This window comes from Microcebus murinus, chromosome 13 (assembly GCF_040939455.1).
Source record: "Microcebus murinus isolate Inina chromosome 13, M.murinus_Inina_mat1.0, whole genome shotgun sequence".
In the NCBI taxonomy this organism is placed as follows: domain Eukaryota; kingdom Metazoa; phylum Chordata; class Mammalia; order Primates; family Cheirogaleidae; genus Microcebus; species Microcebus murinus.
In genome coordinates, this window is record NC_134116.1 from 56,757,644 (window position 1) to 56,828,084 (window position 70,441).

General features: G+C 42.4%; 1 protein-coding gene across 2 annotated transcripts; it reads left to right on the plus strand.

Moving 5' to 3' along the window:
- The first annotated feature begins 30,510 nt into the window (after nt 1-30,510).
- On the plus strand, nt 30,511-54,959 carry CNMD (chondromodulin). Of its 2 annotated transcripts, none has more exons than XM_012764975.3 (7): nt 30,511-30,713; nt 31,209-31,349; nt 36,356-36,496; nt 42,995-43,108; nt 47,212-47,365; nt 51,923-52,089; nt 54,350-54,959. In XM_012764975.3, the coding sequence occupies exons 1-7, from the start codon at nt 30,642-30,644 to the stop codon at nt 54,563-54,565; spliced, it is 1,005 nt and encodes a 334-aa protein (XP_012620429.2). In that variant the 5' UTR covers nt 30,511-30,641; the 3' UTR covers nt 54,566-54,959. The 2 variants fall into 2 exon arrangements, with proteins under 2 accessions (XP_012620429.2, XP_012620430.2); XM_012764976.3 differs by having other exon boundaries at nt 30,512-30,713; nt 54,353-54,959.
- Nucleotides 54,960-70,441: the final 15,482 nt, after the last annotated feature.

Genomic DNA, 70,441 nt, shown 5'->3' on the forward strand with positions numbered 1-70,441 from the left:
ATTCTTCCAGAGAACTTTTACTGTTTTATCTCTTCTGAAGTTTAACTGCTTGAGAAGAGAAGAGTAGACTTTATGATACGCATTGCACAAGTGAGGCAGCAGAAACCAAAGAGGCCCAGGTGATGGGTTCAAGGTCAGTGGCTCAACAGTTCTCTCAGGACAGGACCAGAGCACAATTTTAGTGAGTCTTGGTCTAGGGCTCTATCCAACTTCTCCAGAATAATCATCGGTCTCTGCTGGGCTCCTGTCCTGGGTTGACCCGAGGGCTGAGTGGATTAAGGAGATCAGTTTTCCTTTCATTAACGGTATCAGTGATTGCCTGGAGGAAGGGGACCTGTGTGGCTGGAGCCAGGGGTGAAAGGGAGACTTCCTTTTTACTGTGTACTCTTGTGTGGCTTTGACTTGTGTACCATATGCATGAATCAACTGTTTGGAAAATAACTGGCATTTAATTTTAAAGGCTTTCTTTTTGCACATCGATTTTATCCTACTCCCAAATTAATTGAAATAGGTTGCGATTACTGTGATCTTAAGCCCACAATATGGACTATGAGAGCATATCGTGGATGGGCCCACAGCTAAGCCCGAATGGAACAGACTGAGACAAAAGACACTGACACAGTTACCCTCACTACACCCACAAGGTGCATAGTTCAGTGGATATAAAATAGCCAGTTCTTAATTGTCTGTGTTGGTGAAAGAAAGTCATAGGGTAGTAGTCTGAAATGTAAGTAAACATAAAAAGTTATATTTAATTTATCTTCAGCTTTAGAATGTGTTTGCACACTTTGGAATATGGATCTGTTTTCTTCCATGAACTTATGATACTGCAAACTAAATAAACCCAAAGAACTGAAATATTGGGAAACTGTCCATAATTTCCCTCTGTGTCTCTGAGGACGCTTTTGGCAGCAGGAAATAAAACTCCTACTTGAAGGAGGAAATTTAAACTATCTCACAAAACTGAAAGACCACAGGTCAGGGTCTCAGGGTTTGTTGATGCAGCAGCTTGGCCATGTCACCGAGGTCCCAGGTCCTTCCACTGTCCTCAGTGCTGGCTTGGTCCCCAGGCAATATGGCAGCAGGGCTCCGGGCATCACCTCCAGATACCACAGGGTCAAGGAAAGGAACCATTTTTTTTCATAGAACAAGGAAGCCCCTCTCAGAATCTTCCCACTCTCCCTCTACCCCCAGACGTAAGGGCATGTCTTGTTTCATCATGTGGCATTCTAGAACCAACCACTAGCAAAGGAAGAGGATAACTGCAATGCGCTTAGACCAGTCAAACACTGGCTTCAATGTCCCCCCAAAAAGTCCTTTCCCGAAGTCACTCCCCGAGAGGCAACACAGAGGAATAGACTGAGATTTTTTACTAACACTGAGCATCAATTTACAGAGAGATGTCTCCCGCCCACTCTTTCCTTTCGGGTTTATTCCTGCTGAGGAATGGTGAGAAACTATATATTTTAGTTTCATGTTCCTGCTACCTGAGCGCTGTAAGTAATGGAAATAAGTATAAACAAAGATAATGCTCACATTATGAAAAGACAACTTAGACTGAGTAGGAGGTGAGTTCGGTGAGCGGTTAAAAGCAAGACTTGCCATGAGGGAACACAATAAAAAGCAGCCACCCCCGTGTTCGAGGTGAACCTGTCTATCAGGATGGGTATCGTGCTCGTTGTTGTCATTTCCAGAAATCTACCTGAGCCAACCAAGGGTGTCTGTCAAGGCTAATGATCAGAGGAAGTGTGTGGCGTACAGGTGTCATCGATTCAAAAGTTCCTTGTGCAGAGTGGTCTCGCCCTCGGCTCCGGTCTCCGCCCCAGAGGTACAGAAGTGGACACTCAGGGAGTGTTCTCATTAACGGCATACAGTCCCACAGGAGAAAGGATGGATTGATGTCACTAACTTGCTGAGATAATAACCACCTTGGCTGCACAAAGCCCCAGTTGGAGGTTAAAAAGAGAATTGCCTGCAAGCAATTTGCACGGAGCAGCTAAGAAATAAAACACAGTGTCAGATGGACCACTGAAAACCAGCATGGGAATCTGCTCCTTTTTTTTCCCCCCCTCCTCTGGAAACAGAAGGTACAGCCACTGGCTCCATTTATTTTTGGAGGAGGGAGAAGGGAAAAGAAGAGAAATAGAAAAAGATGTAGACATATGGATTGATCTGATTCAACCCTAGAGAAAAACATCCATCTCAGCATGCCAGGGTTAAGAAGGGCCGTACACTCGTGACCTGCTCCGCCAGAACTGCACAGTTTGGTCTTGCTTTTTATTAGTAGAAAGGGCAATCATGCCAGCATGGGAACTTTCCAGAATCAAAAATTGTAGAAAAAATGGCCAATTCTTCTTGTAGCACACACAGTCACACTGTTCTTGAGCAGTGCTTCTCAAGCATCAGCATGACGGGAGTCACCCGGGAGCTTGCACAATTGCAGACTCCGACCCAGGAGGTCTGGGGTGAGCCCAACAGTCTGCATTTCTAACAAGCTCCCGGGTGATGCTAATGCTGCCGTGGGGATTGCATTCTGAGTAGCCAGGTTCTAGGCTGCCTACGGTAGAACAGAAGGTTTATGGAGTTAAAAGTTGGTGTGATTTTAAGATGTGTAGATTTCAAGATAGGAACAAACCTTTAAAGGTTAGCTAACATAGATTAATATCCAGAGCATGTAAAAAACTCCTACAACTCAACAACAACAACAAAAAGTCCAATTTAAAAATGGGCAAAAGGCTGGACATGGTGGGTCTTGCCCATAATCCTAGCACTCTGGGAGTTTGAGATCAGCCTGAGCAAAAGCGAGACCCCGTCTCTACTAAAATTAGAAAAATTAGCCGGGCACAGTGGCACACGCCTATAATCCCAGCTACTTGGGAGGCTGAGGCAGGAAGATGTCTCAAGCCCAGGAGTTTGAGGCTGCTGTGAGCTATGATGACGCCACTGCACTCTAGCCAGAACAACAGAGCAAGACTCTGTCTCAAAATAAAAATAAAAATGGGCAAGGGACTTGAATAGACATTTCTCCAAAGAAGATATACAAATGTCCAGTAAGCACATGAAAAAATGTTCAAACTTCATTAATCATTAGGAAAATGCAAATTAAGACCACAATGAGATATCACTTCACCCCCATTTGGATGGCTACCATAAAAAAAAAAAAAAAAAAAAAAAACAGAAAATAACAAGTGTTGGTGAGGATGAGGAAAAATTTAAACCCTTGTGCATTGCTGATGGGAATGTAAAATGGTCAGCCCACTATGGAAACCAGTATGGTATTTTCTCAAAAAAATAAATGTAAAATTACCCATATGGTCCAGCAATTTCACTTCTGGGTATAAACACAAAAGAACTGAAAGCAGGGACTCGAACAGATATTTATACCCCAGTGTTCCTAGCAGCATTATTTCACAATAGCCAGAAGGTAGAAATAACCCAAATGTCCATTGATGCATGAATAGATAAATAAAATGTGTTATAAACATCCAACGGACCATTATTCAACCTTAAAAAAAGACTGAAATCCTGACACATGCTACAACATGGATGAAGCTTGAAGACATTACACTAAATTAAATAAGCCAGACACAAAAGGGCAAATATTGTGTGATTCCCCTAAAAGGAGAAGGAGTAAAAAAAAAAATAACAAATATTGTGTGATTACACTTTTATGAGGGATCTGGAGGAATCAAATTCACAGAGACAGAAAGTAGAAAGGTGGTTACCAGGGGCTGGGGAGAAAGGAGAATGAGAAGTTCTTGTTTAATGGGGATGAACTTTCAGTTTGGGAAGATGAACGCGTTCTGGGTAGACGGTAGTGATGGTTGCACGACAATGTGAATATACTTAATGCCACTTAAAAATGGTTAAAATGGTATATTTTGTGTCATATATATTTTAACACTAGAAAACAAAGTCTGCTAACTTCACTCCCTGGTTTTATGTATGAGTAGGGGAGACGAAGGATTGCTGTAATCGGCCAAGCAGAGGCACAGCCGGCTGGTGATGAAGACCAGACAGGACCGCTGGGATCTGACACCCAGTTCCATGTTCTTTGGCCCCAGATCTCTGACACTGGCCACTCTGACACTGGTCACACTGGTCACTGGAACAATGTACAGAGGCAAAACAGTGTATCGAAAAGAGAAGAGGACCTGGTATCAGGAAACTGAGATTCTAATTGTAATGCTGTCACTCCTGGCTGTGACCCTTAAGATGAGTCCTTGACTTTTTCCTGGGATTAGTCCTCTTATCAGCAAAACGTAGAGATTGACAACATCCTCATCAGTGAGATAAAGAGAATATCTCCCAAAACATTTTGCTTGGAATACTGGTCTCAAGAGATGTCTGTGGGGAAGAAAATATGGTTTCGTAGTCAAATATTTGGGAAATGCTGCAGACTTAATCCCTCTCTTGGATATCCACAAAGCACATTAGCATGTTAGAGGCTCTGGAAATTTCCGTAGTAAAGAAATCTGTTCATTTTTCTTTACCCAGCTATCTTACTTTGGGCTCCCGAAGCAGACGCTGAGACGAGGATTTGAGTACAAGTAGTTTATCTGGCAAGCGAAGGAAACATGGTAAGGAAATCAGGAAGAAAGATGAGCATGGGAAGGCAGCCTTAAAGGATTGATCAGCACTTACGTGCACATATGGAAGTAACATTCATTTGGGACTGGGGAGGTGGGAGGGGAGGGGAGGGGATGGGTAAATTCACACCTAATGGGTACAGTGCGCACGGTCTGGGATGGGCATGCTTGTAGATCCAACTCGGGCGGTGCAAATGCAATAGATGTAACCCAAAGGTTTGTACGCCATACAAATTTTGAAATTAAAAAATTTTTAATTAAAAAAATATATACCTCGGCCGGGCGTGGTGGCTCATGCCTGTAATCCTAGCACTCTGGGAGGCCGAGGCGGGAGGATTGCTCGAGGTCAGGAGTTCGAAACCAGCCTGAGCAAGACCCCATCTCTACTAAAAATAGAAAGAAATTAATTGACCAACTAAAATATATATATAGAAAAAACTAGCCGGGCATGGTGGCGCATGCCTGTAGTCCCAGCTACTTGGGAGGCTGAGGCAGGAGGATCACTTGAGCCAGGAGATTGAGGTTGCTGTGAGCTAGGCTGACGCCATGGCACTCACTCTAGCCTGGGCAACAAAGTGAGACTCTGTCTCAAAAAAAAAAATAAATAAAAAAAAAATAAAAAATATATATATATATATATATATATATATACCTTATGAAGCCAGCTGCCCTTGGGGCAACCAGAGCCCAGTCCCACTCGGGAAATTCAAGAAGACTGAATAGGACACACGCTTCAGTTGTCCTGGCCAAGGAGAGAGGGAGCTGGGATGTTTATAAGCCACCTCCCACCAATCATAGGCTGAGGACGTATGGAGAGTGTCGAGCCACTGGCACTCCTGGCCCACTATATAAGGACAGAACAGTCCTCTAGGGAGACTCTAGCAGCTGGAAGTCTGCTTCTTGTACTGAAGCAGTGAGGCCAAAGGGATATAGCAGGCCACCAGCAGCATCTGCCCATCAGCACTCCCCAAACTTACATGACCATAGAACACCTCCTCCCTTATATCTCAGCACCTAGAATTATCCTGCAGAACTGTGAGAAACTACGCACTCTAAGATCCCCTTTGGTTCTAATGTTCTAATGTACTCTGGTTTTAAGTTATTTGAAAATAACTTGGCCAGGAGCGGTGGCTCATGCCTGTAATCCTAGCACTCTGGGAGCCTGAGGTGGGCGGATTGCTCGAGGTCAGGAGTTCGAAACCAGCCTGAGCAAGAGCAAGACCCCATCTCTACTATAAATAGAAATTAATTGGCCCACTAATATATATAGAAAAAATTAGCGCATGCTAATTGCGCATGCCTGTAGTCCCAGCTACTCGGGAGGCTGAGGCAGCAGGATTGCTTGAGCCCAGGAGATTGAAGTTGCTGTGAGCTAGGCTGACGCCACAGCACTCACTCCAGCGTGGGCAACAAAGTGAGACTCTGTCTCAAAAAAAAAAAAAAAAAGAAAGAAAATAACTTACGATGCCTGTTGAGAGCTGAATTGCCATTCTATTTCTCACCTCGACCCTATCCCCGTGTGCTGGGTAAGGCTGGCCTCCCGCCAGGGCTGGTGGAGAGACCGACTGTCCAGGTGCGGCAGGTGGGACATCTCAGGGACCCGCCCCCTGTCCCCTCTGTGCCTTGGATCCGAGGGTCTGTGTCTCCCGCGTTTCTCTCAAAGGTGAATGCACCCTCTGTGAGAAGCTGGCAATCTCTTCTTTTAGGAACACACACTCCTTTAAAAAGGAGAGCTCTAGTCTACTGCCCAAGTTTGCATATTTGATTTTTTTTTTCCAGTAGCAAACTGACCACCTGAAGTATTTTCTCGTGTTCCAAAAGAGAACTCCTGTACTTGTGGAAAATTTGAGGCCAGAGATCAGCCTCTCAGGTCTAATATCATATCTGTTGGTATCGAAGCAAAGAAAGAAGGACAGAAACTTAACCAAGGAACTTGGATGATTCCTCCAGACAAATGGGCTGTCTTTAAAGAAGTCGCAGGCCAACAGTCTACCCTCCAACCTTGCCGCCAGCGTCTTCTCTCAGAGCCAGGCAGTTTGACGGCTTCCTTTGGGTGGAAAAAAAATTACATTGGCCTTGGTTCAAGCCTCCTCACTTTCTTCAGCTGACAAGTCTTAAAAAGAAATCAAGAACCAGAAAGAATTAGAGGTTTGCCTATTTTTCCTCACAGTCAGGGGCTGTAGTGCTTCTAGAATTCATCTTGACGTTCCATTTTCAATCTCTTTCTCCCTGCACGAACGTATCGATAACTGTCCCATTATACACACACCTGAACTACATTTACAAAATGTGAGTATAAATTATCCCACAAATTGTATTAACGCTGTGAATAAATTTAAGGATGTTCACGTGAGACCGCAAGCCAGCCTATTTCTAAATGTCAAGTGCCAACGGGCAATCAATTCAAGTCGGTTCAGCCAAGAGCCTGGCTCTGGGCTGAGTGCTGAGGAGACAGCGGACTGGACTCCATGGAACCGCTGCTTTTGTAGGCAGAAAAGGGTCAGGTATTGGCAATTTAATATGGTTCCACCTTGCACGAAAATGAATCACACAAACCCTGGGTTCAAGGAGTTTACAGCACAGGAAGGAGGACTAATACGTTAAACAACCAAGGTTGAAACAAGGGCTTAAAAAGGTTTAGCAATGTGCCGAGTTGCACTAAGTGGTAGGAGGGGTAACTGCGTCACATGCCATAAGGAAGTGAAGTTCTTGCCTTTTATTAAAAACAACAACAACAACAACAACAAAAGAGCTGAGTGTGATGACTCACACCTCACACCTATAGTCTCAGCTACTCAGGAGGCTGAGGCAGGAGGATCCCTTGAGCCCAGGAGTTTGAGGCCAGCACGGGCAACACAGTGAGACCTCATCTCTTTTTATTTTTATTTATTTATTTATTTTTTGAGACAGAGTCTTGCTTTGTTGCCCAGGCTAGAGTGAGTGCTGTGGTGTCAGCCTAGCTCACAGCAACCTCAAACTCCTGGGCTCAAGCAATCCTGCTGTCTCAGCCTCCCAGTAGCTGGGACTACAGGCATGTGCCACCATGCCCGGCTAATTTATATATATATATATATATATATATATATATATATATATATATATATATATATATTAGTTGGCCAATTAATTTCTATTTATAGTAGAGACGGGGGTCTCGCTCTTGCTCAGGCTGGTTTCGAACTCCTGACCTTGAGCAATCCGCCCACCTCAGGATCCCAGAGTGCTAGGATTACAGGCGTGAGCCACCGCGCCTGGCCACCCATCTCTTTTTAAAAATCAAATATTTAACACAAGTATTTAAAAGGAAAAGTCCCCCATAGTCCTGCCCTCCAAAGATAAATGACATTATCAATAGTTGAGTGTATTTTAGACCTTTTTCTATGCCTTTTTTAGGTTTTTTTTTTTCCAAAGTAAATTTATTCGCACAGCCCATATTGTTTTACAACCTGTTTTTTCACTTAAACGTTTATCTTTAACATCTTTCTGTGCTATATCAACTGCTGCATAGTATTCCATTGTGAGGAGTGGAATTAGGAATCCTAATTTATTTCACCCTCGTCTACGAATGGACATTTAAGTTGTTTCCACCTTTTGCCATTTCAAGCAAAGCAGCAGTGACCATCCTTGAGCTTAACATCTTTTCACATCCTTATGTCGTTTTTCTAGTTTGATATCTAAAAGTGGAATTGTTCAATCAAAAGACACATACACATGGAATCTAACAAACATTGTCAGATTAGAGGGAGTACATTTTAAACGTGGCTTTGAGGATCGGGAGGAAGGGTGGGGACGGGATTTCCTGAGCAGGAACGGAGAGCTGCGAGAGTAAACAGCAATGCGATTCCTGTGACCTGCGATTTAGGATAGTGGCTGATGGGGCCAAAAATGTAGTCTGGGACTGATTGTGTTTGGAAGGACGGGACCTCCACCGCTCCTCAAACTCACACCCGTCGCTGCTGTGAGCGGCTGAGCTGTGAGCACGCTAAGGACAGTGGCTGTGGCTGCAGCCCTGTGTGACACGTGGTGTCTCTATCTTGAGGGCAACTTGTGAGGACGGGCTTCCCCACGACCTCTCCCCAATCCTGAGCCGCTGTCTCCAAAGGCCTGGCGCGGGCCACCCACCTGCGATCGGGTGTCCAGGGCTTGACTCCAGCTCCAATACTCACAACGGGGTGACCTCAGAAGAGCAACACGCCACGCCTCCTCTGTGCCTGGGGGGATGAGTGGGGACATGGAGAGTACCACACTCTGCATAATTGTCCTGAAGATGGAGTGAGGTCAGACCTACTCAGCCTTCAGAAGAGGGCCTGGCGCATACAAAAGCCCCACGCCTGTCCCTTCATGTGGTCATCTCTATGCTATGGTAGACCATTGTCAGCCCCTCTCACTTTTCTTTTTCCCCCCCACCTTTTCTTTTTATTTGTTTATTTATTTTTTTGAGACAGGGTCTCGCTGTGTCGCCCAGACTGTAGTGCAGAGTGGTATGCTCATAGCTCACTCACTGCAGCCTCTAACTGCTGGGCCCAAGAGATCCTCCTGCCTCAGCCTCCCGAAGTGCTAGGACTATGAGCATGAGCCACTGGGCCCTCTCCCTTTCAATGACAGTGATTCAACACCTCACAGAGGACAGTCCGGGGACAAGCATGGGCTTCAGCACCCTGGGCTCTCATGTGAAATGGAGATGATACCGTCTACTTTACAGCGTGTTGCGAGGATTCGAGATGAGACACGTGAAGGGCCTGGCACCCGGCGAGGACTCCACAGCTGTTAGTTGTTAATATTAACGCTGCTGATGTCATAAATATGAATACCCCTCACCCATACACTTGCACACATGGGTCTCTTCCATGCCTTCGAAGGGCATGCATTCCCCGGGCCTCTCTGAGGTAGCAGGCAGAGCCAAAGTCTGTATCAAATGACCATTTATCAAGTGATAAAGCAGCAGGTAATTAAGGGGGACTAGGGTGTTTAGAAATCAAGGAGGCTGTGATGTGAACAGAAGTGGGTAATAGAGATTTAAGCAATGGTGATAGAATGGACAAGGACAAGGAGAGACTCACCGAGGCCCTTTTGTGTGTGTGTGTGTGTGTGTGTGTGTGTGTGTGTGTGTGTGTGTAACTTGCTTTATTATAGTGATCTAGAGCCAAATTCACAATATCTGTAAGGTATGCCTATATATATAATATATATGGTATACTCCTTTTTTTAAAATTTTTTTTATTTTAGTGTATTATGGGGGTACAAGTGTTAAGGTTACTTATATTGCCCATGCCCCCCTCCCCCCTCGAGTAAGAGCTTCAAGCATGTCCATCCCCCAAACGTTGCACATCTTACTCGTTGTGGTTGTATATACCCGTCCCCTCCTCCCCCCTCCCACCCTCCCAACACCCGATAAATGTTACTCCTATATGTCCACTTAGGTGTTGATCCATCAATACCAATTTGCTGGTGAGTACATGTGGTGCTGGTTTTTCCATTCTTGAGATACTTCACTTAGTAGAATGGGTTCGAGGCCCTTTCTTGTTGCTTGGGGGCTGTCTACCTTTAAATCTGAAGGTAGAGAAAGCTTTGAGAGAGAAGGGCCTGCTCTCAGATGCAGAGGAGAACCTAAGAGAAAAAGAGTGTGTGAAGAGCAGCGATCTTCAAACTGGGGAACCCAAGCCCTGGGGCCATGCAAACGCTTTCCAACCAACGCCCAAGTGGTCACAGATGGTGGGGGGTGGGGCTGGGGGCTTAAATTCCATGTCCTTCATGTCCATGCATGAATCTGCCTGAGGATGCGTCTGTCTGTCGCCAGAGGTCAGGGAGGTTCGCCTCCCCCAGCTCCCCCCTTCCCAAGTGCCCCCTCCCGTTGTTAGCTATTATGTTGTTGTTGTTACTGTGAACCATTTCCTCAAAGCATATATTTTCTATATCAGGGCATGATTTTGCTCAGAGGAGAGGCTTGCCTGACTCCCATAGGGAGACGAAGGAAAAGATACGCTCTGAAATGTCAAGAAACCAAGCGAGGTTTCCTGCTATCCCAAGTGTGATGAGAGATGGCCAGATCAGGGCTTTTATTACACTCTGTCTGATCAGTGTATCAAAAGGGATCCCACCACACGCCAAGCTGCATTCTGTAATCGATGGTAAGTTGTCAAAAATGATTTTTTAAATGAATTGCTTAGACGACACTGAGCCTTGAGAAAAATGGCTCTGTATTCAGAAAAATCTCATTTTTTTTTGAGAGGCAATTTTAGTAGCTAAATATTTGAATGTAGTTAAATATTTATAGATTCGTGATGTTAAATATTCAGGTTACCCCTGGTAGGCAGATGTTTCTTATCATCAGTCATAGACTCACAGATTCATGTGTCTCTCATTACCTACTCCTTCAGTTATCCTCCAGTTATTCTCGTAAGTCCTTTCAAGTGATCTAATTGCTCCTGCAACCAGGACACTTTTATCAGTTTCTGTTAATTAAAAAGCTCAGCTTCCAAGGTGCCATACTTAGATCCAGAACCAGTAGTCTAGAGCTATAGCCCTTCCTTAGTGTGGCCGCTCACCCACCTGACTCCTGCTTCCACCATCATGACCGCCACCCAGCTCCAGCCCCCAGCTCTCTGCTACTTGTTCCTTCTTCCTGTTGTTTGATACTCCTTGTCTTGTCTCTTCAGGCTGCTGTAACACCATAAAAAACTGGGTGGCTTATACACAACAGAAATGCCTTGCTCACTGTTCTGGAGGCTGGGAAGTCCAAGATCAAAACACTGGCAGATTCAACTCTATGTCTGGTGAGGACCTGTGTTCTGGTCCACAGATGGCACCTTCTCGCTATGTCCTCACTTGGTGGAAGGGCCAAGCTAGCTCTCTGGAGTCTCCTTTATAAGGGCACTAACCCCATTCATGAGGGTTTCCCTCATAACCTAATCACCCCTGGAAGGCCCCACCTCTTAGTACCATCACCTTGGGGGTGAGAATTTCAACATATGGATTTCAGTGGACACAACATTCAGACCATAGCACTCCTACCCTCCTGTCCATCTACAAAGGGAAGAGACGGGCTGCCCCTGTGGGTCTGCTTCTTCTGCAGGAGCCAGACAACACAATTAGGGACAATCTGGGGGATCTTCTTATGCATCTCACAGTTTGGGCCAAAAGCACTAAGACTGAGATGGCCATCCTCTTAATCATATTTGATCATGTATGACCCCGATAAGTCTGCCCCATACTCCTTCATCCTCCTCACTACCCATCCCCTCTCCCTCCACTAGCATCATAGTCCTGCATGTCTTCTGAAGCACCCCAGGAAAGCTGAGCTCTCCATGGTTTTCAGCTTGCAGCCTGAGCATTGGCGGAGCACAACGCAACTCCAGGAGAAAGGGGAGACAGGGCTGGGGAGTGGTGCAGGCAAGAGGGATGGGAGAGAGGGCCTTGCAGAGTTATGAACACAACCCTGCTCTGCTCCCCAACTTGGAAGGCCATAATGCTCGTTATCTCGAGGGAGAGAACGGAAGACGGAAGAACTCAACATATTAAATAATCATTTTTTAATTTAAGCCAGTAAAGCATTTGGGAATATCAACAGCGTGAACAACTCTTGCAACCAAATAACATTCAGGGCGCCCACCACAGTGGCTGCTTGTGTCTCAACACTTGTTTCCTTCCTTATCATCTCTCTATTGCTTCAAGCCACGATTTGATGAATCTCAGCACCAGGAAAAAAAAAAGTGAAACTTGTTAAAATCATGCTGTCAAACTGTTGTCATTGTACTTCATCGAGCTTCCAGCTATTTAAAAACAATGTTCCCTTCCCAACCCTTGAGCCCCAAGCTTGGAAACAACAACTGCCTCAGGTCCTTTTGCTTCTTTCCTGCACAAACAGAAGTTTCTCACATAATATTGGGGTCTACAAAGGTCCAGAGAGAGAAATCGCTTGTTGTTTCCCCTTCCTCTGACTACAACTGGGTTGTCATTACCGTATGTGTGAGGCATTTTGAGACTGAAAGATGACAGCGATCAGAGCTCTGCCACACCAGCCTCTAGGAGTCGCCCCTGCAACAGGCCCACCCCACAGGCCTTGATCGCTGTTGGGTCATGACCGTATGGATGACCTCAGCCCTGCAGGTGGGCTGGAGGGAAGAAATTCAGAAACTTGCAAAGTGATTCTACGAGATCCCGGACTGTGGAAAGTGTGGGGCCTCCCTGTCTTTTTCGGGTGACAGGAGACCATTGTGAAGGCGTGACAGTGCCCTCCCTAGAGACCACGTGGCCACTGGTGAGCCGAGGCCTTCGTCGCCGACTACACTAACCCTGCCCAAAGGTGGGACCAGCCTCAGGAAGGAGCTGGTGAGAGTGTATCTGGGAAATCATGCCAGGCACTGCCGGGAGAGAAACAAGATATCCGGGCACCTGGGGAGCAGTGGCAGCCAAACGTGTCGCCAAAAACAAGTTTGTGGCAGAACTTTAGTGAAACTAAGAAACGGTATCAGCACTCTATGATCACATCCATTTCCTCCCTCTTGTGTTTCTTTGTTGTTTGGTTTGGATTTGTTTTTCCAGTGCAGAGGGGGGTACAGTCCCTGTTCCTCCCCCCCGCCCCGGAAACTGGGCAGGCCATGGAGACTGCCTGGATGGGGAGAATGTGGTAGAAATAACATTGTATGATTTCTGAGGTTAGGAAAGAAAAAAGCCGTGGAGCTTCTGCCAGTTTCTGTTGGAACTCTGACTCTGGGAGCCTCAAGTCACCACTGAAGAAATTCAGATCCCCGAGGCTGCCATATGGAGAGACGGCGTGGAGAGTGTTGCCCGAGGAGCCCCAGCTGTTGCTGTCCTCCCGGCTCAGGCAGCCCCTTCATGGCGGGCAGCAAGCAGCCTTTGAGAGAAGCCAGGCCCCAGCCTCGTCTGAGGCCGTGAGTGAGGACCGCCTGGCTGAGCCCATTCAACACCCAGAAGCATGAGCAAAGCAAATGATTGTCACTGCTTTAACCATTGTCGGGGTGGTTTGTCGTGCTGCAACAGAAAACCAGAAGAGCAAGTGGAAGGCAGTCAATGTCCCTTCCTCCTGACAGCAGTCCTTGGCGAGAATCAGTTAGGCTGTTTGTGAAAGGATTACCGCTTTGTCTGGGGACTCCGCCCATTGAGACTAGAGCTTTAGGGACTTGGGCAAATTGAGAACAATTAAATGTATCATATTGCCTTTAAGTTGCAGGATCATAAGAAGCTACTTCTGGAACTGATGAAAAGGAATGGACATCACCAAAGATGTGGAATGGTGTATAGTAGTTGGACATGACTTTGAAACATTTCCAAATGCTAAGAAAGTACATATATATATATATATATATATAATTTTTCCATGGGATACTTGCATGGAAATAAATTAAATTGGATAAGGCATTTATGGAAATGCCTCGGAAGGAGTGTACCTGTGTGTACACTCACAACCAGGCCCTGAGCAGCCAAGAGTGTGAACTGTAATGCATTTATGTTTCTCTTTACCCAGAACTGCTCCCTTCATTTGAAAACAACCCTTTCTGTCTTCTCTGCTCAGGTTCAACCTCAGGGGAACCATTCCTCCCCCTGCCCGTTCATCAGAAGATCTAAAGCTACCATCATCTTACGATATCCTACCTCGCTTATCACGACTGCACAGGAGATAAAACCTGACCCATAGCACTCTGGGAGGCCACGGCGGGCGGATCGCTCAAAGTCAGGAGATCGAAACCAGCCTGAGCAACAGTGAGACCCTGTCTCTACTAAAAATAGAAAGAAATTAATTGGCCAACTGAAAATGTATATAGAAAAAATTAGCCGGGCATGGTGGCGCATGCCTGTAGTCCCAGCTACTGGGGAGGCTGAGGCAGAATGATTGCTTGAGCCCAGGAGTGTGAGGTTGCTGTGAGCTAGGCTGACGCCACAGCACTGTAGCCCGGGGAACAGAGTAAGACTCTGTTTCAAAAAAAAAAAAAGAAAAGAAAAAGAAAAATCCTGACCCAAAAAGCCCACTCAGAGGTCTTCCCCTGCATTGCTCATGCTTAAGTAGGAATGCAAATGGTGGGGTGAATGGTGGGGTGGGAGGGAGAGAGCCTTACTCTCTAGCCTTGAATCTGTAAGGCTGTAAGACCAAGTCTGACAGTGGAAATGGTTCTAGCCTTATGAAAAATGAATCCAACACCCCCAGAAAAGGGTTGGTGGGAGACCAGGAAAGCCCACACAGTGCTTCAGTTCCTGTCTTTCCTGCCATTGATTTACTTCAGCCCAAAATTCACAGCCAGAGCTGTTTCAATCGTCTGCAATCAAAAGACTCTTTTAACACAGTTCCAGGGACATAGAAAGCACCCAATAAATGCTTTCCAAACCTGTTTTCCACTGCTGTGCTTCCAATAAGAAGGAGAAAAGTCAACTATGCATGAGAAAAATGTTCAAAGCCACACTCCATTGGGCTCAGTGGGCCACAAAGTCTGCTCACTCCATCAGCCTCCCGGAGAGCCCTTCAAATGTAGAAATGCCCAGATCCCACCCCAGGCTCCTGAAGGGGACTCTTCAGGGGTGGGGGCTGGGTGCCTGTGTATTGTTAAAATCCCATGAGCAGACTTCTGATTAAATAAACACAGGTGTTTATCTCCCCTTCCTCTTAAAGCCAGTAAAATGACAGTGAAAAAAATTAAGGGGCTAAAAATATAAGCAGAAAGAAGAGCCAACAGCAGATGAGAAATGTCAATAACGTTTTGTGGCATGGAAACTGTATGGAAGAGTCAACAAAGACAGCTGTGTCTAAGTACCCAGCAGGAAAGGAAACCAGTGGTGAGCCTGTCTGTGCCCCAGGACCCCAGAAAGGCTCAGGGATTGGCAATGCGTATTAGGTGCTCCTGAAGGCAGAGGGGCAAGGTAGGGCTGAAAACAGGAGGGTTGGTCACGAGCCTATGTAAGAAGCACTTTGTGCCCAGATGAATGTCCCAACCACGTAGCCAAGTAACAGCCTTTTCCCCAATGGCAGAAGATGAGGTCTGGGGAGAATCAATATGAATCTGGAACTTAGGCACAGGAGAGGGCAAGATGAGATGTTTCTAAGAACAGGAGAACTGAGAAAACACCACATGCTGCATGGAGGTAACCTCCTGCCTGCTTCCCCTCTTACTCCCCAAGTGCTGGAACTAAATTTCAAGCCTCAAGACAAGAGTATAAAGCCTCTTGGAGAAAACTGACAAGTCCAAGAGAAAGATCCACAAATAAAGACATCTGGGTGTCTCCAACAAAAAGCCAAATCCCCATCCATTGACAGTTCTTAATCTTACCCTTGCAACCCCAGCTTCCACGTAGCTTTTCAGGGGCTCACACTTAAGTATGAGTGACCAAGGATCCCCGACATGTGAGGAAAAGAGGTCTCACCTCAGGAAGAGAGAGACCAGAAGCATTGCACAGGACAGAAACCTGGAAGAAATAAGGCACTAAAGGGAGTAGAAGAAAACTTCTTTCAAAACTGTAATTAATATCTTCACAGATAGAAGAAGATATTACAGCAATGAAGCTAAAATAAAATGCTATTCTTAAGAAACATTTGAGAACAAGAACTATCATGGCAGAATAAAAGAAGAAGATAAAGTTGTAAAAACATCAAAGAAATTGGAATTTTTAAAATAGAAAACAAAAGAGAAAAGATGAATGCCCACTCAAAAAGTATTTCAAAAAGTGAAAGCATAGGGGAAAAATTGACCAAGGGGAAAAAAAACGTATAAGAATAATTCTTAGCACTAAGGAACTTCATTTCCCTGTTATGATGGTAGGAGGGGGGAACCCAATCTCAAAACCCTAAAATCACTAGGAAACTCTTCATTTTACCTTTGCAATACTTAAATTCGTGGGGAATATATGGAGATAGGAAATACATGAGGATAATAAGATAACTACTACTTACTGAGGGCTTGCTTTATCCTAGATACTTGCTGATTTTATATACCTTAAGTCTCCTTTAATCTTCATGACAATTCTAGAAACTACATACTATTACTTTTTCCCACATGCAGATGAAAAAACTAAGACTCAAAGAAGTTAAGCATTTGGGGGGCTCTGATTCAACCCAAAACTGCCTGTCCTAACCACTATGTTATTCTGCCTCTTGTCTGTTAGTACAAACTGCATAAACATATGTACGTACGTACACACACACACACACACACACACACACACACACAGATCTTTATCTGTGTAGCCCCTTGTTTTTACCTCTAGGGCAGCTGCTAACAAGTTTTGTTACTTGTGATTTTTTTTTTTTTTTGTCATTAATCTTTCAAAAAGATTTAGTTCTTTGTGCTACTTCACATTCTCAATTTTTAAACCAAACTGGCCATTTTCTGCTTTTCATTTGGGAGCTTTGCACACAGAAATATGCAAAATAGATCAGTCCTTGGGTTTGTCATACCAGTTCATCTGGCCCTTTTAACCTTCTAGTTATTCTTAGTCAAAACCCCCTGGAAAAGAAAGACCTTTGTGTTCCTATTTGATTAGGTGAGAGCCTGCTAAGGAAGGGCTTGGCAGAGATGCAGAAGAGTTCACATCTCCTGTAAAATCAAAAGACCAGCTGGGAGACAATATTGATAGATCTTAGGATAAGGACTACCTTTCACCAAGGAATGTTTCATTTGAAATTGTGAAGATAATGTCAACAGTGTCTGTCTTTGGGCTTCTGTCCAAAGAAAGAGCATGCATTCAGCTGGGCTGAGCCAACCCTCTCCAAATAAAGGCAATCACAGAAACCTTCAAGGCATGTTGGCTCTTATGTGAACATCATGGTACATTCACACCGGAAAGCTCATAAAATGCCTCAGAGGCTACAAAGCTACTGCACAGCAAGAAGAGGCATTTCTTCAAGGATGCGCGTTGATGCAATTTCTTAAGTCCTACCTGTCTGTCTAGGGGTTCTTGATATGTCTATTTCCATAGCCTGTCTGAGGCTCCCTTTCTGTTCCACAGATACTGTGTGGAACAAGCTTCTAGAAGGGACCATCTTTTCTGGATTCGCAAAAGGTAAAAGAAGCCATGAGGTGCCTATGGTGGTTCTCAGATTATGGATTTGATTTTTTGCAATTAAATAAAAAGTTAGGAGCCTCTTGATTGCTCCCTAGTATGTGTCAGACAGATAATCACCAAAGCAGACAATAGAGAGATTCGAAAACAGAGAAGATATCAATAACCAAAAGGAGAGAATGTGGGTATAAGAGGATGGGCTAATTTTCAACAGGGAGTTGTCCTGTGAAGTAGTTGAAAACAACTCCTGTGGCAACATGACAACATCGTTTTGCCAAGCCACCAAATTATAATTATGCTTTTGACTACGTAAGGGAGTATTAAAATCTTGGAAATCACCTGCAGATCGAATTGAATGAACAGCAGCATTCAGCAAGGTATAGAAATCATTAAATTGTCCCAAAGTGGATAATACCCAAGGCATTCCACTCGAATAGTTTTTTGTTTTTTTTTTTGTTTTTTTTTTTTTTTTTGAGACAGAGTCTCGCTTTGTTGTCCAGGCTAGAGTGAGTGCCATGGCGTCAGCCTAGCTCACAGCAACCTCAAACTCCTGGGCTCCAGCGATCCTTCTGCCTCAGCCTCCCGAGTAGCTGGGACTACAGGCATGCGCCACCATGCCCGGCTAATTTTTTATATATATATCAGTTGACCAATTAATTTCTTTCTATTTATAGTAGAGACGGGGTCTTGCTCTTGCTCAGGCTGGTTTTGAACTCCTGACCTTGAGCAATCCACCCGCCTCGGCCTCCCAAGAGCTAGGATTACAGGCGTGAGCCACAGCGCCCGGCCTTCGAATAGTTTTAATTTGGAAAAGTTGCTAAAAATAATAAAGTATTTTGCAGTTTTCCCAGTTTTTTCACATCATTTCATTTGGGGCGTTCAGAAGCCTTTATGAAGTGGTTTGGGCTCCCCATGACTCTTCCCATTTTATAGAGAAGGAAACTAAGGCTTGGGAAAATGAAGAGATTTGTACAATTAGTAAGAATAATGGCTAAACTAGTATGATATTTTACAAGATAAAAAGCACTTTCAAATGCACCATACCCCGTGGCACTCTCTCAACAGTCCTGTGAGAACAATTACTAGTAGGCCCATTTCTTAGAAGCAAACTGAGGCTCTGAAATGTGACAAGGTTTTCTTTGCTGAGGCCCCATTGTTGCTAAGATTGGTCCATACAATGGCCACATTCCAGATTCCAAATCTCACTTTCTTTCTGCCAGAAGTCAAATCCAGGTCTACTGACTACAAATCCATTATACTTTCTGTCGAACCTCTGGCCCTTGAAGAGAATGAAGAAATAAATCTTATTCTTCCTTGACTGGCCCTTAGGCCAGATATTTTGAAGGCCTTAGCATCCTTGAACTCTATGTTAGTTCTTTAGCTCAGTGGATGTTGGAGCAATAGTCTACCCAACAGCCAATTTAAATGGATGTACAAATAAAATATGCCATAGAGACTGTAGAAGTCTTAACATACAGAAGTATTTCTATAGTTTGGATATTTGACCCTCCAAACCTCATGTTGAAATTTGATCCTCAATGTTGGAGGTGTTTGGGTCATGGAGGCAGATTCCCAATGAATGGCTTGGTGCTGTTCTCACTCTACTAGTTCCCATGAAAGCTGCTTATTTTATTATTTTTTGAGACAGAGTCTCACTCTTTGCCCAGGATAGAGTGCCATGTGTCAGCCTAGCTCACAGCAACCTCAAACTCCTGGGCTCAAGCAATCCTGCTGCCTCAGCCTCCCGAGTAGCTGGGACTACAGGCATGCGCCATCATGCCTGGCTTATTTCTTCCATATAGTTTTAGTTGGCCAATTAATTTCTTTCTATTTATAGTAGAGACGGGGTTTGGCTCTTGCTCAGGCTGGTTTCAAACTCCTGACCTTGAGCAATCCACCCGCCTCGGCCTCCCAAAGTGCTAGGATTACAGGCCTGAGCCACTGAGAGCTGGTTATTTAAAAAAGCCTGGCACCTCCCTCCCCTCTCTCTTGCTTTCTCTCTCACCATGTGAGCTCTGCACACGATAGCTCTGCTTCACCTTCCTGCATGAGTGGAAGCAACGTGAAGCCCCCACCAGAAACAGGTGCTGGTGCCATGCTTCTTGTACAGCCTGCAGAACTGTGAGCCAAATCAACCTCTTTTCTTTATAAAATAATGCAACTTCAGGTATTCCACTATAGCAACACTAAACACACTGAGACAAGTATATTTGTATACAGCACAATATTTGAAATTTTAGATCCACTCAAGAAAGGCTATGGTTTTAGAATATCTAAGCATGCCTTGGTGTGCCATCACTAAGCCTTCCACCAGGCCAATGCACAGAATTGAAAGCATGTGGGTAAGACAGTAGCAAACATTGTTATACGTAAGTGGCCATCTACCACGTACACAGTTGTCTCATATAACCTGAACACTCCCGTTGGAGCAATCCAAATCAGGGTTCAATGTGGGAGACAAGAATGTATCATCTACTAACAAAGCCCAAAGGTTATTAGTCCTCACTTGGCATTCTGTCATTTTTCTTATTTTTTAATTCAAAGTTAACTTTATTTTGGCATTGATTTTGGTGTCTAGTATAATTTCATTTTTCAAGCAAAAATTAAAGACTGTCATTTCCACATACTTGCACCCAATGAGAAACAGCTTTGGTGACAACTTTTTTTATTAAAGTTCCTCATGACCAAACAAGAGTGCTTCATTCATCTGAATTGAAAGACAAGGTTGTCAGAAAATCTGTAAGCTGTTTCCACACAAATCCCCAAGTGCTATGAATAGTGCTTCTGTCTAACTCTGTTCACAGACCTGGCTTTAGCACAAAACGTGGCTCAGTAGGTTTCATAAAACCAATCTTCAGATGCCATAAATGCCCAGTGGGTTTTCTGTTGATTCTGAAAAATGCCATATACTGCATTTAAACTTTTCATCCAACATGCTCATTAATTTAGTTTCCACATTCCTGAAATATTAGAGGGTTCTTGCATGCTCAGGGTATGCTTTTGAGAAATCAAAATGGCTTATTGCTTTTTCAGTTTTATACAAAATAATAGGTGCCACTTTTGCCTTTCAACATTTTTACTTCCCAAACAAAGTGAAGGCGGAAGTGAGGGAAAACACTTAATATTATGTTACAAAAGTCCAAAGTTTTTCTGTTTTAGTTTGTCTAATTCTTATGTAACTATGTAGATATCCTTTGAATTAATGCTGAATCTCAATGTCAATGGAAATCTTGTTCCCAAAAGAACTGCCAGGGATTTAAAACAGAAAATATTAAAATAGCTCACATGATACATGTAGCTGGCACCAATCTGAGAAACCAGCTTATTAGAGAAGCTTTCTCTTTGAAATGTAGCATGAAAGGCTGATCTTGTCGCTGCAGATGAGATCTTGACTTAGAAAGAGAAGGTAGAGCAGGTGCCTATGGTGGTTCTCAGATTATGGATTTGATTTTTTGCAATTAAATAAAAAGTTAGGAGCCTCTTGATTGCTCACATTTGTTTTTGCTACAGCTGCTCCCAGGAGCAACAGTATTTGCACCATCTGTAAATTCGCAGTAACGCTCGGCTTTTCCTTTATGTCGCAGCATATGTTATCAGCAGTTTTCTGTTTCTCGTGCACTTGATATGCTCCTTTAAATCCCTACTTAAAGCTCACTTTTCCTGTGCGTCCATGTGGTAGGGCCCACCAGCTTGCTTCAGTCTGTCGCTATGGCGAGTCGAGTCTGTGTTTAATTCAGCACGTACTCACGCTGGCCACTGTCACTTGGCATCTCTGCATGTTAGCTCAATTCCACGCTTTCGACAACCTTCAGGGGTAGGTTTTGATGCCACAATTTTGCAAATGACTTACCCAACTACATTGAGGGAGATAAAAAGTAACTTGTCCATGATCACAAAGCGTGTCAGTGGGAGAGTTGGGATTTGATCCCAGGGCTACCTGAACCCGGAGCCTGGCCTATCCATCCCAGTGTGGGGTCCCTTAGCTGACGTGTGGTATCTGCCCAGACTGGTACAAGGGCTTTGCACAACTGACAGCCTCGACAAGGTGTGTGTAAAATCACATAAATCATGAGTTAGATTCAGCAGGTCTTGGAGATGATCTAGTTCAAATTTCCACCTCAATAAGCAATTCCCTCTACAACACTCCCAAGTAAATGGTTTCTCAGCCTGTGCTTGAGTTGTTTTTAAATGAAAAAAAAAAAAAAAGTGGTAAATGGCTGTGAATATGATTGTATTTATGTATAAATATCCATCCTGCAGTTGAGTTTCTGCAGCAACGTTCTATTTGGGAACAATTGTGCAAACAGCCATGCTCAGGTTGGATCAGAGAATTCCCATCAGCAAAGCCAGGCACCCAGGAGAGACCCAGCGAAGAGGTATAATCAGGAATTGTACTTCTTGTTGCTGTTTATGTGCCTTCCTGGGACTGGCAATCTTGAAAGTGGTCCCCGAAAGGGCTGAACAGCGTCCTTTCAAAACTGCACAAACAACGTGATAAACATAACACAAATTCAAAAAGAAGAGGAAGCCCTCACAATCCCACCCGCCAAACTAATCATCTGTTTTCATTCTTCTTGCTTCCAGTCCTTGCCCACATGTAAACATGATTTTTAGAGTTGTAATCAAGTATACGCGCAATTTGCTATTCTGCTTTGCATGCTTAACATTATACCATAAGCATTTTACGATGCTACACAGTCTGCATAATTATAATTTTTAGCGACTGTACGGTGGTCCATCAAATTGACACAACGTAATTTACTTAACTATCAGTCTTAAGTTGTTTCTGGTTTCTCTTTATTATGAATTACTCCACAATGATCATCTTCATTTTTATTGATTTTTCCCTTCTTTTGGATGATTTCCTTGGAGTCAAAAATTGATATATTCTTTAAAAATACATTTAAACGGAATCTGTTTCAAATTTTGTGACACACAAAAGATCCAAGGCCTTAGTAGAATGAACATCATGTGTGGTTACTCTTTTGAATATTATTTAATGTTTAGGTGTCTATGCCTAACAAAATTTGTGTTGTAAATAGATAAAATCCTGTTCTCACTGAGCTTACTTGCTAAAAGAAAGCAAAAAGAGAATTTTTGCAAAGAGTAAAATAATTTTCAAGTCTTCCTCAAAGAAAGGTGTTTATTGCTTCTGTTATCTCTTTTTTAAGTCTGCCACATTCACTTTTTTACAGCTCTTCCAACATTGGTTTTTAGACAAGAGGTTGGTGTCACTAGATTTGTTACCAGTCCCCAACGTGGGCTCCAACTTGGGCCCCACTGTGGAAGGTGGCCCGGACAGGGCAGACTTGTGGCAGGGACCCAGTTAGGAGATGACAGCAATTGTCCACACACACAGATTGACACTCTGAGGTATGTGTGGAGATGTGGGAACAGGAAGCAGGGAGGGCCAAAAGGGTGTAAATTCAGGTGACATTTCTTAGAATGGTCAGAGGTTGAAGATCAACTAGGTGTGTGGATTGACAGATTGGACAAGGACATTTGTGGGGCACCTCTGAGGATTATCAGAATGATCCTGCCCTAGGCTTAGGTGCAGGAAAGATAGATACCTGCTAGCTCAAAATATCTGAGCTCACCTGCCAAAAAATGCTGCCACAGGAGAGTCATTTGTTTAAGTTGACATCCTGCCCTCCTCATCATCGTCCAATTACAATGCCACCTGCTCCTGAATGAATGTCACATTATATTATCCACAAGACAGTACTGAGGAGGGGGCACTTGGCAAGAGAGTCAGAGAACCTGAGTCCTAGGTTCTCTTGCTGTGTTGTCATGGTAAGTCACTTGATCTTGTCAAGACTTGATTTATTTATCTGTAAAATGGGCTTAGTAATGACTATCTGCTTGATGCTTAGTAATGACTATCTGTTTGACAAGTTGGTTTTGAGCATCATGTGAAATCATATATGTGGCCTCTTTTTATAAACTGATATACTACACAGATTTAAGAGGGTGAGAGAGCAGAAATAGGAGGCAGGAAGCTGATGGTATCACCAGCTGTTGCTAAATGGCAGAAAGCAGAGTCCTAAATGAATAGGATCCAGGATAGATAAATTTTGATGAGTGAGCCTGAAGAGTTGACTTAGTCTGCCTGGGATGCCATAACAAAATATCACAGACTGGGTTGCTTAAACAACAGACATTTATTTCTCACAGTTTTGGAGGCTGGAAAGTCCAATGTCAAGGTGTCGGCAGTTCAGTCCCTGGTGAGGGCTCCCTTCCTGGCTTGCAAACAGCCACCTCCTTCTTGTGTCCTCCCATGGTGCAGAGAATGAGCTCTATTGTCTCTTCCTCTTATAAAGACAGGTAGCCAGGCATGGTGGCTCATGCGTATAGTCCTCTCACTTTAGGAGACTGAGGCAGGAGGATCACTTGAGGCCAAGAGTTTGAGACCAGTCAGGGCAACATAGTGAGACCCTGTCTCTACAAAAGTAGTGGCACATGCCTATAGTCCTAGCTACATGGGAGGCTGAGGCTGAGGCTGTGTGAAGATCGCTTAAGTTTGAAGCTGCAGTGAGCTATGATCATGCCACTTCTCTCTAGCCTGGTTGACAGAGTGAGACCTACATAGCCCAGATTCTTGGGCTCAACTGATGTTCTCACCTCAGCCTCCCAAGTAGCTGGGACCACCACCATGCACAGCTAATTTTTAAATTTTTTAAATTTTTGTAGAGACAGGGTCTCACTATGTTTCCCAGCCTGGTCTTGAACTCCCAGCCTCAAGTGATCCTCCTGCCTGGACCTCCTAAAGTGCTGGGATTGCAGGTATGAGCCACTGCACTCCCTCTTCAGTCACCAAATATTTTACTGAGCAGCTACTGTGTGCTAAACACTGTTCAGGGTGCTGGGGAAATAAAGGTGACTTAGACAGACCAAGTCCCCGCCCTTATGAAGCAGGTATCTCCATGGATGCCCCGTGGGGTCTTGTATAATCTCCATAGCACAGTGTCTGTGCTTAATAAGTGCTCTAGAAGTGCTAGCTGCTATTATCCTCTGTTTCACTGTTTTTCCTGGAGCTGGTCCTATTAAGATGCTATGTGACTAGAACAAATGAATAGAAAGCAGGGGCATTAACCCAGAGGTCCATTCATACATCGCATCTGTTTGTATTTGCTTTGTGGAAAGAACTTCCAGGGTCACCCCCACACTGCTCATCTCACTGGGTAGCCAATATCCGTGCTTTTCAACCATTCTCTGGGCTCCCTTCTCCAATGAGTCCAGAAGGGCACTGCTTATTTAGGAAATGACATGTTCCGAGTTATTAATACATTCCAAATATTAAAATTTCAGTTGAAACACTGGGAAAATCATGGCAGGATCATAATTTACAGAGGCCAGGTGGCTAATGAATGCTCGGTGCCCAGGAATATCTTGATTCCTCTGCCCTTCTCTCTCAATTAACAAAAGCGCTGATGATCTCAGGGCTGTTTCTGGCCAGCTGGGATAAATCAGCCCTCTGGCAGCTGCCCAAATGATGTATTTTAAGGGCACAGGCCATGTGGCTCTCTATTGCAAAGCAATTGGGGTCACTGTGTTTGCATATGGATTAACTCGCTGCACAGGGACCCTCCCACTTACTGTGCCCACTGTGGGTTGGCGCTCAATAGCTATTCCGCAATGATAAAGAGGAGGCAGTCCTAATGACCCTTCAGAATGCTCCCCATCTTCATTTCTCTCCATTCCTGTTTTTATTACTTTCAGCAAAGAGAATTCGGTTGGCTCTCCCTATCTATTTTCACAGCCCCTGTTCTTGTTAGAAAGAGTTTTCCTACAATTGACAAAAAAGGTATCTGGGTGACTACAGTTTGAGGAAACCATAAAGGTCTGTCCAGATGGGACTTGAAAATTATCAGCTTGGTCCATTCTCCTTAGTGATTTCAAGGCAAGACACATTAAAGTTAGAGTCATTTTGAATAAACTATTAATTGGATACACTGTTCTCTGGGGAAACCCAGGTAAATCCCAGTGCAGAGGCTCAGGTGGTAATTGCTCTGTTGTGAACAGTGTCTGCAAGCTCCTGAATGTTCTGTATCCGTTCCCCTGAGCAATTATTTGCGACGCCAAGGAGGTAACTGACTTAGTCCCTATTTAGCCATTCAATAAACATTTACCAATGACCTGCCATGTTCAACACTCCATATTAAACACAAGAAGGATGCAAAGATGTACAAGACAGTCCCCAGCAGGTGAGGAGCTTGCTGTCTTACAAGAGGGATTAGGAATTCACAAAATAACCACAGTGCAAGGTCACACAGTTTAGGTGCCAACTGTTCTGTGATTATTGTGATCTCTGATCACAGGTCCTGGGCTTGTTCTAAGGCCTTATTTCTATGCCATTATCTCCACAAATCATTGAAAGATTCCAGTAGCCAAGAGTCCAAATGACATTTCTCAGACAACCTGTTCTATCTGGAAGCAAGACAAAATCCTCTGTCAAACCATGAGTTCTGATTTTTAGCTAAAAATGATGGTGACTGACCACATGAGTGGTTCACACCATAAAGCTGCAGTCCCCAGTCCCAGGGCTGAGAAAGGTACTGGTCCATGGCCTACTAGGAATTGGGCCACACAGCAGGAGGTGACAGAGTGAAGCTTCATCTGCATTTATAGCTGCTCCCCATCACTCACACACAGCAAAAGCTCCACCTCTTGTCAGATCAGCGGTGGCATTAGATTCTCACAGGAGATGGAACCCTACTGTAAACTGCACATGCGAGGGATCTAGGTTGCACGCTCCTTATGAGAATCTAATGCCTGATGATCTGAGGCGGGGCTGAGGAGCTGATGCTAGCGCTGGGGAGCGGGTGCAAATACAGATTATCATTAGCAAGGAGGGTTGACGACACAATTAAATGTAATGCATTTGAATCATCCCCAAACCATCCCCCCACCCTATTGGTGGAAAAATTGTATTGCATGAAACCAGTTCCTGGTGCCAAAAAGGTTGAGAACTGCTGCCATATGGTGACTGACCATTTGTAATTCTACCAAGGCAATTAACAAGGAGCATGAGCTGTTTCAGCAAGGTTTTCTGTATGGACTATGACTCGGCACCCTTGCACCACTTGCCTTTTCATTTATTAACTTACTATGCATCTGCTCGATGAACAACACTAAATAAAACACAGTCCTGCTGGGCACAGTGGCTCACACCTGTAATCCCAGCACTTTGGGAAGCCAAGCATGGAGGATCGCTTGAGGTCAGGAGTTCAAGACCAGCCTGAGCAACACAGTAAGACCCCATCTACAAAAAAAAATAAGAAAAATGAGCCTGGTATAGTGGCACGTGCCTGCAGTCCTAGCTACTCAGGAGGTTGAGATGAAAGGATCATCCCAGCCCGTGAGTTGGAGGCTGCAGTGAGCTATGATCACGCCACTGTACTCCCAGCCAACGTGACAGAGCAAGATCCTGTCTCTAAAAACTAAAATGAAATAATAAAATAAAATAAAAATTGCATTAATTCATTCACGAAGGCAGAGCCCTCATGACCTAATCGCCTCTTAAAGGTCCCACCTCTCAACCCTGTTGCATTGGGGATTAAGTTTCCAACAGATGAACTTGGGGGGACACATTCGAATCCTAGCAGTATGCCTCTCAGTCTTGCACCCTTGCTGCTCTTCCTACTGTCTTTGCATCACTCTTCACCATCACCATGTAAACACACTACCCTAAAATTGTTGAAAACATGCCACTTTAGGAGAATGTGCTCACAGGATGCAAACTGTCTCTTTACCCGCCCTTCACCCCTCACCCCTGTCAGCTGCTTTCTGTGTATTATTTGTTGAGAATGCGAGCTCCCATTTCCCCCACTCCTCAGCCTCTCCTTGGAGTCCACGTGTCCCCAAAGCATCCGCACATCACTCCCTCCCGCCAGTCCCTCCCTCCTTCTCAGCGTTCACCTTCTTGCCTGCTTTGGATCCACGCTCTCCTTGCCCTGCTTGCGGTCATCCCTGCCTGTTTCCCTTTAGCTCCAAACGTCTTTCCAATCTTGCGGAGGGAGTGGGGACCTGCCTTGACCCTCTAAGTCCCTTCATCTCTCCTCCTGGCATTCTTCCCCTCAGTGCCACCCTTCTTGGAAGAATTGTATGCATTTGCAACATTCACTTCCTCCCCCCCCCCCCATTCACTGTTCTTTAGTATTTTATCCACTCATTTCTTAAATAGTTAATACGTGTTCACAATACAGAATTCACAGCAGTCCAGAAGGTAAACAGTGAAGCGTCTTCCTGGCACCAGGCTCCCCAAGCCCCACGCCCTCAGAGGCAGCCCCTGCTACCAGTATCTTGTTCATCTTCCCAGAAGGTGCACGCATGCGCATATTCTTGTTTGTACGTCTTCAAACAAATGGACGCATTTATACACATTTTCTACCCTTTGCTTTTTCCCCTTAAAATATCTTAGAGTGTTCTACATCAGTATATCTAAAACTACCTCGTTCTTTTAAAAGGCTGCCAAAATCCCACTGCGAGGCTGGACCATAAATTCTCTACTCTGGACGTCGAGGATGTGACTAGTCCTTTGTTCTAACAACCGTGCTGCAGTGAGTGTTCTTGCACATAGAGGATTTTTCCACCCTTGTGAGTGCATCCTATGTAGGATAAATCCATAGAGATGAAATTGCATTTTGCATTTTGGAATTAAATTGCTCTCCACAGAAGTTGCACCAATTCACTCACCCACAGCAGTGTATGGAAGAGCCTCATTTCCCTTCACGCTCTCCAACAGATTGTTTTAACAAAGGGTTTTATTTTTTTCCGGTCCAATAGGTGAAACAGTATACTTTTAATTTGCATTTCCTTTTATGAATCCAGCCAAGCATTCTTCTTTTACGCTTAAGGGCCATTAGTATTTGCTCTTCTGTGAATTGTCTATTTCCTAGCCTTTGCCCATTTTTCTTTGCTTTGTTTTCTTTTTGGTTGTTTAAAATAATTTGATATCATCATTTAATATATGGCTTTGATATCTGAGAGAAGAAATATTAAATTTATTACGTTTTAAAAATTATTATCTTTTATATGTTTCCTTATCTGCCAAAGTAAAGAGCAGGATTTAGAAGTGCTGGATCCTCCATCACTTAAGGAAAAAATATTGTTCCAAAAAGTCATTTATGGAAGATGTTTCATATGAAATATGCATATAAAGATGCCTGAAAATGACATGCATTAATAGTATAGCAAATAGTTATAAGTTGAACACCTGTGAAATTGCTTCCTTCCTTCCGAATTCAGGTCTAGAAATTCTAAAACAGTTCTGTCCTTTGCTCATTTTTCTGTCATATTTTTGGTCTTTTAGTTTTCCTAGGGAAATTCTATATAAGAAAACCAGTTCCTTGTCTGGGATATCAGTGGCAAATATTTTTAGTCATTCTTTAACCCTTTGCAATGTCTCCTGTGCCCAATAAAGCAAATGGAACTGCTGTCTCATTGGTCCCCATGTCCTCCTGATTGCGAAATCCGAAGGCCCTTCTCTGTTCTCATTTATTTCAGCATGTGACACAGCTGACCCGTCCTGCTTGAACTCTCCTTTTTAAATTCCATGTGCTACTTTATCTTGGATCATATCCCACTTCTCTGACTCTTACTTCTCTTATTCCTTTGCCAGAAATACCTGTGACAAATGCCCTTGAGAAAAGAGGTCTTTGAACTCTGCCTCACAGTGTCCCAGACAGCTCTTGCTGGAGGTTTCCCAAGCACCTTAAGTCTAGTGGGATGTGCAGACAAGTATGGCCATATCTGAGTCCAAGGCAGGTTCTGGATGTCTCCACTGGCTCCTTTTTTTTTTAAGTCCCACATCCAGCTCAACATGTCTGAAAACTGCTCCTTCCACCTTCCTCACCTCCGTTGGGCTCCTACCACTCTCCCAATCCTCCTAGGCCTGAAACCCAGTCTCTCCCACGCAGCTCAGGAGTTGCCAAGTGCTATTGGTTCTCCAATGGAAGTCTCTCCCCCACTGCTCCCCCCCTTCCCAGCCCCAGGTCATCATGCTTGTCACCTGTCCTTGCTCTCATCAGTATCCCCTCATAACCCTGTCTTCCATGATTCTTCAATACTTTCTCCAGCTGCAGTCCTGCCTAGCAACCTTCCTCTGCCCAGGCACCAGCGCCCCTCACTCCTCAGCAGGGGGCTCCACACCAAGCTAGAACCCAATACAAATCAAGGAAGCCTGGGTCCCAGTGAGGTACCCTGACATCCTAGCACTGGCAGGTGGCATTTCCAAAAGAGAGAGAGAGAAAAAAAAAAAAATATATATATATATATATGGGGGGGGGTTAGTTATTCCTTTGGGCACATCACTGTTTGGGTGTGTGTGTGCGCTTTATCATTGTTTTTGTTTGCTTGTTTCACTTATTCAACCAACCAGAGTGAACTTTTATTCTGTTCTCCCAACGCCTCCCCTCCAGCCCCTCTCATGTTAGCCTTCACTTTTGCTGCACCTGTACCCACTCCCTAGGGAAACTAGCAGCAAGGGGCCATCCACCAATGTCAGCCCAGCCTAAAGGTGGTCTAACGGTGGCACTCATAGGCCAGAGTCCCCTACCCACCTGTGCCTCCCTGCTCTCTTCTCAGTGCCATTCCATCAGCACCACCCCAGTCCCCAACACATACAAAGGCCCCGCAAGAAATGGCCTCCATCCAGGTGTCTCTGCGGAGCCCTCTGACATTCCAGGAGATCCTCTGATGGGTGGCTAACTGCCCTGGAAATTCAGCGTATCTTAGGGGCCTAGAACAACATCCTGACCCGAGGATGCCGCCACCCTTACACAGTCAGATTGACTGCGACGTTGTCTGGGAGCCAGCAGACAGGAGAGAGTGGGGAAAGGGGGCATCCGGGAATGCTGGCCCAGCTCAGACGGCTGCCCCGGGCGGGAGGGGGAAGGGAGGAGAGAAGTGAGGCGCTGGAAGGGGTGGGGACGGCGGGGCTGGCCCAGGCGGGACCGTGCACCGGGAGTGCGCGCTACGTCGGGGCAGCGGGACAGAGCCCAGGGCGCGCGGGGACTCTGCGACTGCCTCGCTCCTCCCGCTGCAGCCATGACGGAGAACTCCGACAAAGTTCCCATCGCCCTGGTGGGGCCTGAAGACGTTGAGTTTTGCAGTCCCCCGGTGAGTACCGCCGGGATTCCAGTCCCGCTGGCGGCGTAGTCCCCACGCGGGGCCCGGGCTGTGCGTGAGTGTCTGGTTCCACTGTGCCGGGTCAAGGATTTGTGCCACCGAATGTGTGTGTGGGGGGAGGGTGTCAAATTTGGGTCCCAACTGTGTGGGTGGGGCGGTGCCCCGCGCGTGCGGACGTGCAAAGAGCACGGGATCCACAGACGGGTGCGGAGGGGGCACCCCGGGGTGGGGGAGAGTGCGGGTGCCCGGGGCGATGGCCCTGCACGGAGAAAAGTTTGCGCGTGGCACGTGCACGCCTGAGTACAAAGGACCCTCGGGAGGAAGCGCGGCGAAAGGGGCACCCAAAGGAGCCCAGGGAGAGCTGTTTCCCACCCCGCCGCACCCCCGATTCCCTGGGGGCGCTGCGCGGGGACCCCAGTGGGCACCGGGACCCCGGGGTGCGGGCGGCGCAGACGTGACGGGTCCCTCTGCCGCCCCGGCCCGCAGGCGTACGCCACCGTGACGGTGAAGCCCTCCAGCCCCGCGCGGCTGCTCAAGGTCGGGGCCGTGGTCCTCATCTCGGGGGCGGTGCTGCTGCTCTTCGGGGCCATCGGGGCCTTCTACTTCTGGAAGGGGAGCGACAATCACGTAAGTCTAGGGGGCTGCAGGGCGGGGAGGTGCTGCGGCCCGGGGGGTGCTTGGGGTGGCGGGGTCGCGTCTCCCCCAGCCTGCCCCTAGGGGGCGCCGTAGCGCTGGGCGGCGAGAGCGCTGCTCTGGGCCGGGACACCCGGCTCGCTCCCAGCCCCCCTGGGACACCTTCTCCCTCCGTCCGTGCAACCCCGCTGTGCTGCCTTCTGCTCGTAGACGACTTTGCAGAAAAGCTAGTCAGAGTTTTAAGGGAGAATAGCACAACACAGAGTGGCGGAGGAAAGCCGTCCTCAGCCCTTCTGGGCCTCCGTCTGCTCATCCTTAGAGGAAGAAATGGCCCAGGTGACCGCCAAGGCCTCTCCCAGCTGAGAAAAGCTGTGAATTTAAGATCTAGGACAAAGACAGTGAATATTCAGACTCAAAATTGAGGATGAATTTTCACCTTTCAGGAGTTGTTTTTTTTTTTTTTGGCGACGTATCCATTAACTCTTCCTTTAAAAAAAAAAAAAGGTCTAACTTCCTTAAGGGTGGCAAATCTCTTGAACAATTAATCCTGGCCTAGTCTTCACATGTAATTTAATGGCAAACGTTTCACTAACTGCTGTCCCACTTTCTTTGTATGCAACTATTTATTTGAAAGCTCCATGGGCTCTCAAGGAGTATAAAAACTCCCTCTAACTTGACTGGGCAGAGTTCCAGTGTGTTCCCTAAATACTCTAAATGTGTTCACCTACATAAAAGGGGGCATTTTATCTTGATGACCATTGCCAGGTCTGGTATAAGCTTATTTCGACTAATGGAAAAGAATTCAGTCTCCAGGGCACACACAAAGGGCTCTTTCATGATCACTATCCTCCGAGGATCAGGGACTGCTGTTTTTTCCCCACTCTCCCACCATGAAATTCAAAGCATGAACGAATTCCAGTACTTACAGAAAATGGTGCTGAAAGCAATTCAACCATTTTACACATCACGTCTTCTGCAGTCACTGCATAATTTGTATTTTTAACTCAAAGGCCTAATGTAGATAAGCATGCCATTTAGCACTGAGTCTGTTTTAGAGACTATATCAAATTTACAAGCATCGATTTGTAAGATCAGAATTGCACTGTATTTTGTGTGTATTTGAAAAGTGCCTTAATGTATTTGTATTTAAATATAGAAGCTGGGCCAGATGCTCATATTTGAAAGCAACAAATCTGAACATGGAAATGATTTCAATATCTACATCTCCATTAATAGCAGGATTTAGATTGTCATCCCTTTGGGAAATTTTATGGTATTAGAATGTAAATGCTATCTTTTGGATAACAAAACCATAATGGTATAGGTCATTTGGGGATAGCTTTGCTTTTTTTTTTTTTTTTTTTTTTGGTAAAGATTCTGTCATGATATATATTAAAATGAATACCATTTGGCATTTAATTATTCAAGGCAAACATAGCTAACTGACAGGCTTCTAAAAAAGAGAGATTGAACAATCACACTGAGTAAGCAGGGCTCCCTTTCTCATATCCTTTACTGCAAGACGGTTGGTTGTCTGGTTCAAGAGAGCAGTATTAAATTTTAAGAATTCAGAGAAATAGTGAATCACATTTTATTGCCAACAATCAAAGTTATTGCTATTTCCTATATAGACAGGAGGATGAAGAAAATCACGATTGTTTTTTTTCTCCCCTACAGTGTTGTGTGCTGATCCATATTACTTAAGTCTGAAAAACAAATCACAAAACACTAAAGAGAGTCGATTTGGCACCATCCACGCACAGCACATGCACAGGTCTGCTTTCCTTGAATACAAATCTAAATAGCCCAAACACAATGCAATCGAAAAAGGCAAGTCTCTGTCAAACAGAAAACCTTGTCCAACCAAATGGATTATCTACTCTGTGGGGATTATCTGTGACTCAGCTGCTCTGTATTGGTTAATAAAGGAGAACCTTCTGTACTTCATCACTTATCCCTTTCATATGGGTAAACCCCCTTAGGACAGGTATGCTCAAATTTCCTCGGAGCACCATGAAGCACCAAAGTACTAATAACCAGGGGACAACTGACTGGGCCTCAATATTGCAGCCATTTTTCATCCACATTATTATAAATGGAACAAGGCATTGAAATATGAGAAATTTCCACCCGTGTGAGATAACTGACAACCCCACCCTGTGGGACGAGGGAAGGAGATCATTGCTTGGGGCCTTTCTTCTCAGACTAATTTTTCTAGACATTTTCCCAAACATGATGCGATTAATCTTATAGAGCCTAAGCCTTATTAAAAACTCATTAGCAAATATCCTTGGCTATAAAAGGCACCATATTGAGCAGAATTTTGGCAAATAATAAACTTCATTGTACTTGGATAGAAATAGCCTTAGGTGCCAACAGTTCCATGGACTTGGAGCAGATAATGTAATTGCTGCTCCAGCAGCCCCAGCTCAGAGCCCAGTACCTGGGAAACTGTGGGCTGCATCCTGCCCCTCTTCCTTCCCCATCTCTTCAGGAGGGCACAGGCTTCTCACTGCTGCCCCCGTGCAGAGAGAACACTGCATCTAAAAGGTGGGCTGATGCAATACCTATTATAGTTAGGGAGCCTGTTGAGGAGGGAGGTAGCAAAGGCAGGCAGTGGAAGAAAGTGAAATTAGACCCATAGGCCACTCTTCTAGTGTTACAATCCTGTCTCCTTAAAAACTAAGAATTTGCAAATGGTTAAGTTTGCAAATGTTGCATTGCTTTGCTGGTAAAAGATTATGTTGTCTGCCAGGCTCCTTTTCACAGTCACCCCTGACCCATGTGCATAGTGGCTGCTCAGGGAGCACCTGGACAGAACAGGGCCTGCTTTTTTTTTTTTTTTTTTTTTTTGAGACAGAATCTTGCTGGGTCATCTGGGCTAGAGTTCAGCGGTGTGATCATAGCTCACTGCAATCTCAAACTCCTGGGCTCAAGTGATCCTCCTGCCTCAGCCTCCTGAGTAGCTGGGACTACAGGCATGCGCCATTGTGCCCAGCTAATTTTTCTATTTTTAGTAGAGACAGGGTCTTGTTATCGCTCTTGCTCTTGCTCAGCCTGGTTTCGGACTTCTAAGCTGAAGCCATCCTTCCACCTCAAACTCCCAGAGTGCTAGGATTACAGGCATGAGCCACCTCGCCCAGCCCAGAGCCTGCTGTCTAGACCTGCAGAGAGCCCTGGCCAAACCAGAGAAAACCTGGGTGATCATAGGGACCACCTGAGGGGCAGAGTGAAAACAGATTGGTGGGCTTTGCTCCAACTCTCCTGCATCAGACCCCCTAGATGTCGTTCTTATGATCAGACAGGCTTGGGAGACAGCAGACTGCAGGCTTGTGAGTTGCTCAGGAGAGAGGGAAGGAGGGGCAACAGGAGACACGAGCTGCAATAGGATGCCCATATTTTCTATTCCTCTGAATGGATGCTCTTGCCTAAAAGCATGCTGGATAGCAAAGCCATTTCTGAATCCCTGCTGATAAAATAAAATAGTGCTCTGTGGGTCCTGTAATAATGAGTTTTCTACAAGTAATGATCCAGTTAACAACAGATACTTTTTCCGGTGTTTGTCTATGTAGCAGTCACTCTTCATAATGAGGGAGAAAAATCAGACTGGAATTGAATCTGAGTCATGTGCAGTTTTGACTGGCTGACCTGACATTAAGTAGCAACTGTCTCTCATCAGTTCTCATTCCTACCCCTTTAAAGATTTATATATACACGTATGTGTATACGCATATGTAATTTATATGGCATATACAAGATATATATAATATATATAAGATGTATGGATATAGATATGCCTCTAGGTCTGAAAAAGGAAGAAAGGAAAGGAAAGAAACCCATTTCCTTGCCCCACCACGCACAGAAAGTTCTAGCAGGGCAGCAGCACATGGAGCAGGAGCAGCATGTGAATTATTTTTAAACCAATGCAGTAATCAGATGTCTAAGCTAAGAGAACCCTTTAGATCAGCTAATTAGTGGCAAACTTTAAAACATTTTTTAAGTGTTGGTATTTTCCTTTCTAACAAAATGTTACTCAGAAATGCAAACATAAAACAGAAAAATGCAGAGCTGCCCTGCTTAGACTGTGGGTTGGCAGAGGAGAGAGGGGCCTCCCAGTGCTACCCTCACCTCTGGGCCATGCGTTTGCTACTCCAGGACCCTAAGGACATAGATGGAAACCACCTAGGAGGTTCAGCTTCTTCCTTCTACACTCACAGCAACTCCCAAGACCTGGGGAGAAGTAGTGTGGCCACCTGTTTTTCTGATTCCGGGATCAATGCTCTTCTGCAGTGCCGGGTCCCCTCGCCTCTCCCACACACCCCACACTCATTATTTAAAAAAATACCCTCCTGCACCATATGCCTGTCCCATAAAGTAGTTAGGAAAGTAACTACCATTCTGAGCTGGAACAGATGTGCACATTGGCCTTGCTCTCTCCAGGTGCTGCTCTGTATCAGCTGTTTCCTAGTCTTGTCTGGAGACCCTACTATGTGCCACACTCCACGCCTAATCTTAATGAAAGGATTAAAGAAAATTTGTCAAATTGAGGTGCCACCCACTACAGCCTCCTCAATTTCCATTTATCCATCAATGGTTCTCAACCCAGACGCCTAAGAGAATTGAGCTTTAGAAAAGAAAGACCTATGTCCAAGCGCCATCCCCACGGGTTCTGATTTGAGTGATCCAGGGTGAAACCCAACCATGGTACCCGGAGAGTCCACCCAGTTGCTTCTGATGCCCAGCCAGGATTACAAATCACTGAGCTACTTGAAAAAGTATCAGAGACTCTCAAAGGTCTTACTTTTAAGGTGTTTTTAAAGAAATCATTGCATTAAGTGATTGGTGTATGCATAAAGTGCTCAAATAGAAACATATCACTGTTAAGGATGATCCCACATAACTCTGAGAAATAGGGAAGCTACCCCATACATGCGGGTCTAAAGATAAGCCCTGAATTGTTCAAAGAAGAAAGCGTTGCTAACTCTTATATTCACTTCCAGATTTACAATGTCCATTACACTATGAGTATCAACGGGAAATTACAAGATGGGTCAATGGAAATAGATGCTGGGAACAACTTGGAGACCTTTAAAATGGGAAGTGGAGCTGAAGAAGCAATTGAAGTTAATGATTTCCAGAATGTAAGTATATTTCATGCATTTAGAGAGTTTAACCAGGGAAGCCTGGGGGACTTTTCTACAATAATTCAAGGAGAAGCAGCATTTCTCACACACATCCAAATGGTAACTGTTCTTTATAGCAGCTGAAGAGCCACTAATCCACGAGTCATGTAGCATGTTCTCTTGGAGAAAGGACCACTCTTCGTTCTTCATATTTGCAAAAGAAAAAACAATACCTTGGTGATAAAATATCAAAAAAAAAAAAACCCAAAACAACAAAAATCCCACTTTTATTGAATTTAAGTACTTAAGGAATTACCAACTTTGAAAAAAAACTTTTACTTCTAGGAAATTCAAAATATAGCCCTAAAATTAAAATAAAGCTCGATTTTTAAAAATAAAAATAAAAAAAACCATAATACCACAGCATTGAAAGAGCAGGTTCTTCTTTGAATATGTGAAGTCCTGGCAGAAAGACTTGAAGAAGCTTTTTCTTTCCAAGTAGTTTTCTGTAACACGGTGAAGGAAATGCTCAAACTCTCCTATAATTGTTGCAAGGTCTGAAATCTGAACTTCTAAAGAGGAAGGAAATTTTAATGACCTAATAATCTCATCGACAACATACCTATCTATTTACATACTTTTCTCAATTCTTCCAATTTCCCATTCAATCCAGAAAATTAGTGTGGGCAAATTCCCCTAATATAGCATATGTTTTCTGACCATGGCCTATTACAGATAAAACATTCTGGTCTCCTTTGAAAAGGAGACTGTTTTGTTTTTGCAAGAATTTAGGCTAGGCACAGTGGCTGTAATACCAGCACTTTAGGAGGCTGAGTAGGGAGGACCAGCCTAAGCAACATAGCAAGACCCCGTCTCTACAAAAAATTTACAAATTAGCCGGGTGTGGTTGCACACGCTTGTAGTCCCATTTACTGGGGAGGCTGAGGCAGGAGGATCACGTGAGCCCAGGAGTTTGAGGTTGCTGTGAGCTATGATTGGGCCACTGCACTCCAGGCTGGATGACAGAGTGAGACCTTGTCTCACCAAAAAGCAAACAAACAAACAAAAAAAGAATTAATTTACAGGTAATCTGAGACATTAAGCTATGCAGCTGTGCTTCAGTGTACTTCTGCAAGCCAAAGCGTCACTCCAGGCCTAATTTCCTGTTGGCCACCATAAAATATCTTATTCTCTTTCATGCTTCACAGTGAGGGAGAGGCATCGCTATTTGTGTCCCCTATTAAATCTCCAGATGGAGAAGGTGAAACTTCACGATGAAAAAAGGCTCTGGAAAATAATGTCTCTTCTGATAGTTTATTAGTCCACAAACATCTCATCGACCTATCTTCCTCTGATTGATGAGAAAAACTAAAGATGCTTTTCATCCGTGTGAAAGCTCTCTTCCTTGTTGGTACCGAAATACACTTCACTAGTCCTTTTGAATACCCCACAGAGTCTAACATTAGCGTCCCTGTGGTGTTAGACGTTTGATGATGACAGGGACTGGCTGGGTTCAGAGCAGTCTCTGCCCTGGGGCTCTGCAGCCCTATGCACCACGCTGCACTTTGTTTAGTCTCAGCTTTGCAAATGGTTCTGGTCAGTGCACAAGTATAATTCCTCTGGACCTATTAAAGGCTTTTACTGCAAGACCCAGCACAGAGTAAAATCATTTTTTCTTTATATTACTCAGTATAAACTTATAAAATATGACTCCCACACACATCATTCAATACAGAACAAAATGGAATACCTACGGTGTACCACGGTATCAAGATATGCAAAAGGAGCTACGAAGATGAATAAGAGAAGATCTATCTTTCTCGAGATGTTCATGTATCAAGAATATCCTTTTAAAATATTTCAATCCCAGACCTATATTTCTGTTTTATAATCTTTTGGTTCTTTCTAATAATGGTATCGATTGTGTTTTGTTCTCATAGACCAACAAGGCCACAAATATTTTATAAACTGATCAATTCTCTTTGATAGCTTCCACATTTCTCTAAGTCAGAACTGGTGAGGAGAACATTTTTTTGATGGATAGAACCTGTTATGGGTTTAAACAAGCCTGGACTTCTGAAAACGCATGAATCAGCCGCTACGGTACCTGCACTATTACTTTCTCCTCTATTTTAAGCCATAAGTCAAATTCAAGAAGCATTTTTGAGGCCTACTGTGTGCAAGTGCAAGGGACAGTGCTAAGCATGAGGAATGCAAAGGTGATGGACACTTCCCCCAAGGACCTTTGAGTCCAGTCCGGGAGACAGACACACATACACACACACACACACACACACACACACGCACTCGAGCACACACATAGAAATAGCTTCAGGTAGCTGGGAAATGTGCTGCAATGAGCTGTGAAGAGAGTGCATGAAGCACAGAGAAGAGGCATCGTTGTCAATTAGGGAGTTGGAGCTGATCTTACAAGGCTGGTGACAACCGAATCAGGTCCTGAAGAATGATCAGGATTCCAACTGGCAGGGAATCCTGGGCACAGGGCTTTCCAGGCCCAGGGGAGAACGGTGGACACGAATGTGCAGGCCTGCTCCAGAGTAGTTCTAAACAGCCCAATGCAGCCCAGCCTGGGGAAGGGAAGAAGATAGGAATAAAGGTGAGGACAGATTATGAAAGGTTATGGATTATAAATGAACAATCTATTCACCCAGGACCTCACCAAAATTTTAGGAGAGCCCAATGGAAGAAAAAAAAAAAAAAAAAAACCCTGGGAAAAAGTGCTTCAGGCTGTCTACCCTGAGAGATACAAAAACTGGGTTAGCTTATAGTGCATCAGCTACACTCTAGGTTATACCCTCATGAGTATCAGGGCTGTTGGTTTAAGAGCCCCTCACACCTAATGTTCTGTTTACATAACAAAACTCCTGATCCAAAATTAAAAGGGAATAAACTGGTGGGTATATGGGTGTTTACCGTATAATGTTTTGAACTTTGTGAATATTTGAAATTTTTTATTTAAAAAGCTGGAGAGGAAAAGGATAGCATAACCTACCTAGTAAGTAGGTAGATTATTGATTTCAAAAGTCAATATAGGCCGGGCGCGGTGGCTCACGCCTGTAATCCTAGCTCTCTGGGAGGCCAAGGCGGGCGGATTGCTCGAGGTCAGGAGTTCGAAACCAGCCTGAGCAAAAGCGAGACCCCGTCTCTACTATAAATAGAAAGAAACTAATTGGCCAACTAATATATATAGAAAAAATTAGCCAGGCATGGTGGCGCATGCCTGTAGTCCCAGCTACTTGGGAGGCTGAGACAGAAGGATCGCTTGAGCCCAGGAGTTTGAGGTTGCTGTGAGCTAGGCTGACGCCACGGCACTCACTCTAGCCTGGGCAACAAAGTGAGACTCTGTCTCAAAAAAAAAAAAAAAAAAAAAAGTCAATATAGCCCCCAACTATAATATAAAGGGAAAAATAGGCCGGGCGTGGTGGCTCACGCCTGTAATCCTAGCACTCTGGGAGACCGAGGCGGATGGATTGCTTGAGGTCAGGAGTTCAAAACCAGCCTGAGCGAGACCCCGTCTCTACTAAAAATAAAAAGAAATTAATTGACCAGCTAAAAATATATATACAAAAAATTAGCCGGGCATGGTAGCACGTTCCTATAGTCCCAGCTACTTGGGAGGCTGAGGCAGGAGGATCGCTTGAGCCCAGGAGTTTGAGGTTGCTGTGAGCTAGACTGACGCCACAGCACTCACTCTAGCCTGGGCAACAAAGTGAGACTCTGTCTCAAAAAAAAGGGAGGAGAGGGAATAAAATGAAAGTAGTTTATAGTAAAATACAGACTTCATATGTAAATGTTCAGCCAGATATAGTAGAAGACATAAAGTCAAACACTTGCACCAGTAGTTGAATGACTGTTAATGCCACTGCCCAACATGCAGACAGACACACGAGTGTGTGGGCAAATTAAATGCCTTGCAATTTTCTCTAACAATGAATAAAATACTGTTTTCTTTCCATTTTCCCAGTAGTTGCATTTCTAGGAAATTTGTACATTAAAACTATTCCAAAAATCCCAATTCCAAAACTACAATTTATATGTAAAACAGTGTTGGGTCCTAGGCACAGATACTTAGAAATAGGTTTTTTCCTCTGGATCCAGGACAGTTGGTTCTTGGGGACTGTCCCAGGCTCTCCAGGACCTAGCATCCCTGGGCCCTGCCCAACAAAGGCCAAGAGTGCCCCCGATCTTTGTGACAACAAAAACTCCTCCAGAGATTTTCCATGTGCCTCCTTAGGGGCAAGACCTCCGCCCTTGTTGGGAAGCTCTGGTTGAAGACACAGGAATCGATTAGCTCCCCTAGAAAGAAAAAACGTGCAGCTAAGGTGAGATTGCCTGCCTCTGTGATAAAAGAACGTTAGATCACTGGAATCTTCACTCATTGCCTTTGCTAGCGAATTTCTTCATTATCACTACTTCTAAGACCTTGTTTGTTTGTCTGCAAAAGCAGGAGGTTTTCTTGGTTTTCTTCTTCTTCTTTGAGTTCCCTCTATTTCATCTCTTAATATCTCCGGCTGCTTGATGTGGATTTGTAGCTAGACATGATGGTTAATATGTGTGAATTCCTTCCCACAGGCCTGGTCCCCGTGGGGGTTTCAGTTCTCTCTGCTGTGTGTAGACTGTCAGAACTAACTCAATACAGATTCACATTCGGTGCTGTGAATCCTTCAGCAGAATCAGCTCTCTCCTTTGGGGATATGGTAACGGCTGTATGGCGTTTCCTCCCTCGAATCTCACATTCAGGGGACATGAGTGTTTGAAGTTAGGAGAACATATCACACAGGGAGGCAGTCATCTCCCTCCCCTGCCTTCTGTTTTTCCAACTGTGAGTGCTAGATTGACATGCAGAACAACAGCAAGCAGACCTTTGGGAGGTAGCATATTAGAGAACAATGGGTCCCAAAGTGTGTTCCACAGGCCACAGGAGGTGGGGCCTGGCACTGTGTGTCATTTAACAAGTCCTCCAGATGATTTTTTTAAATGTTCCTTTTAAACGTTCATATATACTATGAACGTTTAAACGTTCATTCATACATTAAAATAATTAAACATACTTTAAACATGAACATACTTTAAATGTTCATTCATACATACTATGTAGCGTGATATTTTGCTACATGAGTAGAATGTATAATGATCAAGTCAGGAGTATTTGGGGTATATGCCTTAAGTAATTTAATACACCCTGAGTATTTATCATTTCTATATGTTAGAAACATTTCAAGTCATCTCTTCTAGCCACATTGAAATGTACAATACCTTGTTGCCAACTATAGTCATCCTGCTCTGTTATGGAAAGTTAGAGCTTACACCTTGTATCTAACTGCATGTTTGTACCCATTAACCAACTTCTCTTCATCCCCCCCGACACCCTTTCTGGCCTTTATTTGATTCCACACATGAGTGAATACACATACAGTATTTGTCTTTCTGTGCCTGGCTTGTGTTAATTAAGATAATGACGGTTGTCCGAGTGCAGTGGTGTTTACAACTAATTGATCACAACCAGTTATAGATTCCTTTGTTCCTTCTCCACTCACACTGCTCCACTTGACCAGCCTAAAAAAAAAGATAATGACCTCCAGTTCCACTCATGTTACTGCAAATGACATGATTCATTCTTTTTATGGCCTAGTAGTATTCCGTTATATATATAGAGAGATAGATGATTGATAGATAGATCACATTTTCTTTATCCATTCTTCTGTTGATGGACACTTAGGTTGATTCAATATCTTTGCCATTGTGAATAGCGCCGTAATAAACATGCGAGTGCGGGTATCCCTTTGATACACTGATTTCTTCTCGTTTGGATAAATACCCGGTCCTGGGATTGCTGGATTATATGGTAGTTCTATTTTTAGTTTTTGAGAAACCTCACGAAGGTTCTCAAAAGATATTGGCCCAATTAATTGATTCCATGAATTTAGAATTTTCCTAAGTTGCTGAGCCAAGAGTAAATAGTAAAGCTTTCTACAGCTCCGGGAGCTGAACTTTGCTTCTAGACCTTACCCGAGGACTTGGGTGTTTTGTTTTTTGTCCCCTGTGAGATATAAACAGTGTCTCCTCCTTAATCTACTTAGGGACCAGCCTCCCGAATGACTGTGATGTTCAAAGCAGGCTGCATGGAAAAGGTGGCTTTTCATCTGAGCTTGTGGGTATTGATGGAGTTTTTAATATATTGCATCTCAGCTCAAATGTCACCCCCTCATAAAGTCACCTCCCCTGATTACACCATTTAAACTACCATACCTTGTCATTCTTGTCCTTGTTCTCTGCCTTATTTTTCTTCCTAACATTTATCACCACCTGAATTTATTTCTATTTTTTATGATTGAAAATAATGCTAAAAGTTAAGCTCTAAGAGGGCAGGGATTTCATCTGTTTTGTTCATTCCTGTACCCAACACCTGGAACAGTGCCTGGCACATAGCAGACACTCAGTAAATTGAACAAATGAACAAATGGGCAGATGGATGGATAACCTTTTATTTCACAGGGCATCACGGGAATCCGCTTTGCTGGAGAAGAGAAATGCTACATCAAAGCGCAGGTGAAGGCTCGTGTTCCTGAGGTGGGCACCGTGACCAAACAGAGCATCTCCTCGGAACTGGTGAGTACAACATGCTCTAGACAGCAAGTGTGTGTCGCAGACACTGTTTGAAGGCACAATCCTTTCTGCCTCTAGTTCCTGGATCGGTCCATGACCAGAACCTAAGTTCTATTTCTTCTCTACCAAAGGAATTGAAACTGTCTTTGTCCTGCTGGTTCCAAGGGATCATTCTTACATGACATAGTATATTTAAAGGTTTTGGGAAGCCATGTTTGCTTAAAGGGGCTTGGTACTCACATGGGCCCTTCTTTGCCTGATGTTAGGGAACTATCTGATCAGTGGTTAAGACTTCACAGTAAAGATAAAGAACACCACAAGATAGAATCTTCATTAAAGGGGCCTCAGGAGGCCAGACATGCTGGCTCACACCTGTAATCCTAGGACTTTGCAAGGCTGAGGTGGGAGAATCGCTTGCGGCCAGGAATTTGAGACCATTCTAGGCAACATAGCAAGACCCCATCTCTACAAAAAAAAAGAGGAAAAATTAGCCAAGTGTGGTGGCTCATACCTGTAGTTCTAGCTACTTGGGAGGCTGAGGCAGAAGAATCGCTAGAGCCCAAGATTTCGAGGCTGCAGTGAACTCTGATGATGCCTCTTCAACGGAGTAAGACCCTGTCCCTAACTCTTAAAAATTTTTTTTTAAATGAAAGGACCTCAGGAACCTTCTAGCCTCAGCCCCACTCAAATATAGGAATTCTTTCTAAACACCCCCACCGGCTGATCGCCTGGCCTCTGCCATAAAGCAGTGACGTGACAGGGGGAGGGGGGATTCCCCCAACCAGGCGCAGGTGTCAGCCAGCTTTCTGGGGGGGGGGAGGTTCTAATCGTTCTGCCCCACACTGAGCTGAGACGGCTCCCCCTACAATTTCTTCTCATTGGTTCAAGTTCACCCCAATGAAGCGACACAACCTATATCTAATTCCTTTTCTGTGTGTCAAACCTGTGAGATTTTTAAACAGAATTGTTCCATTTATTATTAATAACATGCCTTTGAGCTTGATTTTTTAAAATTTAAGAATTGCACGCAGAGTTCTAAAGACACACTTAACAATAACACCTTACATTGTTATAATACATTGGGGCTTACAAAGTGATCACATTCATTATCGTCTTCCATTTGCGATGCGGCAGGGTAGGGAGGAAAGAAAATGCATGTTAGAGTCAGAAAAACATGGACTCAAATCCCAGCTCGGACCCTTGCTAGGGATGTGGCTTCAATTCATAGAGCCTGTTTTGTCGTCTGAAACTGGGGGTGTGAATACTGTGCCCAGGGCCCTAGAATCTACTGGATGGTGACTACATGGCTGCGGCTCATTATTGTTAATTTTATTATGACCATCTTTGATCCTGCCAGTATCCCTGAGAGGGAGGCCAAGCAAGTATCAGCTCCCTCCAGGCAAAAGAGGAGAAATGCCGGTAAGCAAAGGTGCCTGGAAACTGCCTGGTTGCTGGTCCCACGGGAGCAGCGGGCGGTGTCTCAAACGGCACGACAAAAGCTGTCAGGTTTTAGAGCTGGCTACCATGTCCTCTATTTTCTACTCCCAGTTTCCCCAGCATTCGCCTGTGAGATGTTTTCCAGACTCTCCTTTCTCCAGTCATCCTCTCCTGATCACGTTCCAGTTTGTTCCTCACAAGCCGAACAGCTTGGCATTGAAGCCCATGCTCTCAAAGTGACTCACGAACACCAGCTCCAACAATGGGACCCCGACCTCCTTTGTTCCGACCCTTGAACTTCTCTGACTGCGTTGCCATTTTTTATAGTCATGTCACTTACTTTCTGTCATGGAGACTTTAGTGAAGTGTAGTCCTCGCCATTTTCCCCATCAAGGGGCGTAGAACTAGCTTTCCTGCCTTCCACAAGGACTAGACTCCCCAACGACAGCTGACCCCGATCTAGTCATAAGTTCACAATATAGTTCAGGTTTTTTAAGGTTTATTTTTCCTGATATTTAAAAATACCTTCTCACTATAGGAAATTTGGCAAATACATAGAAATATAGAGAAGAACATTGCCTACAATTGCATAATCCATTATGCAATTGTAATAGCTAATGTTAATGTTTTGGTGGATTTTCTTCGTGTGTGTGTGTGTGTGTGTGTGTGTGTGTGTGTGTGTGTGTGTGTGTGTGAGAGAGAGAGAGAGAGAGAGACAGAGAGAAATTCTTTTCATAAATGAAGTTACATTGTCATACGTGCTTATTATCACAACTTTAGTTCTTCTAAAATGTAGATTATAATGGATATATTATACATCATTATATGATTATAATTTTCAAAGTCTTTTGTTCTTGAATACTTCAGGTATCTTCAATTTTTCACTATTTAAAATAATAATAACTTAAAACAACTATTTTTCAATACAAAAATAATTCAATGTGTGAATTTTTTTTGTATGTAAATCTTTGTCTGCATCTGATTCTTAGGCCATAGAGGTAGATTATTTGGCTTGTGTTTTAGTGGTTTATGTCGTGTGTGATGGTCGATCCTCTGGTGGACAAAAACAAATTCAGACAATATATTTGTGTGAATGAGGAATGTGTTTGGCTGTCAGTAGCAGAAAACTGCACTCAGAGTAACTTAAACAGAGATTAGTTTTCCTCCATGGGAAGCAATGTGCAGGTAGGCAGCTGCAGGCATTGGCTTGGTGGCCAGTGACTCTGTGATTTTTTTTTTAATGTTTCCTTCCAGCTCCAATTGTGGTTGGCAATGCTCAACCTCTTCCCAACTTCCTTACTTGGCATTCAAGTAAAAAAGTCAAGAAGAGGGGAGGGGCAGAAAAAAAAAAAAAAAAGTCAAGAAGAAAGAAGTTGAATGGTGCCAGACATGACTTCCCTTTAATCAGGAAAAGCAGAAGGCCTCCCAGCCCCCCTCACATGGTAGGCCTAGATCTCACTGGGTAGCCCCGATTCACTCAGGCACCCCTGGCCACTGGACAGTCTGAGAAAGCAAGTGTCTCTCCTGGGGCCTGGGCACATTGCTGCTTCCAATCAAAGCAAGATTTCGCTGCAATAAAGGGGAGGAAGGAAGGAGATTGGGTAGGCAACTGAAAGTACGTGCCCCAAGATTTATTTAATGTTCTTAGCTTGGAGAATGCATCTATATGCATTATCCCAATCACCCCACTCTTCCCCCACACACTTTAGATTATGATGGGATAGATTTATGCACCACTTGCTCTCATAAATTTTTCATCAGTTTTGTATAACTTTAAAATGCTACTGTACTCAAAGAGCATTCATTTCCTGGATGGAGCCATTTAATTTAAGGTAAATAACTGGATTACCTGAGTGTTAGTTTCCTCCAATAACTTTAAGTTGTTTTAATGCAGCCGTAAGCCTGAGGGAGAAAGCATAAATGAAGTGCTGCTTTTAGCCAAAAATAAGGAGAAAACATTTTAATTTCTCCAAGCTCTTGCAAACTAATAAATACATGAAAGGAACAACCTGGCAAAATAAATTTGTCTCCTGGGTTAGGAAACCATTCTCAGCATCTCGCTGTAGAAGAAAATCCAGGGTTTAGCTTTGAAATCTCAGTGGCGTGCTTGACGCAAGGAACATCTGAAATATGTGTTGCGATAGCCGGGAAGTGAAGAAATGGTTTATGTTAAATAATACTTTGAACTGAAGACATTAAAGAACCAATCACTCGCTTTTGCCATTGTTGTTCTGAAGCTGCAGAACAAAACCCCACAAGATTTTCACTTCAAATGAAGGGTTCCTCTCTCCTTTATGGGATTCCAGGGTCCATTCAATTGCTTTTCCTCAAAAACATCTTTGATCGAAAATATCAGATTAACCTAAATCTCAAAGTTGGTATCAAGTAATTTTCACTTCAACTCAGGACACTCATTTTCACACATTACAGCTATCCAAAGACTGGGCAATGGGAGGAGGTGAGCTGAATATTGGGAAGGAAACTACAAGGAGAAGAGATTAGGACCTTAAAATAGATGCATGTGTACACACGTGCACGCACACACCCGTGCACAGAATTCTCATTAATTTTTTATAAGGCAAAAATAATCTTGTAGCAACACGTGACTCTTAACATGTAGCATGTTCCACCGTCCTCTTTGCTCAACTGCATTTCATTTTTACTTACAGGAAGGCAAGATCATGCCAGTTAGATATGAAGAAAATTCTCTTATCTGGGTGGCTGTAGATCAGCCGGTGAAGGACAACAGCTTCTTGAGTTCGAAAGTCTTAGAACTCTGTGGCGACCTTCCTATTTTCTGGCTTAAACCAATATATCCAAAAGGTAACACTTTAAATTATCTTAATGCTGCTTAAAATTCTCCCTGTTCCCTTGAGTTTCCTACAGCCCCATCCACAGCCCCGAGCATGTAACAAGGGGCAGAAATAGTGTTTCGGGGTCTCAGTAATTAGCAAGAGAGATGAAGGAGAAGGAAAACGAGAGCCCGTGCCTGTTGTAGGGAAGGGAAGGAGCAGAGGGTTAGCAGGAGGCAGGTGGGGGAGACAGAACACCACTGCATTCATTACCCGTGCCTTTTATTTACGACACTCCCACTTCTTTCCGCTCTGCCCCTTAATCTCAGTTGTTTGCACCTTCCAATTTTACATTTTTTTTTATTTCTAAGGCATAGAATCAAGGGACTAAGAAGCTGTCATACCACTGAATCTTGATTATGTTCAAACCCAGAATTATGGGACAGCCAAAAGCTACTGTGGGTAGAGGCTGAGATTCCTCAAGTTCAAAGCATAAGCATCAGCTTCCAAGTCTGGGGAAAAGAAACGCAGGGTCCCCGGGGTTCAGAGGTAGTTTGGGGCATGCCTGTGAGCTGTTTCCAGGTAACGAAGGGCAGGTGAACCCGGTGGGTCTTGCTCTTCCCCCTGAGTTTCTCCTGTCCCCAGAGGCTCTCTCCCTCTTCACGTCTACTGCGGCACCATACTGGCCTCCCAAAGGCCTATTTTGCAGCTCTGGTTCAAGTGTAGAGAAAAAGGCCTTTCTTCTAGCACAGCTGAGATAGGCTATGTTTTCTGAAATATTTTATTGAACAACAGGAGAAAGCAGCATGGAAATAAAATATAGGCATGAAAAACCACTAGGCTTGTAGGGATGGGGAGCAGAATGGGCAGTGTGCAGTAGGTACACAGTTTCAGTCTGGTGCAAGATGAGAAAAGTTTTTGGCTGGGCACGATGGCTCACACCTGTAATCCTAGCACTTTGGGAGGCTCAAGTGGGATGATTGCTTGAGGCCAGGAGTTCGAGACCAGCCTAAGCAAGAGCAAGACCCCATCTCTACTAAAATAGGAAAAATTAGCCGGGCATGGGGATGAGTGCTTGTAGTCTCAGCTATTCAGGAGGCTGAGGCAAGAGGATCACTTGAGCCCAGGAGTTTGAGGTTGCAGCGAGCTGTGATGACACCACGGCACTCTCTAGCCCAGATGACAGAGTGAGAACCTGTCTCAATTAAAAAAAAAAAAAAAGAGAGAGACAGAGACAGAGAAAAGTTCTAGGTATAGGCAGTGGTGATGGTTGCACAGCAATGTGAATGTACTTCAGGCCAATGAACCATACACTTAAAAAGGGTTAAAACAGTACATTTTGTTAGGTTAATTTTACAATTAAAAAAAAAAAAGCCTCACCAGACTCAGAAAAGGCAAGTTTCTGACTCTGCCATGACTCAATGTTAGAGTTCACAAGTCCTATTCTGTTCCAAAGCCTGGAGGACGTGGTTTCTCTCCAGCCCTGGTGAGGCAGATAGGAGTCACGTTATAAGCCACTGGCAGTAGCTGCCTGGTGCATGGGTTGAGAAGGAGCCCGAGGCATGGTCAGTAAGTAGGCCGTGTCTGTCCCAGCTGCAGGGGGCTGGGGACGGGGCTGCCAAGCGGGCTGTGCTTTTGCTATTCCTGTTCTTTCCCCGGGTGTGGTCGCAGCTCACAATTCCACGGCCAGTTGCCAAGTTCTGGCTTTCCCTTCCCCACCTTCCTCCATGCCAGGGGCCTGCTCGCTTTCCACTACCCGGAACTCCCTCCCTTCCCAGCCACGGACCAGAGTCGGCCCCACTGCCACCAGGGTCCTCCTTGATCGCTTCTTGTCTGAGGATAAGCCTCTCACCCAGAGAGCTCGCTCACTCACTCGACAAACATTTATGAGGGCCTGCCGTGTGCCATATACTTATTCTAGGCTTTCGAGATGCATCAGCGAACAGAATAGACGGGGATCCCTGCCCTCAGGGAGTTTTACATGGTAGCAAGGGGAGATAGTAAATAAACACTAAATTAAGATAAGAAAATCATATAGTGTGATACCAGGTGCTATGGACAAAGAACACGGTAGAGCAAGGGGGCGGGGAGTGGGGATGGAAGACAGACATATTGGCAATGCTAAGGCGACCAACACCGTGAGTGACTTCAGCCTTAGGGAAAGAGCTTGTCCCCTACATCCAGAGGTGGCTTGGTCCCTCACAGCCCAACAAACAGCATGGCCACATTTTAAGTAGTCAAGCATCACAGCACCCATACAAGATTTACATATATTATATACCCTGGATAACTGGAAGCCACTTAAATACTCCCAGATTAGAAAAGGATTAAAGAAATGTTGGTATATCCATAGGATGGAATATCATAAACATTAAAAATGAAGGACTTCCCCCAGCTCTTACAAGTGCAGTAATATTTTACAATAAAATCAAGAAAATAAATCTCCTCTGATGATGCCTGTCTTCTCCTCACACACCTAATTCTAATAAAAGCCACACACACACTCCAGGGTCCAGCAGCCCCTGCCCTTGGCTCTTGATGGCCGCAGGTCATCAGTGCCACACAGCTGTATTATCAGAGACACCGTGAATGGTGCTGGACACAGGTCGGAAAGGAAGGGGGGAGCTGATGTCTGCTGAGCTCTGACTACGTGCCAGGCACCGCACTAGAGGATCACACTTTATCCTCATTGAATCCTTACCATTCAATCCTTACCTTGTTGGGGTAACTACTCATATTCCCATTTTGCAGGTGAAGAAACTGAGGCTCACAGAGTTTAAATCATTCAGCTAGTTAAAAGAAGTAGAGTTGTGGCTGGACACAGCGGCTCACGCCTGTAATCCTAGCACTGTGGGAGGTTGAGGTGGGAGGATCGCTTAAGCTCAAGAGTTTGAGACCAGCCAGAGCAAAAGCAAGACCCTGTCTCTACAAAAACATAGAAAAATTAGTCAGGTGTCGTGGTGCATGCCTGTAGTCCTGGAGACTTGGGAGGCCTAGGCAGGAGGACTGCTGGAGCCCAGGAGTTTGAGGTTGCTATGAGCTATGATGACACCACTGCACTCTAGCCTGGGAGACAGAGTGAGACTCTGCCTCAAAAAATAAAAAGAAAGAAAGAAAGAAAGAAGTAGAGTTGTGATTGAATTCAGGTCTCCCTAATGCTTCTCCAACCATGCTATCTGTGAAAGCCCTCTATGGCTTTAGAGCACATCAGAGTTCTCATAAAGAACAAAGCATGATATAATCATCATCACCTAACATTTGAGTGCTTATTATATGCCAGACATTGTGCTAAAACCTTTTTTTTTTTTTTTTCCAGATACAGGGTCTCTGTTGCCTAGGCTGCAGTGCAATGTGTGCTAAAACCTTTAGACACAGATTCTCATTCTTTTTTTTTTCATTTTTTATAATTTTTTTCTTTTTTCTCTTTCTTTAAAATCACTGTTTCTGGGAGCCTAGATTCTCATTAATTCTATCACTGTGAATTAGATACTATTCATATTATATCCCCATTTTATGGATGAAGAAACTGAGGCTCAGAGAGATACCAAAGTCCAAGCCGTGTGGTACTTTCCACCTTTGTTATACTTGGCAGCCATGGGCCCTGCGGTAGGACCCGGGAGGCCGCATGGTAAACTAGAGCAATGGGTTGGAAGCCAGAGTTCACACTTCCCTCCTAGCTCTGCCACCCATTCTGTGATCTTGGCCAAAGATCGTGGTCTTTCTGAGCCTTGATGCCCTCATATAGAAAAGCATCTCCTTTTTCTATCCCATAGGATTTTTTAAAAGAACCTACCAAGGTATTATGTCCCTTGCAAATGGTAAAGTTTTATACCTATATAGTCAATCCAGGAGGAATACCATGGGCTGCAAGTAACAGAATACCTGGTCAACAGTGGTTTCAACAAATACAGGCTTTTTTTTTTTTTTTTCATATAGCCAGAAGTCTGGAGATAGGAGGTTGCTGGCACGATCAGTGATCTCATCAAGTCTCTTTCTAACTTACCATTTTGCTGTCCGTAGCATGCTGGCAGATCATCCCTGTGCCTACCACTTCATGGTCACAAGTTGGCTCTCATAACTCCAGATATCACATCTACGATCAAGAAATGAAAACAAGACAGAGGAAGCCTGTCTGTCCCCTTTTACCAAGAATGCAAAAGCTTTCCCAGAAGCAGCACTAGCATATTCTGCTTATGTCCCACTGTTCAGAAACGTGTCACCTGGCCACGCCTAATCGCATTGCAGGCTGGGGAAATGAATGGTATTTTTTCTCAGCCCCTAGAGTGAAGGCAAACAAAAAAACAGGGGAGAGGGGTTGAGAATGGATTGAGAATGGATATTTGTCAGCCATGTTATAAAGTCTGCCTCAATTAGCATTACAAAACCAAATTTGGGTTATCTGTGTGTTTATTAACCGAAGACTCTAAAACATGCCTTATTATTACAAAAATCATCGGTACAAAAATTGTGAAGTATCTGGTCATGTATACGTTTTGATAGGCTTTTCTTTTGTTTTCACCCTGATAAACACAGATCTAGCTTCCATAATTATTCAAATAAAGGAATTAACTTACAGCTATTTTTGCAGAAATTCAGAGAGAAAGAAGAGAAGTGGTAAGAAAAATCGTTCCAACTACCACAAGAAGACCACGCAGTGGGCCACAGGGTAACCCAGGCCCTGGCAGAGTGAATAATGAAACTAGACCCAGTGTTCAAGAGGACTCAGAACCTTACAACCCCGATAATCCCTACCATGTGCGTACTGATGTTTTCATGACATGCTCAGACGAATGCGTTAAACATAGTGCTGAAATGGTGTTTTGACTTGAGGTTTCAAATGAACATCTAGTATTCAACTGAGACTTTTGCTCAGTTATTTAAAAAAATACATCTATGTGTTGCAAGGTTTATAATTAAGAGTAAGAACACTTAACCGTTGCCCCTGTAGTGAAGTCCTGATTGGTTAGTAACCCTTATTCAAAGTTGTTTTCTATGCTGTCCTTTTATTGATTTATTTTGAGTCACAAATCCATGAAAACAAATTCATATCAGGAATTTGATTTTTTAAAAATGTTTCCAAGAGTATTCCCTGGAGGCAACATATAGAATGCAAGCATTCTCTTTCCCCCTTCATATCCACTGTATTCCTCCATTCCACACACATTTGTTGAGTTCCTGCTCCTTCCCAGGCCCTGCGCCTTAGGCTGAAACCTTGAGAATTGATGTTTACAAAGATAAACAGTAAGGTGCTAAAGAAAAAATCCAGGAAATATTTACCACTACTATAGTTTGCAGGGAGTGATGGTAGAATAAGCATTTATTTGTGACTAGTTTTTAAAATAAAAAATACACCCGCATGTTTTTTTAAATGGTATAAAAGGGTATATATAATGAAAAGTGAGTTTTCCTGTCACCCCAGAAACCCTCCCCAGGGTAATCTATTAACAATGACTGCCCACTTTCTTTTAAGTACACACACACAAATTTTATTTTTGTCACTGGCAAAGTCCTACAGAAACACACAAAACTTCTATACCTTGTTTTCTTTTCAGCTGCATTTTGGAGATGGTTCTGTATCTCCTACATAGATCTACTTCACTTATTTAAAAAAGAAATGGTGTAAGATGGTATTTTGATGACATAATTTGAACATAAGCTGTTATCATATAGTGTTAAGGAATTAATTTTGTTAGGTGTAATAATGGCAGTGTGGTTGTGTAGGAAAATATCCTTATTTTGGTGGTAAATTCTATTTATGGGTGAAATGTTACAATGCCTTCAATTCTCTTCAAACTCACTTCAGAATTTACTATACTTCTAGGGGAAAAAAGCAAACTGGACAATAGGTTAGCCATTGTTATATCCAGATGATGAGTGTATTGGTGTTCAGTATACAATTTTCTCCCCACTCCACTATTTGAAATTGTTAATATTATCCCCTCCTCCAATTAAGACTTAAAAAAAAAATAACATAATCGGCTACCTTCAGGAAAGAGGGTGAAATTGAATCACGAATTTACATTAAAGGTAAGGGATTCTTGGCAATGTAATTCCATACCATATTAAAGAGGATACAGAGTCTCTACCCCTAGAACTCTTTTGAAAAGGAAAACCAGAAATGTAAATCAGGCCAGAGGCAAATTCCCTCCAGTTTTGTAATCTCTCCAGCAGTGTGATTTTTACTTCATCAATAACCTTGTGTTTATGTAACTATAATTATGGCACATAGAAACTAGAAGGTAAAGTTTAAGGTCTTGGATTTTTACATATTTTTATAGAGCCTTTTCCTGAGGCCCCTATGTCCTCTTGGAAATAACATCCCCATTCTGTTGCTGAATGGAAGCCAAGAGAAATTAAGTGACTTGACAGTGTTCTCAGAGCCAGTGCAACTGGAGTGAAATCTGCCTTTAGTATAGATGAATGAGTTTCAAAATGTGCTCCCAAGAGCTCTGGAAGCTGTTACAAGAAGGCACCAATGATCCACTGACTTAAAATTAGCAGTGGCAGAAATGCTACTTTTGATCATAATGCTTCCTTTTTGTATTCTTATTTAAAATGAGTTGAGTCATTAGTGACTGGTAATCATGGCTTATTAAGCATGGAGAGACCCGGAGTGGCAGTGTGCACTTGTATTCCCAGCTACTTACTTAGGATGCTGGGGCGGGAAGATCGCTTGAGCCCAGGAGTTCAAGGTTTACAGTGAGCTACAATCGCTGCCACTGCACTCCAGCCTGGGGGACAGAGTGAGACCCTTTTAAGAAAAAGGGCATGGAGAAACTTCAGGATATTGTTAAAAAACAAAACAAAACACCAACTCAGCCAGTGACAGATTAGGTAGGTGAAGATGCCTTCATGTCAGAAGGAATTCTGAATGACAGCAGGTTAACAAGATTGAAAACTTCTTACAGCAGATAATGCTGACTTCTTGTAGCAGTGAAAAATTCAAGGTCTTATTTGCATGCATGCTATAACCTCATTATAAAGAAAACACAAATAATTCTCTCTTACTTCCCAGCAGCAGGAAGGAGAAAGCATGACATTTGACCCTAGACTGGACCACGAAGGAATCTGCTGTATAGAATGTAGGCGCAGCTACACCCACTGCCAGAAGATCTGTGAACCCCTGGGGGGCTATTATCCATGGCCTTATAATTATCAAGGTTGCCGTTCAGCCTGCAGAGTCGTCATGCCATGTAGCTGGTGGGTGGCCCGTATCTTGGGCATGGTGTGAAATCACTTCATATATCATGTGCTGTAAAGTGAGAATTAACTGAAGAGACAACCAAAGAAACATGAGGCATGTTGGTGCCGAAGGGATCACAAAGTATTTTTATGACTCAACCTAAGCAATGTTATCCTAGGATATTTCTCAATTGCTTTCCAGAACTTTATTATGTGCAAATGTACTGAAAGGGTAGTTTAAGTCTAAAATGCCATAATAATTCTTTTATTATTTGCCATTTTTTATTTGCTTTGCCTTGCCAGTAAGGCCTGCTTATAAGTGTTCCCAAGCTATTTTGAAATAAAGGTGAAAAATTATTCACAATTTGTCAAAGATCTCAATTGTACACTTGAGTTTCCTTTAATCATCATGACCAAAATAAAGTTCTGTAATTTGTACAGAATTCCTCAATTGTTCTTAACCTTTGTTCTTCCCTGTCTTGTAAATGTGTCCCCAGAGTTCCCAAAACACAAATAAATGAAAGGACATATAATGGAATCTACCCAAAAGCAAGCATTTTAAGCCTCAATATGGAAGCTCATGGGGAGTTTAAAAAAAAAAAAAGAGTGGGATGTCACATACCCCTCTATTTAGAGAGGGGAGTTCTTTATCTGCGGTATACACTGGCATGTGATTGACACATGGCTAAACCTTTTTAATAAAGAGTCAGCTCCAGGAAAAGAGCATGATGATAAAGAAAAATGTAGATGAAGATAAATCAAACTTTGAGGGAGAACTTTATTGATATTCTGAAAAGCAGGTCTTCACACCCTTTTCAATCTGTTTTCAATAAGTGGTCACTAGGTATAAAGCAGCATAATGATTTTTCCCTTTGTAGTACAAATCAGGCTGCTGATGTAGTCCAATTACCAGTAAGTTACTCATCTATTTATAGGGCTGACAGTGAGTGTTGCTTGGCAGATACAGCTGAGGAGGAATAGCTTATTTATTTATAATGACATAAAGAAAGTCTCTCAGGAACAAGGACTGTCTTTAAAAATTGAAATATTAGATCAGGAAGATGAGCAGGTATTTCATATTTTTGACATTTTAGTTTTGAATCCCACAGTTTGAGAGATAAACAACTTTACTAGGAAAGTAAGTTTTCCAAAACATAGGATTCTGAGATGACAGAAAGGTCTTGATGCCATGATCACACTATAGTCCCATATTCTTTTTTTTTTTTTTTTTTTTGAGACAGAGTCTCGCTTTGTTGCCCAGGCTAGAGTGAGTGCCATGGCGTCAGCCTCGCTCACAGCAACCCCAATCTTCTGGGTTCAAGCGATCCTACTGCCTCAGCCTCCAGAGTAGCTGGTACTACAGGCATGTGCCACCATGCCCGGCTAATTTTTTCTATATATATTAGTTGGCCAATTAATTTCTCTCTATTTATAGTAGAGACGGGTCTTGCTCTTGCTCAGGCTGGTTTCGAACTCCTGACCTCGAGCAATCCGCCTGCCTCAGCCTCCCAGAGAGCTAGGATTACAGGCGTGAGCCACCACGCCCGGCCTATAGTCCCATATTCTGAATACATATTACTCTATGTCTGGTGTTTGCCAATTAAAGTCTGTAAAATGATACAGAATTTTACAAACCTGGTTATCATATGAACACTAAGATGCTTCTTCCATTTAATGGCAATATGCAGTAAGCTTGGTCTTTGGAGAAGTAAAGGATAAAGGAAATACACACTCTACAGTGACAAGTAATGGTCACACTCTTCTCAGGCAGCAGCTATTTCATGCAGTTATGAATTTTACGTATTTAGTCTTTAAAATGGTTGTCACTCTATTAACTAAGCATAGACATGCCAATGGTTTTGCACACCATCCTCTACCCACACAGCTCAGCAACCTGTACTGGGTTCTAGAAATAAAGTATGAAAAAGACTTAGTGGTCCCATCCCAGAATAGCACATGATCTCATGAAGAGATACACATAACCAGGGTTCAGTACACCAAAACCTTGATAAACATGGAATCAATGGGCTTCTTGGAGAATGTCTACTCTAGGTCTTCAGGGATGAGCCTGAGTTAGCCAAGTGAAGGTGACAGAGGATGTGCATTCCAGGCAGAGGGAGTAATATGGGTAAAGCTGGAGGTGTGGGGCTGCCTTGTACAAGCAGGGAAACAAAGCATTCAGCTTGAGGTAGGAAATACCAAGATGGAAAGGTAGGCACAAGCTTTATCCTATATGGCATGTTAACTTGTGATTGTATGTGTAAGAAGGAACCAATGAAAGGCTGCCAGCAAGGAAGAGTCTGGTTAAGTTTCCATTTTAGATGGCTCACCTAGGTCGATTTCCATGTGAGAAGTGAGCAGGTGCCAGAGAGCCAAAGGGGCATGTTAGCAAGGAGGACAGCACTTCATAAGGGAAGGCTGCCTCTTGAACCCTTTTGTAAGTTCTGTAATTAGATGACAGGAAATGAATAATTTACTTAACAGATAAAGGGACCATGTTATGTTATGAAAAGTCACTAATCAAAGATGTCAACAGAAAAAAAATCTGAATGTTTTAAGGACACAGGGGGAACTCAAGGTTGGATTAAGGGTAGGAATGACAGAAGAGAGCCAAATTGCGTTCAAGGAAGAAACCCTAAGGATGTTCCTTGAAAGAGAAGAATCAAGAGGACAGAGGAAGCATTTAGTAAAGGAAAAGAGGACACCATGGAAGAATACAAACTTCTTCACAACTTGGTACCAGTCACCCAAATTACCTTTAGCCAAGTCAGTGTAAAAGGTGCAAATACGGCACAGGGCCCTGCTGAATCTTGACTGAAATATGTGTGTATAGACACATGTATTATTGATATTTTATTATTTTATAGATAACTCATTCTCAGTGGTAGTATAAACCAAGCCTTAGGGAACATCTCAGGTTAGATTTTTGAGGTCCTAGTTGACTTAGATTGGAAGGAAGGGCTACTGTAGTCTTAGATGTCATAGTTACCAGTCAGTCAGCACATGGAAAATGAAGAAAAGGTATTGCTGGGTTTCAATTATGTGTTTGTTTTTTTCTGTTACTTACATATCTCACTGAAATATGCCAACAAACTTCCACTGCAATTTAAAAAATCTGTTAACCTCAATCTTATGTATGTCCCCCCTTCTACCACTGCATCAAATAACTGACACTAAAAAAGTAAAAATAATCACTTAACCCACTCAACGGTTTCTTACATCAGATTTTATTGCACTCTGAAATACAAGCTACATTTTTACAAAATAGAAATTCTTTTTGAGAGTGGATTGACTTAATTTCTGCATAAGCTAAATATGTTGATTTGTTTTATAAACATGTATTTTATAGAAATGGTCACAATTTTTTAAGTTAACTGATTTATTGAGGGGGTAGAACTGACAAATCTACATGCATAGGTAGTCCTAACAGCATCTCTCAAACGGTGTAAATCTGAGAGTCAGTAATACAAACTTTAGCAAAATCATTTTACAGGCAGAGTGTTTTGGTGTTTATAAAAGCTAGCTGAACTCCTTTAAAAAGGCTTTTGTACATATATGCATGCTCATAATTCTATTAACATATGCATATATAGGTATGCTTCATTTTTAAAAAGTTCAATACAAATCAAATTTATAAATCAGATTCAGTTAGTGTTGACTGAATAAAGGACTCACCATAGGTTTTATTTAAACTGCTTACATTCAAAAGTATTCAATTTACATATACAAAGGTACTTCCTGTGTAAGGTAAGTACATCTATAAATACATTTATGCATGTATTATCTAAATGTAGCAAACAGTTGAGGCTATTTCTAAAGTGTTTGGCTTAGTGAACCTTTTCCACATCTTAATAATTTTTAAATCAAATATACAGGAGTCAGTCTTTACTAGGGTATATGCAATCACCAAAGAGTGATAAAAATCAGTAATGGGACTGGCAATAGTCATCCCACTAAGCTAAAGTCAGTCACTAGTTATAATAAAACACCACATTATTAAAAACCATTTGTTTTAATAAGCTTACCCCACTAAATTCCCTTCATGAATTTAGTAATTTACAGATGTTATATGTCATATGTTCTCACCTTTGCACTTACTCCTTTGCAAAAATTCTCTTCACAGTAAATTCCTATAATTGAATCAGAGCCCTAGAAATTAAATCCCTTTTCTATTTTCTGTACATGGCCACAAAAATTCTAATAGCAACAAGATAGTTTGGAAGAAATGCCTCAATATACTTTTTCACTAGCATTGTATTCACAAATTGACTTGCCATTACTTTCTTTTTTTTTTTTTTGAGACAGAGTCTCGCTTTCTTGCCCAGGCTAGAGTGAGTGCCATGGCGTCATCCTAGCTCACAGCAACCTCAAACTCCTGGGCTCAAGCGATCCTCCTGCCTCAGCCTCCCGAGTAGCTGGGACTACAGGCATGAGCCACCATGCCCGGCTGATTTTTTTATATTATACATATTAGTTGGCCAATTAATTTCTTTCTATTTTTATGGTAGAGACGGGGTCTCGCTCAAGCTGGTTTTGAACTCCTGACCTTGAGCAATCCGCCCGCCTCGGCCTCCCAGAGTGGTAGGATTACAGACGTGAGCCACCGTGCCCGGCCACTTTCTTTTAATTGTAGCTAAGAAAAAAAACTTGTGGTTTCCTGTCTTTCAGCATTTCAAGGTATGAATTAATTAATTGCTAAGAATTTTCTTTTCAGTTGCCTATATTTCAATAGCCCAAACAATTATCTTTCTTTTTATAGTGAATTTGCCTTACACCAATATAGTCCAAGTCCTGTAATGAACTAGTCAAAACATGAACTTTATCTTAGCAGAACATAACTAACGCTGTTAAAGGCAAGTGGTTTCTTTTAAATTGAATCCATATTCATGTCAGTTACTTACTGAGGTAACTCTAAAATGAAGTAGTTAAAAAGATCTAACACATCTAACTCTGCCTACTCAACCAGTACCATAACTTTTAATATTCACTTAGCACCTATATGTGTAATGAAAAAAGGCATCATCTGAGAATATTCCAGTTGCTAAGGAAGAAATAGTGCCTCATTATGAATCAGTACTATGCCATAGCTTTATGAATATTGGGTATTTTATCTAGTATCCTCTGCTTAATCCTAGCAGTATCTTAGCAGTGGTAAATTAGTGTCTTGCCCAAATAGTTATTCTCAATTTGCTTCACTTTGACTGAAACAGATTTTCTTACATCACAGGCAGTGCCACAGTTACATGGACTCTTAAGACTTAATCAAAATGACCCCCAAGGTTCCAACAAGGAGGAACTAGTCATTGAGTATCTCTCCTCTGCCTTTTTATTTCTATGTTAAGAGGGAAACAAACACTTCAGAGAAGTAAGTCCCCAAGATGCTTTTTACTCTTTCCTAAAATTTATTGGAAATAAGGCATTAAGAAGTGATTACTGCTTACCTCACTTATTTATTTTTTTTTTTTTGAGACATTCTCTCACTTTGTCACGCTGGGTAGAGTGCAGTGGCATCAACATAGCTCACTGCAACCTCTAACTCCTGGGCACAAGTGATCCTCCTGCCTCAGCCTCCTAAGTAGCTGGAACTACAGGTGCATGCCATCATGCTCAGCTAATTTTAGTAGAGACAGGGTCTTACTCTTGCTCAGGCTGGTCTCGAACTCCCGAGCTCAAGCAATCCTCTCTCCTTGGCCTCCCAGAGTGCTAGGATTATAGGCGTGAGCCACCACGCCTGGCCACTTCTTTATTCTTTACTCTTTGGAATCACTGTGTTCTAAGAGCAATCCCCTAGGTCACCTGCTTCAAAAACCATCAGTTCATTAAAACATTGATTTACTGGACCCTACTCAAACCTACTGATTCAAAATCTCAGGAGGGAAGCCAAGAAAGCCTGTATTTTTAAAAACAAGTTTCCCAGGTGAGGGTTATTCATCAGCAAGTTTAAGAACTACTACACTATATATACTGTACAAAATATCTGTCCAATACTATAATTTTAGTTGCCTGATATTTTGGGCAATTGTCAGGTCAGTAAAGGATTAGGGTAAGTTTTAAGCGAGTTAGATTCTGACTCTATCACCAACTATCTGTGTTGAGTTATGTTATATAACTGTTATGAAGAAAAAAGTGTAAAGAGATAAGAAGATTGAAGCTTTAAAATAAAAAAGTGTATAAAAGCACTCTCGAAAAAATACATCAGTAAAACCAAAGGTCTAGATAGTATTTAAGATCCATTCTAGTTCTAAAATTTTCATTTTTCTTTGTTTTGTTTCCTCATATCTACAAGGGATAGAATGCAAATACATGTTTAAGAGAACAATAGGTTCCAAAGCTACCTCTAGTTTCGGCAGATGGCCCATAAAAACTGATTTTAACAATTCTATTATATTAAACATAGAATTGTTTAATCCTACACTATACTTATTTTTAAGTCCCTGCTCACACTAGTCATTTTATTTAATCCAATTTTATCTCAGTATACACTCTGCTATAACTGTACTTACGTTCCAGAATAAGAAATAACTTTGCTAAACAAAGATGACACTAGCATGTGCTATTACCTATAACTTAATGTGTAAGGAAAGAAAGGGCAGAAATAAGGTAAGTACTGACAATGAGGGCTTCCTATATACCCATTAAATCATATATCGTAACTCAAATACACATCAATACCATCAGGGTATTTAGAATAAAAATGCACTGCAATCCCTTTTAGATGTATAAATTCCAGTTTTCATTCTAACATAGTCAAGTGCTAACACTTATAGTAACTGCATTGACTAAAAGGGAAGAAGAAAATTTTATATTGATACAGCCACACTTAAAAATAAAATGAAGTGTATAACTTCCAATTTAAAGTGGCAAATTTATCTTACACATTTTTTCACCATTTCCCAACTCCAGTAAAATGACAGTAAAGGAATAAAACAAGTATTACCCCTGAAAGACAAAACATATGGAAGAGGTTAGTACTGGACTTTCTAAGAGCAACACTGGATCTTACAAACAAAGGAACAATGTTTTCCAAATGTTAAGGGGACGTTCTTTTTAACCTAAAATTCTACATCCAGTGGAACCATCACTCAATGTATGCTCAATTCTGCTCACATAAGAACTCAAATACATACACCCCTGCCACCCCACTTTCTGTGGAAGCTACTGGAGGACACACTTCAACAAAACAAAAGCAGTAACAGAAGAATGGTGAGGGAAGCCCTACTGAGAGACCAGACGAAATTGCTGCAGACTGAGACAGTGAGGAGGCCGTTGGATCTGAGGAGTACTAGGTGGAGAAGAGAGCAGGAGACCAATGCTTTTCACTGTAAGCCTTTTAGTACCATTTGATTTGATTACACGTACATTTAATAAAAATTTGAGAATTTTTAAAAAGCATGACTGATAAATTTGGACAGCACAGTGGACAACAGGATTTCATGTTAAGCTGTTGGACAAGCCCTGGCCCAAGCTACTACCACCTCACCTGTATTACCTGCAAGACCCCGCATGGTCTACGACCCCCACTTTCCTCTTTCACTCATCAGTGATCACAACTCCATCTTCCTTGTGCTCTAGCTGCAGCTTCCTCAGCTTGCCACAAACATGTTGGCACACTCCTGCATTTAGGCCCTCACACAGGCTCAAAATATCCTCTGAATGTTATCTTATTTTTAAATTTCAAAATATTAAGGGGGTACAAATGTTTCTGGTTACATGGATCACATTTGTACTGCTTGATTCATGGCTATAAGTGTGCCCATCACTCTAATATTGTTCACAGCATCCATTAAGGTAGGTTTTTGCCCCTGTCCCCTAGTCCTCCCCCCATCTCCCTGCTTGATTTCCAATAACTTTTACTTCCCTATGTGCACAAGTGTGTTCATCAGTCAGTCCTTAACTAATTTAGTTAGAAAGTAAACTTCAGTCCATTCCTTTAAAGACACACATTTTCAGCTGGGCACGATGGCTCACGCCTGTAATCCTAGCACTCTGGGAGGCCGAGGAAGGCGGATCGTTTGAGCTCAGGAGTTCGAGACCAGCCTGAGCAAGGCAAGATCCCATCTCTACCAAAATTAGAAAAAATTAGCCGGGCAGGGTGATGCATGCCTGTAGTCCCAGCTACTCGGGAGGCTGAGGCAGAAGGATCACTTGAGCCCAGGAGTTTGAGATTTCTGTGAGCTAGGCTGAAGCTATGGCACTCTAGCCAGGGCAACAGAGTTAGACTCTATCTCAAAAAAAACAAAAAATAAAGACACACATTTTGTTTTAAAATAATGAAGACATAAAAAAAACAAAAAACCACACAACCAAAAACCCACCCAATCAGGACTCTATCCTCTAGAAAGGAATCTCTAAATAGTAAAACAAAAAACACTTGGATATCATACTGGTTTTGATTAATTATAAAACTGTTATTCCCCCTAGTACTATAGACAAATTTAGCTCTCATGGTTATGGGTTAAAAACTTATTTAATTACTATTCTGCCAGGCACGGTGGTGCACACTGTTAAACTCTGCTATTCAGGAGTCTGAGAAGGGAGGATCACTTGATCCCAGGAGTACAAGGTTGTAATGTGCAATGACTGTGTCTGTGAATGGCCACTGTAACACAGCAAGACCTCAATCTTTTATAAAAAATTAACACTCTATTTATATTGATGAAATCAATTTTAAGGGCAACATGTTATTAATAAAAATATATTTTTAAAAAACTATAGTTTGGAGTGAATGAATAGTTCTAATACTTCAGTACCTAAGTGAAAGGCATACAGCTGTGTATCAAAGATCCAAAGCTTAAGTAAATAACACTGTCACTGAGCAAGATACACTAGGTAAAACAGACACAGCTGCAACTAACCCCAAAATGTGACAATGTGAGAGGTACTGTAATAGAGTTATAAATAAGGCATCTCTATATCAAAACTCAAGTGGCAAAGCATTCCAGGGCATGGAGTGGGGAGGATGTTAAAAGTGCGGACATTCTGAGGATTTACATAACAAAGAGAAGAAAGGAAGGGCATTCCGTGCGTGGTAAGACAACAAATATATGCATGCATCCAATTCTGAAGGCCAATTCTGTATGTACCACCAGGTGCTACAGACAGAAAGATAGAAGCCATTCCCTTGCCCTCAATAAGCTCAGTCACATGGAAGAAGACTGAGTTAACTGTGATGCAGTGACTTGATAAAGAACGAATAGATCTGCACTGTCAAACATGCTCATGAGACATGGTTTTCCTATGACTCTGTCAAAGGATCCAATGATGTCTCAATCACAAGAAAATAACCCAATCCAATTGCCACAAAAATCAATCAGTGACAAGAGTAGCACAAGCTTAGACAGCCTTCCAGGAGATAGCATATGAACACAGTTTTGACACATAAGTAAGAAACTGAAGATTTCCAGACGCTGTGGAAGGAGGAATGAAAATAATGGCCTATTCGGACATAGCAAGCCTGCAGTCTAAAAACAAAGAATGTACAATAGAAATTATATGTGCCTCACAAAGCCTAAAATATTTACTATACATAGCCCCACACAAAAAAAGTTTGCTGATACTTAGAAGATTCTTGTGTGGCTGAAGCTTTGATACACAGCAAAGCAGTGACAAGCAATAAGGAAGGCTAAAAACTTTGGTTGGGGTTGAATTATGAAAGCTCTTGCACAGCAGGTAAAAGCCAGACTTGTTACCCTTTGAGGAATTCCAATACTCAACAGGACTGATGGGGGGGAAAATAAATCAAGGACTTTATTTAAGTAACATCCATTATTTTTTCTCTAGTCCAATGTAACTGGTATTAAATAACATTTATTGATCACATACTTTGAGTCAGGACTTAGTTAAATCCTGAGAGGTAATTATCATCTAGTGTTATAGATAAAAGTTCAGATCGGTTAAGTCATCTGCCTTCAAAAAAACTTAATTATAAACATATCAGACTTTGATCAGAAAAAGATTCTAGATTCACAAGTTAGTGCCCTTTCCACTACAAAACATCTGCCTCTGTGGTAGAAATTTAAAAAAAAAAAGAAAAAGAAATCAATCACTTTGCAACTTACAGTAAAATATAATAAGGCCAAGGAAACAATGCATTAAAAATACGCATTTAATTTCTTAGCATATTTCATACCCACTAGATATATATATCCCTAGCCTAAGCTAGCTAATTTGTGAATGTGTTTGCTTTTACTCAATTAAACCCACAGAAAAGGTCTATGCTAGAGTATAGATGATCAGCAAAAAGTGCTAGCTGAGGGAAGATCCACAACTGAAAGTGAGTTTATCACAGTAGTGTGTACACACTTATCTTTACTCCACACTGATTCTTTGGGTGGGAAGGAAAGGAGAATAGCATTGATGAACTTCTAAAAACATCAGTTTCTCTTCACTGACAGGAATAACAGGACAGAATTTGTGGTTTACAAATGGTGATTTTGTACCTTGTTTTTACAAATCCTAATTGTTTTACTTTCTGCTTTGATCTGAAGTTAAAACAATTAAAATCAGAGAACTTCTTTCTGAAGGAAGTCCTGTAACATTCTACATACAGTTTATATTTTCTTCTACTATTGTATTTTGATTCTTTCAAAAGTGCTAACAATACTTACACATTTAGGCTGTTTAAGTAAATTAAAAGTATTCAATTTATTAAAAACTTTTCTGTGAGCTCTTATGCTCTTAACAGTACTGATTTTACTGTAATTCTAGCACTCTGGGAGTCCGAGGTGGGTGGATCCCTCGAGGTCAGGAGTTCGAAACCAGCCTGGGCGAGACCCCACCTCTACTAAAAATAGAAAGAAACTAACTGACCAACTAAAAATATATATACAAAAAATTAGCCAGGCATGGTGGCACATGCCTGTAGTCCCAGCTACTCGGGAGGCTGAAGCAGTAAGATCGCTTGAGCCCAGGAGATGGTGGTTGCTGTGAGCTAGGCTGACGCCACGGCACTCACTCTAGCCTGAGCGACAAAGTGAGATTCTGTTTCAAAAAAAAAAAAAAAAAAGTACAGATTTTACAAATCATACTAACAATTTTAATTAACGAATATACTTCCCTAGGAAAGAATCCCAAATCTTGAAAGACTGAACCTATCACACAAAAAAGGCTTTCTCCAAGACTTAAGCCTCCTGGCTTAAATGCATATAAGATCATCTGATGCTATCTGTAACATTAAGCACTGCTCTTTGCAATTCACATATACACACACATAATTCTCTATTCAAAACTCTCAGGGCCAGATGTGTTTATGAATTCAAATGTTGGATTTTGGAAGATATACCATTTATAGTAGTGCCCCCCCATCTATGATTTTGCTTTTTGCAGTTTCAGTTACCCTCAGCCAACCCCAGTTGGAAAATAGGCAAGTATAATACAGTAAGATATTTTGTGAGAGTTAGATCCCCATGTTCACATACCTGTTATTATAATATGTTGTTATAATAATTCCATTTTATAATCTCTTATTGTGCCTAGTTTATAAATTAAGCTCTATCACTTTATCATAGGCATGTGTGTACAGGAAAAACCATAGTATATATAGGGTACAGCACTATCCACAGTTTCAGGCATCCACTGACAGTATAGGAAGGTATCCCCCACAGGTAAGGGTGTACTACTGTATTACTTAACAACTTTAGCAGGATCTGTGCTTGCATTCTGTAATCAAACATTAATATTTCTACAGCCATATGAACTTAGTTATTACTATCCATATTGTAAGTTCAGATCAGGTTTTATACCACATGTCATACACATGCAAAAAAACCCTTAGTATTGTGAGCCTTTTGGATTAAGATAAATATTATGAAATTATACGAACCCATTCAACTCGTAACAGCCCATTAGGTGGACACTATTATCATCCCCACTTTATAGATACAAAAGCTGAGGCACAGAGCCATTAAGTAGGCCCCCCTTTGTCACACAGCTAGTAAGCAGAGCAGCCAGGATTTGATCCCAGGCAGGATGGCTTCAGGATCCAGGTGTTTAATCACAATGCAATACTGCCTTTTAATGTGCTTAACTAAAGCAATAAGCATATATCATGTGCAATAGTATTGCTATTATTTAGAGCTTTTGTGGCTGCATTGTACAGTATAGTTTTTAAAAACCTACATGTAGGCATTAAAGACCATTTTTCTAACTCCTTTCTGATAAACTAAAAATTGCCCTAAGGCAAACTGTAATGTTGTTGAAACATCTTTTTGTATAACCGAATCCTGGAATCATAACAAAAAATACAAATTAAATAAAACAAGTATCACTGTAAAAGTAAGTCAAGAATTAAAAATACAAATTTGAAGGCAAAACTATTATTTAGGAGACTCCAAACAAGCCAAAATTCAGAATACATATAAAATGTAACAGGATTTGGAAAAAAGAACTAACCTAAATCATTCAAATTTTATTGAAGAAATCAGTGATACACAAATCCTAGCATAATGTCTCTAGGAATAAAACCTTGAAACAATCTCAGCATTTATACAATGAAAACGGGTATGAGAGATCCCAAGTTAACAAGAATTTGATCAGCACGATGTGCCAGTCTTATACCGACAACAGCTGTTAAGTGTATCCTGTTACTCTGTCATGATCTGAACTTGAGAAAAACAGTACCTTCAACACAAATCAGACTACTTGTTTGCACCACCTTCTGTAAGAGGCAAAAGGTTTGGATTCCTAATAAGCTTTCCTACTTAAGAATGTGAGGATAATATTTTAATTTTTAGAAATATACTTTCCCAGCTCATGTACAAGAAGAATTAGATAATTCTTCCAACTTGTACATTATCAACTTCATTTTCAGATAGCTGATTTAGTAATAAAATCATTCACTGCACACCCAATTCACTCACCTGAAGAGGGAATCACAGGTAGTTCCATCATTTACCAGTGGAGTGAATTGGGACAAAGAACGTAACTGTGGCCTCATCTTTCTGATCTGCAGTAATAGGATGTTATCACTACTTCAAAAAGCTATTATAAATGAGGTAGTGCTACCCAGCCCATAAAAATGCCAGTACACAGTAGCTACCACTGTTTGCTTTAGTAGCTTAGCAATGTGTATGATTTTAGCTGCTTTGGGGTACAACTTCAACATGGTAGGGAAAGAAGCTAAGAATTAAATTAATTTCAGAAGCAAATCACATGGATAGCCCCAAACAGAAAAGATCAAGCACATTCAGAGTGACAGGATTATAGACAATGGCCCCGAACAGTAATATATATGGGTAAAATCAGTATCTCCAATTTGCAGGGAGGGAGGGAGGGAGGGAGGAAGATACAGTTGGAGACAACGGTATCCAGATCAAAATATATGATTCTTGTTATTTAAAACTACATATGACCCTTCCTTGTACAGAAAACAGTATATTGTTCTTTTGGCTTTTTTCATCTTTCTGATTTGTCTAAGCAAAAATAACTGAAATCCATTTTTTTTGTTTTTTTCTGAGACAAGGTCTGTCACCCTGGCTGGAGTGCAGTAGCATCATCAGTGCTCACTGTAACCACAACTCCTGAGCTCAAATGATTCCCCTGCCTCAGCCTCCCAAGTAGCTGGGGATACATGTGTGTGCCATGATGCCTGGCTAGTTTTTTCTGGGATTTTTGTAGAGATGGGGCCTTGCTCTTGCTCAGACTGGTCTCGAACTCCTCCCTCCCCTGCCTCGGCCTCCCAAAGTGCTAGGATTATAGGTATGAGCCACCATGCCCAGCCTGAAATACATATTCTTATGTGGCTACAGTAGCAGGTTGAGCATGAAGATATACTTTTTTGTAGCTACGAAGAATAAGTAGTTCCAGTAACTAACAAAAACAAACATACCACCCAGAAATTTTCTACCTATTTTTGGTAGCATTTGCCATAGCCACAAGTTAAAGAGATGCACACTAATCTGGACAGAAGGAATTAAAGTACATTAGGCTGACCAGATGGTAAATTAATACACAATTTTACTCTGGGTCTGTGACCTATTTCAGAGGTCAACTACCTAATCTGTTATGTGGTAACTGGGGAAAAGAGGAGGAAAGTAAAATGGGAAAGAATAGCCAAAAATATGTTAGTAGTGGACAACTTTAAAATTTCTATCTAAACTATTCATAATAGCATAGTGATAGATTTCCATTTAAAATGTTTATTTGAAATTCACCTAGAAAATTTACCTATGATAGTCCAATTATTTTCCCTTGGCAGTTAGCCTGCCAAGAAAATATGAAGTTTTTCCAGACTTAGGGAGTCAATAACAATAATGCTTCAATGTTCTGCAGTTAGTGAATATCACAGATCTAAAGAAGAAAAATGCTAAAAAAAAAAAAAAAAAATTATAGTTAACACAAGCCATCCTCTCTATTTCATATAAAGACAGAGAAAACAGATTATCTTTAAAAAGTGGCAAGTGCCAATGCTGGTATAAAGACTTAAGACAGGAAATTATCAAAATTGACCTTGATGTTTCAAGCTTGTGGTACAGCTATCTAAAGTGATTACTACATAGCAGAGTTCAAAGATGATTATCCCATTCAAGATTCTTCGAAGAAAGTGGGAGAATTCTGGGAACTCATCAAGTTGTAAATTATTGCAGAAAGCAGAGCAGATGAAGTCTCTGAGATTAAGAAAAAAATGTATTCCAGGACTAAATCTTAAAAAGAAATGCTAAGAGAAAATAATGCACATTATGAAAAAACAAAAGGTTAACTAGAGCACTAAGAAAACCAAAATTGAAGAAATGAAAACTGAAAAAAGAGACCAATTAATAGCTACATTGAGATAACAGAGAACAAGGATATAGTTAAGAGACTCTTAATTAGAAGGAACTTTTTTTTAACTTTCTGAAGGCTTACAAGTTTCCATTATTTAAAATGGTGAAACAGAAGGAGTACTTTAGTACTTATGGACAGCAATCTACCCTTCTTTTCAAAATTCCCTAGATCTATAAATCTAACATATTTAAATCAGGTGCATAATGCTTTTTGTCATATATATTAGGAATTCCATTTAGACCAGCAAAATCCTGAATCCCACAACATTAAGCAAATCTAGCCAATACGTAAGCATATTCTAGATAATGGATCCTCTAAAATATAAGCAAAAATAGATTAGTGTCACTTTTAAGAAAGAAAAAGTGGCAAAAATATTTCCTTATATAGAATATGGACTTTTAAATCTAAGATCCTATAGTTTATAAAGGAACTAAGACATAACGGTCTAAATCTGCTAAAGATTATAAAGCTAGTTAGCAAGAGAGATGTGCTAGAGCTGGTATAGTGGTGTATACAACTTTGTTTCTGTACCAACAGTCTCCCCAGCCCACCCCACCTCTGGCTTAAGATTAATAGTACTGAGTAAATTCAACATACAGAATACAAAAGTCACTATCCTGCTTCCCTAAGGAGAAATTTTAGAAATCCACCCAAGCAAGGACTTAAGTTTGCCTTACTCTTCAGTGTTCGAGAACAAAGAAAGTACCTAGTAGTTCTAAGTGGGCAAAAGGACAAATGAAAACTTCAGCATGCTTAAATAAGCTGTAACAACAGGTTTGGGCACTATCTGGTATTACCTCACTGACACTTTCTTTACGAACTCCTCTACAACTCATATCAAAGGCCTAGAAGGAAGACCTGAATTTGGCAATTTACCTTCCATTCACTCTACGCCCAGCTCTGAGGGTACAGAGTAGTGCCTCACCACAAAAATGTTAGTGATACCTAACAAAACAGAGACCAACTTCTGGGGCACTATGGCTGAGAAAATTATAGTCAGAAAGTCAGATCTGCAGGCCAGCCATGGCATATACTTTATTACAGCTGTAATAAAGAGACTGTAAAGAATTTTTATCACAGAACACTTTTTTCTGTCTCAAAACTATATTTATAATGAGTTTAGCATTCAACCATTTCATAATTCCTTCATGAATGTTAATTTTCT

Excerpts from the sequence above, each read along its gene's own strand:
- CNMD (XM_012764975.3), top strand. The coding sequence starts at position 30,642 with ATGACGGAGAACTCCGACAAAGTTCCCATCGCCCTGGTGGGGCCTGAA. Across the intron at positions 30,714-31,208 it reads TTGAGTTTTGCAGTCCCCCG|GCGTACGCCACCGTGACGGT; the intron begins GTGAGTACCGCC and ends CCCGGCCCGCAG. Across the intron at positions 36,497-42,994 it reads AAGTTAATGATTTCCAGAAT|GGCATCACGGGAATCCGCTT; the intron begins GTAAGTATATTT and ends TTTATTTCACAG.